Source organism: Quercus suber, unplaced genomic scaffold, assembly GCF_002906115.3.
Source record: "Quercus suber isolate HL8 unplaced genomic scaffold, Cork oak 2.0 scaffold_577, whole genome shotgun sequence".
Classification (NCBI taxonomy): Eukaryota; Viridiplantae; Streptophyta; class Magnoliopsida; order Fagales; family Fagaceae; genus Quercus; species Quercus suber.
In genome coordinates this window covers 277,426-349,514 of record NW_027070022.1, presented here as the reverse complement: position 1 = coordinate 349,514, position 72,089 = coordinate 277,426, and the positions used below count along the sequence as shown (strand labels likewise).

At 34.8% G+C, this 72,089-nt stretch overlaps 3 protein-coding genes and 1 long non-coding RNA gene across 6 annotated transcripts in view; 1 reads left to right on the top strand and 3 right to left on the bottom strand.

Annotated features, from left to right (window-relative positions):
• Positions 1-27,487: 27,487 nt before the first annotated feature.
• Positions 27,488-30,454, bottom strand: LOC136063785 (uncharacterized). The gene is made up of 2 exons (XR_010625437.1): positions 28,073-30,454; positions 27,488-27,865 (listed from the first exon to the last, which is right to left on the bottom strand). It is a non-coding gene; the product is annotated as an uncharacterized LOC136063785 (long non-coding RNA).
• Positions 30,455-37,192: 6,738 nt separating this feature from the next.
• On the top strand, positions 37,193-41,126 carry LOC112024250 (transmembrane 9 superfamily member 10). The gene is made up of 7 exons (XM_024056892.2): positions 37,193-37,456; positions 38,482-38,646; positions 38,737-38,846; positions 38,952-39,060; positions 39,170-39,282; positions 39,395-39,545; positions 39,650-41,126. The coding sequence occupies exons 1-7, from the start codon at positions 37,322-37,324 to the stop codon at positions 40,805-40,807; spliced, it is 1,941 nt and encodes a 646-aa protein (XP_023912660.1). The 5' UTR covers positions 37,193-37,321; the 3' UTR covers positions 40,808-41,126.
• A 2,448-nt stretch (positions 41,127-43,574) lies between these two features.
• LOC112024235 (probable cyclic nucleotide-gated ion channel 5) lies at positions 43,575-58,863 on the bottom strand. The gene is made up of 8 exons (XM_024056876.2): positions 58,684-58,863; positions 56,381-56,466; positions 54,836-55,418; positions 53,829-54,041; positions 50,317-50,597; positions 46,147-46,258; positions 44,954-45,190; positions 43,575-44,424 (listed from the first exon to the last, which is right to left on the bottom strand). The coding sequence occupies exons 2-8, from the start codon at positions 56,437-56,439 to the stop codon at positions 43,729-43,731; spliced, it is 2,181 nt and encodes a 726-aa protein (XP_023912644.1). The 5' UTR covers positions 56,440-56,466; positions 58,684-58,863; the 3' UTR covers positions 43,575-43,728.
• A 10,999-nt stretch (positions 58,864-69,862) lies between these two features.
• LOC112024249 (1-acyl-sn-glycerol-3-phosphate acyltransferase BAT2, chloroplastic) overlaps positions 69,863-72,089 on the bottom strand; it is a 6,469-nt gene continuing 4,242 nt past the window's right edge. The window contains exons 5-8 of one of the 3 annotated variants that reach the window (XR_010625436.1): positions 71,817-72,089; positions 71,542-71,643; positions 70,773-71,070; positions 69,863-70,329 (exon numbers count right to left, since the gene is read on the bottom strand). The exon at positions 71,817-72,089 is cut by the window's right edge and continues 134 nt beyond it. Coding sequence is in view for 1 of the 3 variants with exons in the window: in XM_065764673.1 (XP_065620745.1) it covers positions 70,858-71,070; positions 71,542-71,643; positions 71,817-72,089 (588 nt within the window). In the remaining 2 variants the exon portion in view is untranslated. Of the gene's footprint in view, positions 70,330-70,491; positions 71,071-71,541; positions 71,644-71,816 lie in introns of those variants that run through there. The other 2 variants (XR_010625435.1, XM_065764673.1) reach the window with 2 other exon arrangements.

The following is a 72,089-nucleotide window of genomic DNA, read 5'->3' as shown; positions in this document are numbered from 1 at the left end:
GCTTGTGGACCAAGATAGTCAGAAAATAGAGTTGAAATTCGGAAGGAATCAAATTACAATTGAATTGGGAAAGAACCAAACCGAAAAAGGTAAAATAATGGGAAATCTGGAACCAATTGTCGATTGACACTTGTATCAGAATCCCCATATTTGCTTCCTTTTTCAGCTTAGCACCCTACTCAAATTGACTTTGCCCCCTAAATTTTTCACTTAGAAAACCTTATTTTTCATAGTCCCACATTGCCTAGAGACTCAACCCTAGCTCCCCTATTTCTTGTATAAATTTCCCTCTTTAGCAACAGTTCAAAAGACCTCCAAAAAATCTTAGAGCTTCCAAGTGAATTGAGAATTTTCTCTTTCCCTCTTGAGGTGTTGTCTAGCTTGGAGTGTTGTGCATGTGGGTAAGGCTTAAAACCTTCTCAGGTTTTTTTAATGACCTAGCTTTAAATTCAAAGCATGTTTTGTTTTCATGTTCTTAGTTAGTTACAATCCATCAAAAAAAAAAAAAAAAAAAAAAAACAATTATCATGCTAGATCTAGGTTTTCTTTTTCATATTTTCTATGTTTCTAGGGTTTTTAATTCAAAGTATGTTCATATGTTTAGAATTAGGGGTTTTCCCAAAAAGAAATATGTTCCTATGCTTTTGATTTATAATACTAGAATAACATGTTCTTGTATCCTAGATCTAAGATTATTTTGTTGATTAAAGTTTGGTTCATAGATTAAAGCATGCTTTCACATGTTCTTAATTGCTAACATGTTAGATCTAGATTGTTCTTAGTCTTTGCACGATTAGGGTTTTTAATTCAAATAATATGTTCACATGCATCTCTAGATTAGGGTTTGTCACACATCACACACATATTCACCATCTCTTTCAATATTTGATATACATGTCTAGCATAGGGTTTCATCATGTTTTTGGATGTTTTACTCTTGCAATCACATGTTTTGGATGATATAAACTCTTAAATGATTTGATATTATTATTGGTCATCAAAGTCTAGAAGATCGGTTTCATTGGTAGGTTGGATGCCTAACACCTTTCGAATCCTCTAACCTTGCCTCCAAACTTAGATGAAGGGTTAGTAGGTTAAACTTATCCTTGTAATTTTCTCTTTCTAGATTGTAGTTAGGGATCAAAGCAATGTATTTTTGCTTTAGATTATATCTAGAACTAAAGCCATGTAATTCTCTAGTTATTATCAAAGAGACATACAATTTCAATTTCAAATCATCAATAACAATGATGTATTTTTCAATTCTTTTGGTTTTCTTATTTTTCCAATTAAATGAGTGGAAACTTCATTGTAAAACTCTTGACCTAGGAGGGAGAATAATAACAGTAAGATCCTCTCCAATGTCTCTTGAAAGGTAATAATATGACTTTACCCCATTCACATGGGACATAGTCAAAACCTACAATTTTTAGGTTTGGGTTCGAGGCGTGGTCTCTCACACAAGCATGTCACTTATTATGTCATGAAAGGAATATAATAATTGAGTTTTTTTTTTTTTTAATTATAAAGTGCATCCTTTTGGAAAGGAGTGACCAGTTAATTTTATGGTTAGGACAAAATTTAGAAGGTTCTACCGTATTTCTTTCACTTACATTTATGATTCCACCTGTTTCTCAAAAAAAAAAAAAAAAAAAAAAAGATTCCACCTACCTTCATGATTAAATCACGTAATATTTCACTTACATTTATGATTCCACCTGTTTCTCAAAAAAAAAAAAAAAAAAAAAAAGATTCCACCTACCTTCATGATTAAATCACGTAATTTTGTTGATTAATATAGCACAAAATGTGTTATCTTTACTCGAAAACAATTATTTTTAATTATTTGAATGTTAAAAATGTTGCAAATCAGTGGCATTACTTTCTTGATCTCCTTCTTTAGAAAAATTATTCTTCAAATCCTTTCAACATTTTGTACAAATTGAATTTAAAAATAAAAAATAAAAAACCCAAAACCCTACTATGTTACGAATTGAATTTAAAGAAAAAATAAAACCTGAGCCCTACTATGTTACAAATTGATTTTTTTTTTAAAAAATCATAAAAATTAAATTACAATTACTTATGAATTGTTAAGTTTTGTCACTATGGTTAAATAACAATTCCCATACAATTTTGGTCATGTATTCGAATTCTCTTATACCATTCTAAACAAGAAGAGTGAGGAATTAAGAAAAATTTAGAGCCAAGGTGGAACTAAATATATGTTGGGGATGTTATGATTTTGAAAATTGAAACTCCTTATTATAGTGCACTTTGATTATCAAATTGACTCTTATAAAACATATTTGGGTCTCTTTAACTTTATTGTTAATTAGTGAGTTCCAGTTAGCTCAACTGGTAAAGTCTCTGATGGTTGTATAAAAGATCTAGAGTTCAATCCCTGCCTACATCAAAAATTGATTAGTGTCTTGGTCTGATGATAAAGAGCTATTATCAGGAGTGGACGCCGTAAGTCGAAACTCTCTCTCTCAAAAAAAAAAAAAAATTATTGTTAATTAATATGAGTAAGGTAGACAAGTTAGGTCGGACTCAAGACTCATCTGAGTCATACCAATCAAACAAGTGATCGAGCACATGACAATTCGACAAGCTCTAGAGTCTAATCAGTTTAAACTGTGTAAAAAAGGCAATAGCTACCAATTCCAAAATTCTCATAGTTAAAATGCAAAAAGCCCAAAGCATCTCATGAACTTTGGGTCAAAATCAAATTGACCCCTTGATCTTCTAGTTGAAATTAGGAGCCCCTAAACTTTGAGAAATACCCTTATCAATCTTTTGTGTAAATTTCTGTCTCCCTCCATCAAGAAAATAAAATACTCAAGGAAAAAAAATATTTAATTACAATTTTATTTAAACATACTATTTATTATAATTTATTATAAAATAAATTTTTTTAATTAAATTGAAATGTAGAGAGATGAAAATTTAGACAAATGATCATGAGAATAAATACGATATATCCATTATGGAGAAGAGGAGAGAAGGGCTATAAAACCCACACAGTAAGAAGAGAAAAAAGGTACACAATTTTATAATCACAATTATAAGCTCTTTTGCTTTCTAATTTGAGCAAGTGGATCATTCAATTTGAATCTAACTTGATCATCGGAGGGAACTCGGCCAACATCAAACCGGTTTTATACCCTTTACAATTTTTCTTTACAAATTGATTTGAAGAGCAAATTGTCATTGCCCATTCATATAGATGAGAGCACCACTGACGAGTTTCCACATCATCAACATTAATGGAATTTCCTTCAATCGGAACATGAATCGATGAGTCCATGTAGGAATGATATCCCTTTGATTCATTTTGTAACAAACTACTTCAGCAGTTTTGTTCTTTTGGATGGAAGAATCAAAATTTATTTTAAACCATCCTAAGGGAGAGGAGCAAAGTAATGCTTCATATACAGAGGGGCAACATCAAGAAAATAAAATACTCAAGGAAAAAAAATATTTAATTACAATTTTATTTAAACATACTATTTATAATAATTTATTATAAAATAAATTTTTTTAATTAAATTGAAATGTAGAGAGATGAAAATTTAGACAAATGATCATGAGAATAAATACGATATATCCATTATGGAGAAGAGGAGAGAAGGGCTATAAAACCCACACAGTAAGAAGAGAAAAAAGGTACACAATTTTATAATCACAACTATAAGCTATTTTGCTTTCTAATTTGAGCAAGCGGATCATTCAATTTGAATCTAACTTGATCATCAGAGGGAACTCGGCCAACATCAAACCGGTTTTATACCCTTTACAATTTTTCTTTACAAATTGATTTGAAGAGCAAATTGTCATTGCCCATTCATATAGATGAGAGCACCACTGACGAGTTTCCACATCATCAACATTAATGGAATTTCCTTCAATCGGAACATGAATCGATGAGTCCATGTAGGAATGATATCCCTTTGATTCATTTTGTAACAAACTACTTTAGCAGTTTTGTTCTTTTGGATGGAAGAATCAAAATTTATTTTAAACCATCCTAGGGGAGAGGAGCAAAGTAATGCTTCATATACAGAGGGGCAAATGAATAGGATTTAGAGTTTGCCTAGCTAGACATGGCAAAACGGGCGGGTCAGGTTAGGTTCGGGTCGGGTCAAACGGGTTGTGGGTCAAAAACAGGTCATTTTAAGCGGGTTAAAAAGGGGTTATAGTCAATCGGGTTTTGGGTCAGGTCGGGTTGACTTGTATTTTTCACATGAATTTTTTTTTTTTTTTTTTAATAAAGAAAACAACTTGTACTTGCCATTTAAAAAGTCATGCAACAAATTACTTGATGTAAATGCATTACTTTGAATTCACCACTTATATCAAGAATGAATTACACTTATTAATACTTATTCAATAATTTTAAAATTATACAAACCCTAACATTGCTATCTAAAACAAAATAACACAAAGATAAGTAAAATAAATACACAAGTTTTATTTCTACATAATATCATCATCCCAAAATATAAAACAAAATTACAAATGACTTATTGGATAATTCATTTGACAAAAAATAAAACATATAAGAAATTGACAATCTTGAAAATTAATTTTATAATTTATTGTCAATTGTGGTTGGCACTCTATTTCAATTTGAGATATATATTAAAGTTTGATTGTTTACTTATATATACATGGTCTTTTTTATGAATATCATATCACTATTAAGCAACATACACTCTATGAAATATCATAATTTATTTTGAAAAGTCGTTTATTTTGAACATAAATTGTTAAAAATAGGTCTAAGCATTCATAATTTATGTTAGTTTGATACTTTGGCTTCACTATTTTCACACTTGTGGAATGTTTTTCACACATGTCTACAATTTAAATCTATATTTTTAACTGTACTATAACCAGATTATCTTGGCATGTACTTTGCTATTTGATGTCTAAAAATCTTCACTCATTACAGAATGCTCAATCATTCATCTTTCAATTAATTTGCATATAGTTATGTAAATGTCTTAATTGTTTTCTTAAAGCTCACAATAAACAATTAAACCAATATTGTCTTAATTTTATTATTATTTTTACCCCAAAAAAGAGAGTTTTAAAAAATGGTTCAGGTTTGAGTCTGGTCGTAGGTCGAGTTGGGTTGACTCGCAAAAAAATACGAGTTAGGTCACAGGTCAATCCATTTTTGCTTTGGATAAAAAAAATCGAGTTTGGACCAGGTATTTTTCTAGTTGGGTCAGAAAATTCTGACTCGTTTTGCCATGTCTATGCCTAGCAGTGGCTGAACTAGAAATTATTTTTAGCCTTGCTTTGTGTTTTCGGCAAATTCAAATTGTTTCTATGACGTCTTTCCAAAATGATAGTTTTTGTGCTCATTCTTTGTTAAGACATATGTGGTTCACTTGTTAAAAACATATGTCATTATTTTATGTAGTTGGCTAATCCTTTGACAAAACACACTTTACTTGTATTTAGGTAGATCTAATATGTGTTTAATACTTCAAGAAACATGTTGCTCAAGTCTAGTACTAAAGCCATGAAGATTGGACCAAGAAATAAGTGATGAAAAGGTATTCATTAAAACTAGACAGATAGCTCAACACATGTGGAAAGATAGCTTGACAGCTTCTCGACACCTTCTTGACAGTTGGCTATCTATCGAGCTCTTCAGTTGATTGTTATCGCAATCTCGACACCTTCTCGACAGCTGGTGGATCGATCGAGAAAGCTTTTGTCTCCTCGACACCTTCTTGACACCTCTTTCGACACCTAGCTATCTATCGAGGTTTAAAGCTCGACACCTCCTCAACACCTCCCGATCGATCGAGGTTACGGGAAATCAGAATTTTTAGATTTGATTTTTGCGCCAGGCTTTTGTATTTGTGTAGGGTTTCTTTCCTCACAACCCTAAACCTATATAAGGCTTATTTTAGAGGCTGTCACATAAGAGAATACAAGGAGAACATATGCAAAAGGTGACCGATACCTTATTCTCTCTAAAAGAAGCTACTGCATCTTTGCGCCTTAGGGTTTTGTAACCAAGTGCTTCTTGATCTTCATTGTTGATGAAGTGAAGAACTTTACAGCCAACATTCTTCTTCCTCAAGTTAGTGAGTGAGTCACGAATTAGGATTCGTGCAAAGGAGTTAGTCACGTATTGGGATCTGTGCAACAAAAAGGCTAGTGTTCATATATTTAAGAGTTCAGAAATTCTGAAGCGATAGAAGGTTTTTGCTGTGAGTTCATCTACGGAGATTATAGAGTCTAGGGACAAAGGTTTTGTACTAGATCTGAAACTTCTCTTTACTATAGTAGATTACTTTTCGAAAAGATTTCCTCCCAGGTTTTTTACTGTGAAACTGGTTGGTTTCATTGGTTTTTCTAGGTCATCATATCTTGTCTTATTTACTTTTCCGCTGCATTCATTATTAACATGATATTGATGTTTGTTTGTTTTAACAAGTTTTATTGATAATAAATCTAATTAACAACTTAGATTTAAAACTTGTTAATTCTATCAACCGGAGTCTAAATTTCCCAAAGTGGTATTAGAGCGGGTTTACTTTGATTGGATTAATTTCCTGAGTGTGATCCATTGACCCCTGTTATCATGGATAGATGACAATCTTTATTTATACCTCCTTTTATTTGATGGAACTAATTATGCGTACTGGAAAGTTCGTATGAAAGTCTTTTTACAGGCTTTAGGTAAACAGGTATGGCAAGCTGTTGAAGTTGGCTAGATTAAGCCAAAGGAAGCTCCGGTGGATTGGGATGATGCAACAATCATAGCGGCAAATTTCAACAGTAGGGCCTTAAATGCTTTGTTTTTTGGGGTGGCCAATGAGGAATTCAAGAAAATATCATCCACGGAAGTTGCCAAGGAAGCTTGGACCATTCTTGAGACCACCTATGAAGGTACCAAGGCAGTAAAGACTGTGAAACTTCAACAACTCACTAGTAGTTTTAAAGAAATAAGGATGGAGGAGGATGAGACCTTTGATGAGTTCTATGCTAAACTCATGGATATTGTGAATTCTACTTTCAACCTTGGAGAATGTATTGTAGAATCCAAAATTGTTAGGAAAATCCTTAGGTCCTTACCTGAAAGATTCCATGCCAAGATCACTGCCATTGAAGAAGCAAAGGACATTGATCAAATTCCTTTGATTGAGCTTATAGGGAACCTTCAAACCTATGAGATGGGATTAGATTCAATGGGAAAAGGTGGAAAGAGTAAAAACTTGGCTCTTAAGTGTATAGAGGAAGAGATTGAGTACTCTGAAGATGAAGATGAAAGTGAAGATGAGGATGAGGATCTAACCTTCATAACTAATGAGATTATCAAACTTCTCCAGTTTGGGAAAAAGGACAAGGACAAACCTCCCAGGAAACCTAAATCCTCAAGGAAGGGTAAGAATGAAAAACCCCTCATCCAATGCCATGAGTGTAAAGGTTTTGGTCATATGAGGATAGAGTGTTCAAACTACCTCATGAAGGAAAAAACTAAGGATCTAAAAGATAAAGGATTGGTTGCTACTTGGAGTGACACGGATGACTCTTTTGATAATTTTGTGGATGAATGTCGTCACGTTATAGCCTTTGCTGCTTCAACCAATAAGGTGATTGTGGAGAATGCTAGTGACAGTGAGGATTCTTCTGATGATGAAGTACCTAAGAAGATGACCCTTTAAGAAGCTTATAATAAGCTATGCACTGAATTCATAAAATCTGAAAAGACTTCTCATCTTTGTAGAAAAGAGCTGAATGAGGTAAAAATTGAAAAAGCTGATCTGTTAGTTAAACTGGATGAGACTACAAGGTTAGTTGAGACTTTTGTTGTGGATAACGCCTCATTAGAAAAGAATGTCAAGAATCTTGAGGTTGAGCTTAGTCAAGCTAGAACTCAAATAGAAAGGATGTCTAGTGCAAAGAATGATGAGGTATTAAGTGCTCAAAAGCCTAGTTCTGACAAGACTGGCTTAGGATATGCTGTTTCCTCCAGCCCCTCCTTTTCCATGGCTTCTGGATCAAGGACTGTCTTTGTGCCACAATCTGAGAAAGGTAATAAAGGTATGAAATTCAAAATTGATTTGTCTAATTCTAAATCATTTGTTAAACCTCATGTTTGTCACAATTGTGGTGTTTCTGGACACATTCGTCTTAATTGCTTTAAGTTGTATCCTCATAAGCAATTGTCCAAACGGTCACAGGTTTCCTCTCAAGGGCCTACACCTTTTTTTGAAGAGTTATTAAAAGTCTTGAACTTTTTAACTCAATTTCAGGAGAATTCTAATTCTTCTATGTCCTTTAGTAGACATACTAGGACACGTGTCTTTTCATCTTCACGGCCAAAGACTCGTTTTATGTGGGTGAAAAATGAGCCTAAGACTTAATTGTTTTTGTCTGTTTGTCCTCTGCTTTAATTCTTTCTATCTAAAGTAGGACTCTCTTTGCTTGATTTCTTATCTGTTTTTGGAATCATGCTTTCATGCATCTGCATTTTTCTATCATGCCTTTATGCATATGCATCCTTCTTTCATGCTCTCATATTGTTTGTCTGTTTTTGTTTGGTTGTTAGTTTTTATTTTGTTTTCAAAATAAAAATAAAAAGAGAAAAATCATAAAAATACAAAAATAGTGTATGTTTTGTATACTTTGGTACTTGTGTACCTTGGATGGCCATTGAAACAAAGTTTCTAAATTTTGTATCATTTGTAACTTAGATGAGCATCTCTATGCACAACTAAGCAAGTGAGCTTTGTAGCTCTTGTTTGTGATGAGTAAGATTAAGTTATCTCTTAAACTTAACACTCGTATCACTCTTTTTAATGGGTAGGACTAGAAAATCCTAAGAGAAAGGCATAAATAATCATCTTACCATTATTGCCCGCCAATCATAATATGACATATGTATGCTTCGGCATAGTAAAAGTGCAGTGTCATAGACACTTGTATACTTCGGCATAGCAAAAGTGCAGTGTCAAAGACATCCATATGCTTTGGCATAGCAAAAGTGCAATGTTGCTTAACATGTTGGGTATTTCTTTTCTCTCTTTTTATGCCCATGTACGATATGCTAAAAATAAAAGAAAATATGCATAGAAAAATAAAAAGCAAAAAAAAAAAAAATGCTTTAAATATGGTTGCAAGTGTGTATTCTAGGAGATGTGAGAGTTATAGGATGTACCTCAAAGGTGATAGTCCCCATCAAACAGTTATAATTGTGTGTGAGTTAAAGTTATTTTCTCATATCTCAAATCGTCATAACTAGTTGACACTCATGCAATCTTGCGATTTTTTTCACACACAACATGCAATATTCTTTGCTACTCATGATACATGTGCAGGTACAATGTGATTTGGTCATTACAAGGTTTACATGTGCTAATGTATGCTCACTAAACTGTCTTGACTTGTTTTTGAAATATAAAATTGGTTAGACTTATTTAGCATATGTGTGTGTTTTGGGATCTATATGCTCAATATTTTTTTTCTTGTTGAGAGATTTGTTTTTCATATGTTTTGCATCATTCTTTTATCTTGTCATCCATAACATCTTATTTCATTACATTCACGCATTTTTATAGATTTCTTTGTGCCCCCTTGATCATCTTTATGTTTCTCAGGTGAAGCTTTCTAGTTTCTTGTACCCTTTGTCAATCATGACAAAAAGGGGGAGAATTTGTGGAGAATATGTGGTTTCTTTTTGGAAGATTCTACATGTTAGGGAGAGAAATACATTCGTTTGTAAGGGGGAGATGTGTTTCATCTTGTTAGGGAGAGTGTTTACTTCCTTCTTCTTGTACATTAGGTCTTGTGACCATGTTTACATACATTATGCTTATCTTTGATATATGTTGATGTATGTTTCTTTCACCTACCTTTATATGTGTTGGTTCTTTTCTATCTTCATACACATGTTTCTTATACTTGTATGTAATTTATTATTTCTACTTTACACAAAGATTCCTTGATGAGTTTGTTTAAAGTGTTTCAGAAATACAGGTTGTCAAAGTCTACTTGCCATAAACTCTTTTCTTGCAATGTTTTTCAAGGGTTTGTGTTATAATAGATTTTATTATATTCAACAAGTGAATATGAGGTGAGTGATTTATGACTTCTCTCATATGTTCATTTGTTTGTTGTGGTTTTGTCATGGATTGCCAAAGGGGGAGATTGTTAGGACATATGTGGTTCACTTGTTAAGAACATATGTCATTATTTTATGTAGTTGGCTAACCCTTTGACAAAATACACTTTACTTGTATTTAGGTAGATCTAATATGTGTTTAATACTTCAAAAAACATGATGTTCAAGTCTAGTATTAAAGTCATAAAGATTGGACCAAGAAACAAGTGAAGAAAAGGTGTTCATTAAAACTGGACAGATAGCACAACACATGTGGATAGATAGCTCAACAGCTTCTCGACACCTTCTCAACAGCTGGTTATCTATCGAGCTCTTCAGTTGATTGTTATCGCAATCTCGACACTTTCTCGACAGCTGGTGGATCGATCGAGAAAGCTTCTGTCTTCTTGACACCTTCTCGACACCTCATCGACACCTCCCGATCGATCGAGGTTACGGGAAATTAGAATTTTTAGACCTGATTTTTGAACCAGGCTTTTGTATTTATGTAGGGTTTCTTTTCTCACAACCCTAGTCCTACATAAGGCTTATTTTAGAGGCCGTCACATAAGAGAATATAAGGAGAACATATGCAAAAGGTGACCGATACCTTATTCTCTCTAAAAGAAGTTACTGCGTCTTTGCTGCTTAGGATTTTATAACCAAGTGCTTCTTGATCTTCATTGTTGATGAAGTGAAGAACTTTACAGCCAACATTCTTCTTCCTCAAGTTTGTGAGTGAGTCACGAACTAGGATTCGTGCAAAGGAGTTAGTCACGTATTGGGATCTGTGCAACAAAAAGGGTGGCGTTCATATATTGAAGAGTTCAGAAGTTCTGAAGCGGTAGAAGGTTTCTGCTGTGAGTTCATCTACGGGGATTATAGAATCTAGGGATAAAGGTTTTGTACTAGATCTGAAACTTCTCTTTACTATAGTGGATTGCTTTTCGGGAAGGTTTCCCCCCAGGTTTTTTACTGTGAAACTGGTTGGTTTCATTGTTTTCCTGGGTCATCATATCTTGTCTTATTTACTTTTTCACTACATTCATTATTGACATGATATTGATGTTTGTTTGTTTTAACAAGTTTTATTGATAACAAATCTAATTAACAACTTGGATTTAAAACTTGTTAATTCTATTAACCGGGGTCTAAATTTCCCAACATTCTTTTTGGAATGCTATAATTTCACAAACACACACACACACACACACACACACACACACACACACACACACATAATAGTCCAAAATGATAGTCCTATGATTAGGTTCATACTCATGTTATAATGCATAACTCACATTCACTTACCTCACTGCGTCATAGCACCACAACACTTATGCATTAATGGATGATTATGTTCTTATGCATGTTCTTGTGTTCATCAAAGCATAAACCATAATCTCTAATCTAAACTAACAAAGCATGTTAATATGTTATACTATTGACCTTAACCTAAACAAGCATAGAGTGACTCAAATATAACCTAAGACATTATTTATGCAAGTAAAACAGAGATAAATCACAAAACAGGCAATTCTAGGTTTTCTAGTTAACCATGTGTATGCATGGTCATGGAGATACGTACGCATGCACAAGCATGCACACACATCCATACCCAAAAACATAATAGTCAACACCCAACTAAACTACATCCTATCTATCCTAGCATTTTTCTAAACTAAAGACCAATAAACCTAAGTAACGCACATGATTATTAAAGCAAAAAAAACATAGACAAAAACACAAGAATTCAAAGATAAAAGCAAGAACAAGTACCTCACAAAGAGAGCTATTAGAGCTTTGATTTTAATTGTTCTCCTGAGTCAATCTACAAAACAAAATACTCAGAGGGTTAGTAAGTTTAACTAGAGGGCTTAGACCAGAATAGGTCCCAGCCAAAAAAACTTTAACTTAGAATGCTTTTAAAGTAAAAAACTTATTTTTGAAAAACCTTCTTTTGGAGTAGATTCAGTGTGTTTAGGGAAAAGGGCCATGGGGCATTTTTGTAGTATTCAGAGAGAAGGGCAGAGCTCTTCTTAGGTGATGCGAGATTAGCTCTGCTGCATTTTTTATAAAATCTTTTCTTACATGGCTTTCTAAAACCCTAATGCGTATGTATGCTTGAGCATGCATATGCATGGCTTAAGCATGTATGCACATTCTTTGGGTTCATGCTATGTTTTTCTCTTCCAAAACATCCTTCAAGTTAAAAATTTTCTTTAGTTATAGACCCTTTCTAGTGATATTGTCATTGAAAAACGGAGGCTTGAGTCATAAAAGATACAAAATAAAGTGTCTACAGTCATGAAACCCCCAAACTTAAATGATGGATTCAAATTAAAAGAAATATATTAGAGAAAATAGAATTGTTGAAATATCAACTAGACAATGCAACAAAAAAGAGAGTCAATGATTTTTCTTTTAGTTGAGTTATATAGGTGCTATAAAGCATATGTAGAACATTTTTTATATAAAGAAATGAAATTAGAAAAAAAATTATCTTTCTTTTTCCTTGAATTTTTTTTAATCTACATGGATTTAGGAAAATATTTATACTCATATCCACTTTCATTTGTTTTTTCTCTATATGAAATTTTATTCCTTACATATTAGATTTCAAAGAGGCAAATAGCCCTTATTATTCTTTAAAGATGATGATTCTAATTTAAGTCAAAGTTACCAATTATCTGATTTTAGTAATTTATGAAATTGTCAAGTTTTGAGACTATGAAGGAAATGATTATTTTGTAATAAGAATATACACACACACGTGTGTGTGTGTGTGTGTGTGTGTGTGTGTGATTTTAAACAGATAATATTAAGTTTGGTGACTTTGTAAGAAATGGAAGAAATTTTTTTGAAGCATGTACCTTACATAACTTATGGAAAATTCATAATAAGATAAAGATTTGCAATGTACATAAATAACTTGACATGACATTATACTATGTTTTGTGATTTTATCAACTTATCATTTCTGAACGGTTTTAGACCCCTTAAATACACACAGATTGCGTAGCCTAGATTAATTAGCCAAGTTGTTACTTAGTCAAATTAAGCAATTCTAGGTTAAAACAATCCAAACAATCATATCAAGATATAAAGCAGCGGAAAATAAATAACACAAGATATGATCACCCAGGAAACCACACGGTAAAAACCTGGGGAGGATTTGACCCACCGATCCTCAAGGCTAACCTGAATTCACTATGAAAGAATTGAAGTTCGTACAAAAGGACTACAAGCTCCCCGCTCGACTTCCTAATGAATAGTCCTATGATTAGGTTCATACTCATGTTATAATGCATAACTCACATTCACTTACCTCACTGCGTCACAGCACCACAACACTTATGCATTAATGGATGATCATGTTCTTATGCATGTTCTTGTGTTCATCAAAGCATAAACCATAATCTCTAATCTAAACTAACAAAGCATGTTAATATGTTATACTATTGACCTTAACCTAAACAAGCATAAAGTGACTCAAATATAACCTAAGACATTATTTATGCAAGTAAAACAGAGATAAATCACAAAACAGGCAATTCTAGGTTTTCTAGTTAACCATGTGTGTGCATGGTCATGGAGATACGTACGCATGCACAAGCATGCACACACATCCATACCCAAAAACATAATAGTCAACACCCAACTAAACTACATCCTATCTATCCTAGCATTTTTCTAAACTAAAGACCAATAAACCTAAGTAATGCACATGATTATTAAAGCAAAAAAAACATAGATAAAAACACAAGAATTCAAAGATAAAAGCAAGAACAAGTACCTCACAAAGAGAGCTATTAGAGCTTTGATTTTAATTGTTCCCCTGAGTCAATCTACAAAACAAAATACTCAGAGGGTTAGTAAGTTTAACTAGCGGGCTTAGACCAGAATAGGTCCCAGCCAAAAAAAACTTTAACTTAGAATGCTTTTAAAGTAAAAACCTTATTTTTGAAAAACCTTCTTTTGGAGTAGATTCAGTGTGTTTAGGGAAAAGGGCTATGGGGCATTTTTGTAGTATTCAGAGAGAAGGGCAGGGCTCTTCTTAGGTGATGCGAGATTAGCTCTGCTGCTTTTTTTATAAAATCTTTTCTTACATGGCTTTCTAAAACCCTAATGCGTATTTATGCTTGAGCATGCATATGCATGGCTTAAGCATGTATGCACATTTTTTGGGTTCATGCTATGTTTTTCTCTTCCAAAACATCCTTCAAGTTAAAAAGTTTCTTTAGTAATAGACCCTTTCTAGTGATATTGTCATTGAAAAACGGAGGCTTGAGTCGTAAAAGATACAAAATAAAGTGTCTACAGTCATGAAACCCCCAAACTTAAATGATGGATTCAAATTAAAAGAAATATATTAGAGAAAATAGAATTGTTGAAATATCAACTAGACAATGCAACAAAAAAGAGAGTCAGTGATTTTTCTTTTAGTTGAGTTATATAGGTGCTATAAAGCATATGTAGAACATTTTTTATATAAAGAAATGAAATTAGAAAAAAAAATTATCTTTCTTTTTCCTTGAATTTTTTTTAATCTACATGGATTTAGGAAAATATTTATACTCATATCCACTTTCATTTGTTTTTTCTCTGTATGAAATTTTATTCCTTACATATTAGATTTCAAAGAGGCAAATCAAACTGTTGAAATTTCAACCTAGCAAGGCAACAAAAAAGATAGTAAATGATTTCTCTTTTAAGTCAAGTCTTATACAAAGGCTCTCAAACATATGTAGAACGTTATGTTTATAAAGAAAATGAAATTAGAAACAAAATTATTTTTCTAATTCTTTGAATTTTTTTATTTACATGGACTTAGAAAAATATTTATACGCATCATATTTCATTTAAAAATGATTGTTTTTGGATTTAAAATTTTTTTACTGAGCTGTGTAGCTCACCCTTTCCACTCTTTCAGTCAACAAGTTTTATTCTAGAATAGATGGAGCCTTAGTCAAGTATTTGGGAGGATTTGGTTTTATTTTTAAAAGTATAGCCCTTATTATTCTTTAAAGATGATGATTCTAATTTAAGTCAAAGTTACCAATTATCTGATTTTAGTAATTTATGAAATTGTCAAGTTTTGAGACTATGAAGGAAATGATTATTTTGTAATAAGAATATACACACACACACGTGTGTGTGTGTGTGTGTGTGATTTTAAACAGTTAATATTAAGTTTGGTGACTTTGTAAGAAATGGAAGAAATTTTTTGGAAGCATGTACCTTACATAACTTATGGAAAATTCATAATAAGATAAAGATTTGCAATGTACATAAATAACTTGACATGACATTATACTATGTTTTGTGATTTTATCAACTTATCATTTCATTGTAAGTCATGATGACTAAAATGGTTAATTGGCTACCTATTAATGTATTCTAACATGTATAGTATAGGTATAAAAATACCAACACGAAATGAAGGCCATTTGCAATTATTTGATGATTTTATGAGAAAATTTGTTAAGCATGTATTCTAGCAAGATTTTAAAGAAAAATCAAATTGTTGAAATTCAACTAGACAAGTTAACAAAAAAGATAGTCAATAATTTTCCTTTTAGTTGAATTATATAAGTGCTATAAAGGATGTGTTGCACATTTTGTATATGAAGAAATGAAATTAGAAAAAGAAAATTATTTTTCTTTTTCTTTGAAATTTTTTTATTTACATGAATTTAGAAAAATATTTATATTCGTATCCTCTTTCATTTTGTTTTTCCTCTTTGTAAAATTTTATTCTTTAAATATATATTAGATTTCAAAGAGGCAAGTCAAAATTTTGAAATTTCAACCAAACAAGGCAACAAAAGAGATAGTTAATGATTTCTCTTTAAGTCAAGTCTTACACAAAGGCTCTAAAACATATGTAGAACATTATGTTTATAAAGAAAATGAAAATAGAAATAAAATTATTTTGCTAATTCATTGATTTTTTTTTTTATTTACATGGATTTAGACAAATATTTATGTGCATCTTATTTCATTTAAAAATGATTATTTTTGTTAAGTTAAGCCCAAATTTCCAAATGTGATGATAAAAAGGCTAATGGTTTTTGTGGGGCACAAGAATTTAAATAAGGTACATGTGCCATGTGTCATATTCATGGTCGAGGAGTCCATTATCATGCTGAGGAGAACACACGCTCAGACAGTAAGGCCACGTTAGTGGCACGTTACCTGAAAAGGTCATATCGTAGAGAAAGAACTTCAAGGAGGAGGTTAGCCTTGACATAACTGAAGGGATGGTAGCTGCCACCACATTTAATGCATCTCACCAAACCTTCTGACTGCATTTATGTGGAGAAGACCCCTAAACATTGTTGTCTTGACTGCCCCAACTCATAATGTAGATAACACATTATAGTAATAAAAGCTAAAATTGTATCCAAGTCCAAAAGAACTAAATTCAAGAATCATTCTCCACTGACTTTGCCAAGGAAGGATTTCCTTGCTTTAAACTTGTCTTGCTTTGATGTCTTAATATCTCTGATCCATTGTGCACATTGTCTGATTCATTGAGGCCTAGCTTTTTAAGCCCACTCTCTACAAGTTCATTATGTGGGGCTCTTTGGTCCTTAACCCATTCATCATTTGGGTTTAGGAGCCAAAAACCCGCCCCTACAATTGGCATCGTCTATAGGGAGAGCTTGAGCTTTAGTGAGTCCAACGTCTAACCATGGGGCAAGAATGAGAGGAGTCTCTCAGTTCCCAACATCAAGATCAGCTCTTCAACCTTAAACGAAGGAGGGACCATGAGGTTAGTGTGCACACCATGCTTACTAGCAAGAGCAAATCTCAAGGTAGGAGTCACATCTCACACGAGGAGAACACTAGAAGCTTGCAGTTGGAGATTGACCGTCTTCGTCGGAGGCTACACCGCGAGTGACAAAGAAGGACTCCCTCAGATTTTGACCATTCTTCTGATGATGAGAGAGATGGTAGCTACAGGCCGAGCTCTAGGACTTCTCCCAGTGATTCTTTTTCATATGATGAAGATTGTTATTACTAATGGAGGAGTAAGAGTCCACCCCACAAAGGTCTGAGCAATGATGCTATGAGTAGAGCTTTTAACCAGATCTCTAAATCACTGTTTACACGTAGAATTGAAGGAGGAAAGCTTCCTAGACATTTTACTCAGCCAACATTCACCATGTATAATGGCTGAATGGACCCTGTGGAGTTAGACATTTCAACCAGAGAATGGCCGTCCACTCCTGAAATGAAGCCTCGATGTGCAAAGTATTCCCATCCAGTTTGGGGCCCATGGCTATGAGATGGTTCGACAGTCTGAGAGACGGTTCTATCAACTCCTTTAAGGAGCTCACTAGGGCCTTTGGGGCTCGTTTTGTGACTTGTAGTAAGGTTCCTCGGCCTTTGGACTCTTTGTTGTCCATGGCAATGCAGGAGGGGAAGACCTTGAAAACGTACTCTAACAAGTACTAGAAGATGTTTAATGAGATAGATGGAGACTTTGATGATGTAGCTATAAGGACTTTCAAGGTTGACTTGCTCGCCGAGCATGATTTGAGAAAGTCTTTAACCCGGAAACCGGTTAGGAGTGTGCATCAGCTCATGGATCGTATCGATGAGTATAAGCGGGTTGAGGAAGACCAGCAACAGGGGAAAGGGAAAGCTAAAGTGGTCCCTCAGGATAGAAGAGACTTTAGATCGGAGAGGTATAATAACAATCGATCTCGGAGAGAATTTATAGGGCATTCTAGGCCCACTACTACTCAAGTAGTCGGTACTGTGTTCCAAGAGCCAGTACACCAAATCTTGGAGAAAATTAAGAATGAGACATACTTTCAATGGCCAAACAATATGGAAGGAGATCCCATGAAGCGCAATCAAAGTCTTCACTACCAATACCACTAGAAGCAGGGGCACACTACTAAAGATTGCAAGACTCTGTGGAACCACTTGGAGCAATTGGTTAAGGTGAGAAAGTTAAGGCAATTCTTGTATCAACCTAATAGATAGGGTGGTTAGGCGAGGTTGGGGGCTCAAAGAGATGCTTCTACAAGACCGCCTTTAGGTACAATTAGCATCATCCTTGCTGCTTCGGGAAGGACTGGTTCTCGGCCATCTAGGGTGATGTCTATAGCTTGACCATCTGCAAATGACTCGTACCCTGATCCGAAGAGGAGTAGGATGGAAGTTAGGCCGGCTTTAAGCTTCTCGGATGAGGATAAGATTGGAACCTTATAGCCACATGATGATGCCCTGGGGGTTACCCTTAGGATAGGTGGGTACAACATGAAAAGAGTGTTGGTGGATCAGGGTAACGGCACAGAGATCATGTACCCTGACCAATTTAAAGGACTGAAGCTAAGGTTCGAGGACTTGACCTACTATGATTCCCCCCTAATAGGGTTTGATGGGAAGGTTGTCATTTCGAAAAGCCAAATCCAATTGCTTGTACAGACAGGGATAGAGGTCATGGAAGTGAACTTTATCGTAGTAGATGCCTACTCCCCCTACACTGCTATTGTGGGAAGGCCTTAGCTTCACGCCATGGGAGTAGTACCTTCCACCTTGCACTTGAAAATGAAGTATCTGTTGGGAGATTGGGTCGAGGAGCTAGTAGGAAGCCAATCTATGGCCAGACAATGCATGGCGGCAGCCATTAGACATCAGACCGAGGGTGAGTCCTCAGCCTTTGCGAGACGGGACTTATAGCAATCAAAGGTGCTGGTGCTGTCTATGAGGGTAGAGGAAGAGGGGGCAAAATGCGAGCAATTAGAAAGGATTGTCATTGGCGATGATGAGGAGAAGTTCTTTCAAATTGGAGTTCAGCTACCTCCTTGGGAGAAGGAAGAGTTGACAGGTTTTCTTAGAAAGAACATTGATGTATTTGCATGGAGCACTTATGAGGCCCCTAGGGTGGATCCGAACTTCATCTGTCACCATTTAAACATCAATTTATCTGTCGTCCCCAAAAGGCAACCACCTCAGTGCTCATCCAAAAAGCTAATGCTATCAAGGAAGAAGTGCTCAAACTTAAGTGGGCTGGGGCCATAAAGGAGGTGTTTTACCCGAGTAGTTGGCCAATATGGTGGTGGTGAAGAAGAAAAGTAGGAAATGGCGGGTTTGTGTGGACTTCACGGATTTAAATAAGGCTTGCCCAAAGGATCCTTTCTCCCTCCTTCAGATAGATCAGTTGGTGGATGCAACCGCGAGCCATCCTTAGATGAGCTTTTTGGATGCTTTCCAAGGATATCACTAGACACCATTGGTACTGGATGATCAGGAGAAGACTTCTTTTGTTATTCCCACAGGAAATTATCATTATAAAGTGATGCCCTTTGGGCTGAAGAATGCGAGGTCTACCTATCAAAGAATGATGACTAGGATGTTCAAACCCCAACTGGGCAGAAATATTGAGGTCTACATTGATGGTATGGTGGTAAAGAGTAAAATGGAGTCTGAGCACATAAATGACCTAGAAAATATTTTTGGAATATTGAGGAAACACAAGCTGCACCTTAATGCCACTAAGTTTTCCTTTGGCATAGGCTCTAGCAAATTTCTAGGTTATATGGTTACCCACCACGGAATCGAAGTTGACCCTAATCATATTAAAGCCATGAACGACTTGCAACCTCCTCGGAATCCCAAAAAGGTCCAAAAGTTGACAGGAATGACTACCGCTTTGAATTGATTCATTTTTCGGTCAGCAGACAGGTGTAGGCCATTCTTCCAATTGTTACATAGATGGAAGGGATTTGAATGGACAGAGGAGTGTTCCTCGACCTTCCAGCAATTGAAGGAATTTCTTTCTCGACCACCTATTATGTCCAAACCCGAGGAGGAGGAGGTTTTATTCGCTTACATTGCTATAGCCTCCTATGCGGTGAGTTTGGTACTAGTGCGGAATGATGGTAAGGTACAGAGACCCGTTTATTATGTTAGCAAATCATTACATGAGATAGAGATCTGCTATTTACCATTGGAGAGGACCATCTTGGCAGTAGTGCATGCTACACAGAAGCTCCCACACTACTTCTAGGCCCACACTATTATGCTTCTAACTTAACTCCCTCTCCGATCACTACTTCAAAAAGTTGACTACACAGGGAGGATTGTAAAATGGGCGACGATCCTAGGAGCTTCTGATATTAAATACATGTCCTGCACCTCTATAAAGGGCCAGGTCCTTGTCGATTTGGTGGCTGAGTTTGCTAAGCCCTCATTTGAAGAAAATGATGAAAGGCCGAGCATGGATGGAAAATCAGTTGGGATGATCTCATTACATGAACCTTTACCTTGGAAGGTGTATGTTGATGGCACAACAAACCAAAGGGGATCAGGAGTGGGGCTAGTTGTGGTATCTCCTGAAAGGATCATCATTGAGAAATCCTTAAGACTAGGCTTCTCGGCCACAAATAATGAGGCTGAGTACGAGGCTTTGTTGGTAAGAATGGTCATGGTTCAGAAAATGGGAGGAAGAACAGTGGAGATGTTTTCAAATTCGAGGTTGGTTGTAGGCCACGTATAGGGAGAACTAGAAGCCAGGGATGAGAAAAAGCAGGAGTACTTGAACTAGGCTAGGCACTTGTAGTCAAGATTTGACTCTTTTTCCTTACATCAAATCCCTAGAAGCAGAAATACATATGCTAATAAAATGACATCTCATTTACTTATGGAGATACAACTAATATATTTTCAAATATTTTATTTTATTTTCTAATTAAGGACACATGATAATTCAAAGGATAGCTTAGATGGCATAAAAATATTATTTTGATATTAATGTTAGATAAATCAATTCTTTTCATGTACCACTTAATAATAAGAATTATTTTGACACAATACCAAAAGTTTAGAAACAAATTGACACGTTTAAGATGTTAAAAACCATTCTGATACATAGTACAAGTGTTAAAGACTAAAATGGTAATCAAACATGTTTTTTTTACACATTTTTATTAAAGATTAAATTCTATAAGGATGTGGTTTAAAACCCAAGTTTAAAACCCAAGTTTTACACCCTCCAATCCCAACATGTCACATAATCTTATCACGTATTAAAGAATAAGCACAACCACACTCAATCAATTATAATACTCATCTGAAAATTCAAGCAAATTAGGAGTTTATCAAGATGTTATTAATTATAGTATGATGTACTGAATTTTAAGTAAAAAGCTTATGTGACATCTCTTAATGGATGGTGTAAAACATGAATTTTACACTCCATTCCTACCAAATTCAAACTCTTTTTATTAATATACTCAAAACACTTTTTTTTATTAGTTCAATTTGGAAACTAATATCCTGTTTGGTTATAAGGGAGATGAAAAAGAAAGAAGAGAGGAAAAAGTAAAGGAAGGGAAAGGGAAGAAGAGAGAGTTGTACATAGAAGGATTGCATTAATACAATTTCTTCATAAGAAAGGTCTTCTTTGAAAAAATAATAGGACCGTCTGAAAAATTGTGCTAAGAAAATTTCTAGGACACAAACTTTTCTCAAAATTATGGGTTGTGAGAAAAGTATGAAACTTCATCAAAAAAGAAAAAAAAATATGAAATATTAGCGAATCGATCAAATTGTGTATTCTCACTTTTTAATAGAAAACTGAAACAGTGAAAATGCTTGTGTGATGCCCCAATTTGATTGATTGTGTGATGTGTATGGGTGTGTGATGAGTCTCACATCAGGTATTTACTAGGTAAATCTGGGCTTTATTAACAACTACAATGAGTCTCAATTGTGACTAGTCCTTTTGAAGTATAGTGCAGATGTGAAAGGGGTAAAAAATGCTAAATTTAAAATTAGAGCGCCACTTGGCAAGACCTCATACACTCCCGTTTGAGGTGTCTGCTTTTATATATACACTAGTGTTTAACTTGCGCGATGCGCAGGATCATTTAAAATCTCTTAAATATAAGAGAGATTTGACTAATAAAATCAATTTTAAAAGAAAAAATTTGTTGCAAAGAGTGTAAGATACGTTAGTTATCAATTTGTTTGTTTAATTAATCCAAAAAAATTTCATAATTCCATTTACCAAGAAATTATTATTATTATACATTTTAAAGACTCTTTCTCATCACAATCCAAACTTTGGAAATGGCAGATTTTGAAGATCCGGATAGATGCATTTTGCCAGTAGTAAAACTGTACCTAACTGATTTAAAAGGTGAATTCAATGTTCAGCAAGTAATTTGCATATCAAGAATGTTCAGCAAGGACTATATCATAAATAGCACATTCTATTCGTAAATAATCTGCATATCAAATCATAAACTGATTTAGGAAAATCATTATTTGCTACTATCTTTTAAGTTGAAAACATGAGTTTCATTTTGATCATTGAAGAAAATGCAATTCTTTTTATACCTAGTAAACTATTCAGTCAAAATCGGTAAACAACAATCATTACCCAAAACAAAAACTCAATCATCCAAACTTTTCTCCAACTCCCACTGACCCCATTCTTCATCTAGCTTATTGAAATCAACCACTTTGAGACCATCATAGTTTCTAACATAATGATAGTAAAGCTGTCCTAACCTGTCAACTTTATCCAGCAATGTTTCTTGCAAACATCTGGTATGTTGGGCTTTGTGGAGCCTAGTTTATTTTTTGGCCTAGCCCATTATAACCCTGTAAGTAGGATATAAAAGCCGCTTTTATAATTAGGGTTTGTTATCACTCTTGTTGTTGTGTTTCTAAGGAGAGAGAAAAAAAAAACACTGTAGCCGCACTTTGTATTTTTTCCCTGATAATAGTGAAATCCCTGCAACTCCGTGGATGTAGGCAAATTGCCGAACCACGTAAATACTGTCTTGTGCGTGTGATTATTTTTCTTTGGCGTGTGTTTTCTCTATTTTTATTGTTTCTCACAGGTTGGAATTTTGGTTAAATTCCCAACAACTAGTATCAGAGCCTAGGGTTAGGTTTGAGTGGGAGCAATGGCAGAGGAAGCAGGAAAGGCGTCTGGAATAGAAAAGTTTGATGGCACAGACTTCGCGTATTGGAGGATGCAGATTGAAGATTATCTCTATGGGAGGAAATTGCATCTGCCTCTTTTGGGGACAAAACCTGAGGCGATGAAAGCTGATGAATGGGCTCTTCTTGACAGACAGGTACTGGGAGTTATCAGGTTAACTCTGTCTAGGTCTGTTGCACATAATGTTGTAAAGGAGAAGACCACAGCAGATCTGATGAAGGCTTTGTCTGGTATGTATGAAAAGCCGTCAGCAAACAACAAGGTGCATCTGATGAAGAAACTGTTCAATCTGAAGATGGCAGAGAACGCATCAGTAGCACAACATCTGAATGAATTTAACACTATTACAAATCAATTGTCGTCTGTAGAAATTGATTTTGATGATGAGATTCGTGCTTTGATCGTCTTGGCTTCTTTGCCAAACAGTTGGGAGGCAATGAGGATGGCAGTAAGCAATTCTACAGGAAAGGAAAAACTCAAGTACAATGATATACGAGATTTAATTCTGGCTGAGGAGATTCGCAGAAGAGATGCAGGTGAAACCTCAGGATCTGGTTCTGCCCTAAACCTTGAGACAAGAGGCAGAGGTAATAACAGAAATTCAAATCGAGGCAGATCAAAATCCAGAAATACTAATCAGAACAGAAGTAAATCTAGATCAGGCCAACAAGTACAATGCTGGAATTGTGGGAAAACAGGTCACTTTAGGAACCAATGCAAAAGTCCTAAGAAGAAGAATGAAGATGATTCTGCTAATGCTGTAACAGAAGAGGTACAGGATGCATTACTTCTTGCAGTAGACAGTCCACTTGATGATTGGGTTTTGGATTCAGGAGCCTCGTTTCATACCACTCCACACCGAGAAATCATACAGAACTATGCTGCAGGTGATTTTGGTAAGGTGTATTTGGCTGATGGTTCAGCCCTGGATGTTGTGGGTATGGGAGATGTCCGGATATTGTTACCCAATGGGTCTGTTTGGTTACTGGAGAAGGTTCGACATATTCCTGACCTAAGGAGGAATCTGATTTCTGTTGGACAACTTGATGATGAAGGGCATGCAATACTATTTGTTGGTGGTACTTGGAAGGTTACAAAGGGAGCTAGAGTATTGGCTCGTGGAAAGAAGACTGGCACTCTCTATATGACCTCAAGTCCAAGAGACACAATTGCAGTTGCTGATGCAAGTACTGATACAAGCCTATGGCACCGCAGGCTTGGTCACATGAGTGAGAAAGGGATGAAGATGCTGCTGTCAAAAGGAAAACTACCAGAATTGAAGTCCATTGATTTTGACATGTGTGAAAGCTGCATCTTAGGAAAGCAGAAAAAGGTGAGTTTTTTGAAAACTGGCAGGACACCGAAGGCAGAAAAATTGGAGTTAGTACACACTGATTTGTGGGGGCCTTCTCCGGTTGCATCCCTTGGAGGTTCAAGGTACTACATCACTTTCATTGATGATTCAAGCAGAAAGGTATGGGTTTATTTTCTGAAAAATAAATCTGATGTATTTGAAACTTTTAAGAAGTGGAAGGCCATGGTTGAGATAGAAACAGGTTTAAAACTAAAATGTTTGAGGTCTGATAATGGAGGAGAGTACATAGATGGAGGGTTCAGTGAGTATTGTGCTGCACAGGGAATTAGGATGGAAAAGACCATTCCTGGGACACCACAGCAGAATGGTGTGGCTGAGCGCATGAACAGAACTCTTAATGAGCGTGCTAGGAGTATGAGGTTGCATGCTGGACTACCAAAAACTTTCTGGGCTGATGCTATTAGCACTGCAGCTTACCTGATAAACCGAGGGCCATCAGTTCCCATGGAGTTCAAACTTCCTGAGGAGGTTTGGAGCGGTAAAGAGGTAAAATTTTCCCATTTAAAAGTTTTTGGTTGTGTTTCTTATGTTCATATTGATTCTGATGCTCGTAGTAAACTTGATGCTAAGTCTAAAATATGTTTTTTCATTGGCTATGGTGATGAGAAATTTGGCTATAGGTTTTGGGATGAACAAAACAGGAAAATCATCAGAAGTAGAAATGTGATATTTAATGAACAGGTTATGTACAAGGACAGGTCAACTGTAGTCTCAGATATTGCAGAGATAGATCAAAAGAAATCTGAGTTTGTCAACTTAGATGGATTGACTGAAAGTACTGTCCAGAAAAGGGGTGAAGAAAATAAGGAGAATGCAGATTCACAGGTAGATCAGAGTACACCTGTAGCTGAAGTCCGCAGATCTTCCAGAAACATTAGACCTCCACAGCGTTATTCACCCGCTTTAAATTATCTACTATTGACTGATGGTGGTGAGCCAGAGTGTTATGATGAAGCCTTGCAAGATGAAAATTCAAGCAAGTGGGAGTTAGCCATGAAGGATGAGATGGATTCCTTGTTGGGGAATCAGACATGGGAACTGACTAAATTGCCAGTAGGAAAGAAGGCTTTGCACAACAAGTGGGTATACAGAATAAAGAATGAGCATGATGGTAGCAAACGTTACAAGGCCAGATTAGTTGTTAAAGGGTTCCAGCAGAAGGAAGGCATTGACTACACAGAGATATTTTCTCCAGTTGTGAAGATGTCAACAATTAGACTGGTGTTGGGAATGGTGGCTGCAGAAAATTTACATCTTGAGCAGTTAGATGTGAAGACGGCATTCCTTCATGGTGACTTGGAGGAAGACCTTTACATGATTCAGCCAGAAGGGTTCATTGTTCAGGGACAAGAGAATCTAGTCTGCAAACTGAGAAAGAGTTTGTATGGCCTAAAACAAGCTCCTAGACAGTGGTACAAGAAATTTGACAGTTTTATGCATAAAATTGGGTTCAAGAGATGTGAAGCTGATCATTGTTGCTATGTTAAATTCTTTGACAATTCTTATATCATTTTACTGTTGTATGTGGATGATATGCTCATTGCAGGGTCTAGCATTGAGGAGATTAATAATCTAAAGAAGCAATTGTCAAAACAGTTTGCAATGAAGGATTTGGGAGCTGCAAAGCAAATCCTTGGTATGAGAATCATTAGAGACAAGGCTAATGGTACATTGAAGCTTTCACAGTCAGAGTATGTGAAGAAAGTTCTCAGCAGGTTCAACATGAATGAATCTAAACCAGTGAGCACACCCTTGGGTAGTCATTTCAAACTGAGCAAAGAACAGTCACCGAAGACAGAAGAAGAAAGGGACCATATGAGCAAGGTGCCCTATGCCTCAGCTATTGGCAGCTTGATGTATGCTATGGTGTGTACAAGACCAGACATTGCACATGCAGTGGGAGTTGTGAGCAGATTCATGAGTAGGCCTGGAAAGCAGCATTGGGAGGCAGTCAAGTGGATTCTGAGATATCTGAAGGGTTCATCAGATACATGTCTTTGCTTCACAGGTGCAAGTTTGAAGTTGCAAGGTTATGTAGATGCTGATTTTGCTGGCGATATTGATAGTAGAAAGAGTACTACTGGGTTTGTATTTACTCTGGGTGGTACAGCTATATCATGGGCTTCAAATCTGCAAAAGATTGTTACTTTGTCTACTACAGAAGCTGAGTATGTTGCAGCAACTGAAGCTGGAAAGGAGATGATTTGGCTACATGGTTTCTTAGATGAATTGGGTAAGAAGCAGGAGATGGGCATTCTACACAGTGACAGTCAGAGTGCAATCTTTCTTGCCAAAAATTCAGCTTTTCATTCAAAGTCGAAGCATATACAAACAAAATACCACTTTATCCGTTACCTTGTTGAAGATAAGTTGGTAACACTTGAGAAGATATGTGGATCTAAGAACCCAGCAGATATGTTGACTAAGGGTGTCACTATTGAGAAGTTGAAGCTGTGTGCAGCTTCAATTGGTCTTCTAGCTTGAGGACAGGAGGATGAGTTACAGGGATGAGGGATTGCTTTTGGAGGATAGCGGCTGATGTTGATGATTGAACTAGTCTCCAAGTGGGAGATTTGTTGGGCTTTGTGGAGCCTAGTTTATTTTTTGGCCTAGCCCATTATAACCCTGTAAGTAGGATATAAAAGCCGCTTTTATAATTAGGGTTTGTTATCACTATTGTTGTTGTGTTTTTAAGGAGATAGAAAAAAAAAAACACTATAGCCATACTTTGTATTTTTTTCCCTGATAATAGTGAAATCCCTGCAACTCCGTGGACGTAGGCAAATTGCCGAACCACGTAAATACTGTCTTGTGCGTGTGATTATTTTTCTTTGGCGTGTGTTTTCTCTATTTTTATTGTTTCTCACAGGTTGAAATTTTGGTTAAATTCCCAACATGGTACATGTTACAAATCTAAATTTTAATGAAATAACAGGATAAGAAAGATTGTTAAAATTACTAAATTTTTAGATTTTAAACAGGTTAAAACAAAAACATATGTATATTGGAGATTTAATTTGATAATTCATAAAGAAAATATGGCAATCACAATAAGTTAACAGTACATTCAGTTTACTCTTCTCAATAAATTTTTTTTAAAAAAAACAATACAATAAAATACATAAGTTTCATAGAGTTAGGTAGTATATACATTAAAGTTCACTTTTTTTTCTTCTTTGATGGAATTTGCTTAGCAGTTAGCACCCTTTTGACGTTTTTGAAGCATTTGGAGCGGCATTCTTTTATGACCAATTCTTACATCTTCAGCAGTTGTAGGAGCAGTTAATTCAGGTCTTTCAATAGATGTTTCTCCTATTTCTATATTTCGACTGGCTATGTACTTGTCCTTTCTTGAATTTCTTATAACTTCCTCCATTGTGTCCTGCAATAGTTTGCATTAACATTAGTTGCCTGTTCTCTCTTCATACCATAAAATTGAACCACAATGCACGCATACATAAGAAGGCGAGCCGAAATTCCAAGGTTCAGTAAATTTTCCTATATGAATTTTAAAATATAAGAACAACAATAATGATGTAAACCAACATGAATATCAATATTTTTTTTCTTGTAAATTTAAGTCATTTACTTGGAAATTCTTCACGACCACTCTCATTTTCTGATTCTTGGATTTCTTGACGTATATCACAATTATTGAATACATCTTCTACCAAAGTATCATCTGCATCATGGGTAGCTATTCTATCCCTCTTATTTTTTTCCCTCTTTTCAGCAATGACCATTTCCCTGGATTTCCTAGCCTGGGTAAGATTATTTTGAAAACTATTTTTCCTTTCATGTTTTTCTCTGCTGGATCCCTCTCAAACATTAACATCCTCCTTTTTAATCGCGCTTGTCTTGCATTTTCCATTTTTTTTTAAAAGTCAGAAATGGGCTGCTACAAACTGAGATCCTATAAAACATGTGTTTGTGTGTTATATAATTAATTATAATTCTTTAAAATTCAGAAAATATGGCAGGTTTATATAAATGAAATATTACAAATTTTGAATCAACACCAAACAAACACCGGTAGGGATAAATGCAAGAGGCCGAAATACATATATAAACAATGTTGTTCTAATTTGCAAGTATGTTTGATCATATCTAAAACAAATTAATAAAGTAATAATTACACAGAGAGAGATTAGATTATACACACATCCAAGTAATGGAATTCATGAAGCTTTTTGCCTACTATTATGTAATCTTCTATTCATAAAATAAATAAATAAAATAAAAGCATCTATAAGCACTCAATCCAAAACACTAAGATACGCACAAAATAAGCAGTACAAAAATTAAAAGAAACAAAGTCTAATAAGCATTCTAGAAAATCAGAGACATATATCAATAAGGAGATAATAGTAAAATTAAATATCAAGTAGAAAAACAACAAAGGCGATCAGAGAAAATGCATTTCAATCTGCAAAAACTCTATAATTAACATTAAAAACCAATAATTTTACTTACTAAAAATTACAAAATAACTTTACTCCAAAAAACATTCAGATCTTAAACCATCCATCTTACAAATATAGCTATTAACAAAACATAGAATACAAAACATTGGTGATTAGAGATAGATGATTAGAGATGGCATCACAAATATGACTCTTAACAACCATATACAAAAGAAAAGACAATAGGAAATAACAAAACGCTATTCTAAAAGAGAACCAAGTAAAAACATTGTTAAATATTAAGTAAGTATATGTATATAGGCAAAGATTCCCTTAAGAAAAAATTATTACAGCCCAACACAAAAAATCTTAAAAGAAAGCTATGACCTATTTAAAAAATCAACCCTTAATGGACACAAAGAAGAAGCTTCATCTTAACAGGGTTTGACCCTACAAATTGAATCAGTAATTATTATTGAAGTATAATAAATGGTCTTATTAGTGAGAGGACCATTTGTAGCATTAAGTAGTTGGATGTAAAATTTATTATTGGAAGCAAGGAGAAGTTTTATTTTGCCATTTTTACTTTTACCAATTGCCTATCCCTACAAACGTAGATCATCTAATGACTTAGATTGTCCCTAATGACAGTAAAAACAGTAAATAATCAAATATTATAATCTGAGGTCAAAACTTTGAAAGAGAGAGAATAAACATCCGGATTTTAATTCAAATTCAAATATAAAAAAAAAAAAGCAGTGAGGATGTGAAATAAGTAGAAGGGAGAATTGGCTGAAGAAATTAATTTGTAAAGACAGAAGCTGGCTAAAACATGCAAATCAAAGCCAATTAAAATAGGATTAATATAAATGAACAAAATGTAATACTAAGTATGAGGTAAGTAAAAAGAAAATCAGCATTCAAGTAAACTGTATCAAACTGTTAAATGGTTTTATCTTTCAATTATCTTGTCAATGCTCCTTTTAAATGAAGAGTTCGGCCTGTTTTTTCAATAATCAGCATATGTAGAGGTTGATTTGATTTATAGATGGCCTTTCATGATTCTAGGATTCTGCCATTCTTGTCCATGCCGTAAGCATTAATATTCATAACAAATTAGTAAATAATAGAATACTGAAATTGTTTTTCCATGAAATCAAAAGACCAAAACCAACAAAAACCAAAAAAGAATAAATGCTGTAAAGGCCACAAACCAAATATAAAACCTGGTTTGAAACTGAAATTAATGATTACATAATCATCACTAATAGAAATTCAAATCCTTCAAAACCAACACAATGTAATCATTGAGCTACACCGCATAGCAAAATTGTACTAAAACAAATAAGCCAATTTAATTGCAAAGCCAAGCAAACATAATAATCAAGATCCATGGACTAATGTGAAACATTAATCGAAGACAATTAGTGAATTAGTGGATCAATAGAAGTACGCAGAATATTGTTGTTCTTTGGTCATTCAGGTGGAACCAAGAATTAAAGACATTTGCATAATATTTAATTGGCTTTAAAAATAAAAAGATTTTTCCTAAAGATTAACCAACTAATTGAAACATNAAGGAAAAGACTCATAAATATAGTGAGAGATAATAATGAAATGCAAAAGTTCAATAAAAAATGGCAGCAATTAACATCATCCTTTGCAGGGACATCAAGCATATAATGATTATAATATGCCTATATGTCATTTATCATGTACAATGTAATGCATTTAGACACCGTAATGTTCAATTATTACGAAAGACAAACCTTTCATAAAAACTGAAGATACTATAAAACTAAATTTCACTGCTTTCAAATCACCATAGACCAAAATACCCTACCTGTTCTAATGTAGCATTCATGACTTTGGAATGACAAAAAGTTAGTCGATAGGCAATCTAGTACTTTGGGCAGTACCGCCACGAAATGCTGTCCTGCAGATGAAACCAATTCAGGGTTCTATACATATTTTGTGATGAGAATTGAGAAGACACCATGACCAGTAAGAAAGTCACAATTACTGTCTTTAATCATACCTGAAGACTGAACTGCTTGTGAAAGGGCCCGGCAAGCTGCCGCAGCTAAATTACCATTCTCCAAGTGTCCAGACATAAAAAGCTTCTCTAGCATGGGCCAAAATACTGTGAGAAGAGCTAGTATGGGATCATCTGCAGAAGGCCCAGTAGGCAAAGACGTTCCAAGATGACTGAATACAGTTCCCATCCTGAAATGAAACAAATAGTCATGAGAGCTGGAGAAGAAGATATTGTATAATTTTGATGCAGAGATAATAATTGTTTAAACAAGGAAAATAGCATATCAAGCATTCACATTAGCTTGGCCAAAAATTTCTGTTTATTTTAGCATAAGAACCTACTTTTTTCTGTTTTTCATTATCACTTTTCAAAATATTCCACATCAGATTATCTATTTCACACTACATTCATTCAAATATCAAAATTTCTTAATTTTTTTTAATTGTTTCTCTTTCTTCATCCTCAGGATACATAAGGAAATAATAAAAAAATAAATGCAAAATGAATAGTTAGGGTTGGCTATGGATCCTCAACAGGTTAGTTAGGGTTGTCCACATATGTAATTTTTCAATCCATTCTAATCTATCTATAGTCATAATCTCTGTCACTCTCTTAATTGCCATGTCTCTTCTTATTACTTACTAAGCGTTTGTCCACTCAAAAAGAGTCTAGAGAAGAGCTCTCTTAATTGCCATGTCTTTTTTTATTACTTGTACTAAGCATTTGTCCACTCGAAAAGAGTATAGAGAAGAGCTGCTTCAAGTCATGAATTGATCTCTCATCTCCTTCAAAAGTACAAGCATTTTTTTCTCTCCAAATACTCCATGAGGCACTGAGGGATCATGGTCTAAATTTTTGCAGATCTGTACCTGTTGAATTTGTGTGACCAGCTAGCTAGAAGATCTACAACCCCACTTGGCATCACCCACTGCAACCCAATGTTGTCAAAAGCGCAAAGCGCAGAGCCCTTGGGGCTTTTTCCCTCTAAAGCGAAGCGCCCTCACAAAAGCGTGCTTTTTTGAGCTTTTTTATTAAGTGCAAAGCGCGGTTTTTTGAGCTTTTTGTAATTTTTTTTTTTTTAAAAAAAAAATCCTGATTTGATTTTTAGCCATTAGATCTAAATATGTTTGATATAAGCCATTGATTTAATATATAAAAACTAATAGTGTGGTGTGCTACCATACATCTAAGCCTATCTCTTTAGATATTTTTGAACTTTTAACCACAACCACACAAACAAACACAAATAAACACTAAATCAGACACTTACAAAGATAACATTACTTAACATTCTAGTACTTTTTAGCCTTTGCCTTCTTGGTTCTATACTTCTATTTTGATTCAACCATGTTTTGTAATCATGGCCATCAAATATCATGGTTGCATATATATTGTAAAGCAAAATAGAATTATATAAATTATATTAAATTGTTTTATTGTAATTTATATCATTAATTGATCACTTGATTGTTGTATTGATCATTAATAATTTTTTTTTAATTTATTATTATTTTTTTTAAATGTGCATTTCACATCGATTAGGCGCGCACTTGCGCTTTGCCCCTAGGCTCTAGCAGGCCTTTGCGCTTAAGTGCGCTCAGTGCTTTTAACAACACTGCTGCAACCCGAATAATGAAAACCAAGTTCCACAACTCTCTAGCTATAGGGCAGTGCATAAGTAAATGATTAGTAGTCTCCCCATCTTTCTTACACATGCACCACCAATCAATCACAACAACTTGACCCCTCAAGTTATCAGTAGTTAAGGTCCTTCCCAAAGCAGTAGTCCAAAGAAAGAAACTAACCTTTGTTCGAACTTTCAGCTTCCAAGAGAGTTGGGCAGTAGAAAGTAAAATCCTATAATAGGATCTGAACTAAAAAATCTGCTCTGGGGATGGATTCCAACAAAGCTAATCCCTTTCATTACATCTCATCAGACCAGAATAGATCAGATCTAAGAAAGATGCAATTGATTCCAACTCCCAATCTTGCGCTGGTCAACCATCAAACCGCCCCTTCATTTCTATTTTTACAAAATTTACATTCCATGTACTCTATTCTAGTCTTCTTAATTGAAATCCTTTAGATGCTAGAGCTCTCACCAAATTTTTAACTTGGCATTAACTTCATTTCTAGCTTCATCCACTAAAACTATATCATCTAAAAAAAGCATACTAGGTCCTAATCTACCAATAGAACAAACTTTAGAAAACCTAATGAAACCCTCCCAAGACCTTTCCACCAGGTCTGAACTTAGAACAAGAAAGTGCCAGGAATAAGGCCTAATCAAGAGGACTTGCTTTGATACTATAATAAATTACAACTTATTGGAAAATTCTAAACTGATAGGAATGGTAGCAATTTAAATCCTTCCACCAAAGACAAATCAAGCTAGCATAGGTGTTAAATTGCATGCTTCCCCGCAAGCTATCCAACTAATTAATCTCAATAGCATTACCTGTACAGCCCTCTCGCTGCAGAGGTCAAAATTCGTGTATAGGTAGCTGGGTTTTGTCTCAGAGAATGCTTGTTATCTTCTTCAACCTGAAAGAACATTAATCTCTTAGATCTTAATTGCACTTCAAATTGATTGGTTATTATTTGATTAATAATACTCATAGCACAAACCCATAAAATGAAAACAGGCATCTTAAATAACAACACACAAGAAAAAGCTTACAAGTTTTCCAATTGCTTCGTAGCTAGAAGAAAGCAATCTGGCCAACAAGTTGCCCTTTAGTTCTTGGTTTTAGATACTTACAGAAGAATGGAAGTGTTAGATAGAACCAAGGCATTGCATGGTCCTCGGACTCAAGCCTATGGGAAAACTAACTACTCGGCTATACCTGGGTACTAGACAGAACCAAGGTATTGCATGGTCCAAGGACTCAAACCTATGGGGAAACTAGATACTTACAGAAGAATGGAAGTGTTAGACAGAACCAAGGCATTGCATGGTCCTCGGACTCAAGCCTATGGGAAAACTAACTACTCGGTTATACCTGGGTACTAGACAGAACCAAGATATTGCATGGTCCAAGGACTCAAACTCATGGTTAAACTAACTATTTACAGAGGAACCAAAGCGTTAGCTAGAACCGAATTGTGATGCGATCCTTAGATTCATGCCTGAAGGATAGCTGATGGTCTCATGAGATCAAATCCAGAACGGAACCAAGGTATTGAGCAAAATATTAAAGTACGGCAAGAAAAAGGAAGCATCAATAATTAGAAGCAAAATAGTGAATATTCATTTCAAGTAGAAAGTATATAGTTTCGTTACAATGCCCCTGAGGCAAGAAGCAAAATGGAATGAAAAAGAAAGCAAATAACAGTGTCCTATGCCCTATGCCATTTCCCTCCAACACTCTATGGGGCTCGGCCCCCTCAAAAGGTCTGTCAGCTGCAGATGTGTCCTCAGCGGCTCCGTTATGACTTTCACTTGCCGCTAGTAATGCAAACCCCTCCTCGGAAGCAACAGGAACAACCTCGCAAATTGTGGAAGGATAAAATACTCTCTCCACCTTCATAAGGTCAGACGAGACATCAACCCCTGCTTGGTTGAGGGTTTCATGATAGGTCTCATAACAGAAGCGCCCGCACACTACAGGAATTTGGGCTTTGAGGGTGGCTTCAGTCTTGGCCACCCCCTCGGCAAAAGCCTTCTCTTCCGCCTGTCCTGTGGAGCGCTCAGCGTCTATCCTCGCAAACACCGCCTCGTCTTTGGCCCTCACAGCCTCGTCCCTGACATACTCGGCAATACCCCTTGCGCGCTGACTGCCTCGGCCAACTTTTTCTTCAGGTCGGCGACGTCCTTTTTGGCAGTTCATAGCTGGCCCTCGACATCCTGCCACCGCTTGGTCTGATCCTCGACCTGCTTCGTAGTCGTGGTTAGGTCAGGGGCCGCATTATCTCTGGCCTTTGTCATCTCCTCCAGATTTTCGATTCCTCATTTTTAGATCTGCCTCAGATCTCTTAAGGGTCCTCACAGGCTTCAAGAACTTGTCACGCTCCTGCGCTAAAGCGTTGCCTCGGCAAAAGCCTCCTCGTCCAGCCTGAAAAGGGCCTGGATAGCCTGCCAACAAAAACAGGTGCGCTGTAAAGAGAAGGGAGGTGCTAAGCAACAAAGTTCAAGTAAGATAAACAGGTACCAGGAGACCCACCATGCCTAGATATCTCTTAAGGTTAAGGGCAACCTCTGGCCCACTCTTGCTCCCAAGTTCAGCCATGTTGGCAAGAAGGAGAAGAGACTTCTCCAGGGCATCGGCCACGAAGACCTGTAGGTATCAAAACCCTCCTCCCTGTCCGAGGGAACGGGCAGCAGGATTTTGAAGGGCTATTGTGGGGCCCGTAAGCCTGGTAGCCTGGGCCCATCTTGCATTTGGCCCAAAGCCCATGCTGAGGAGGGATGATCGTTCGAGGCTGGTGTATGAGGACTTATGCTTTTTTGGACCCCGCCGAGGACATCCCTGTCCTCGGCGTACCGAGGTTAATTTCAGGTGGGGGACAGGCCCAGAATAGGTTGTCACCTCCACACTAAATGCGCTCGTCTAACCCCCCTGGCCGCATTAATGGGGATGTAACCCCCTGATAGGGTAATATTGATGATGGTGAACCACTCGAGTACTGATAAGGCCTCTGATGGGACGGGCAGTCAGAGAGAAGGCAAATGGATGATCAACAGAAGAAAGAAGGAGATAGGAGGAGGAGAACTATATAAGAAGGGCGAGCAAAGCAGTTGGGGGAGGGGGAAAAGGGAGAAGGAATCTCCTCGGACAAGTGCCAAGGAGCTACCCTTAGTTGTAAATTAGGTTCACTCCCCCTTCAATGGTGAAAAGGTGACTTGTGCTCTGTTGCTAGTCTGTTAGGGCCTAACCCTTCGTCCCACTCTCTAGAAATGTATTATTAGGGAACCCTTCTAAACCGAGTCCCTACAGTTTCATTTCCATAAATCTAAACTTAAAGATCAAAATAAAAAATTTGAAACTTAAAATTTCAAAAAAAAAAGAAAAGAATCAAATATAAATAAAAAATTTGAAACTAAATGGCAAATATGAACATAGAGTCAAATATGACTGACCAAAATTAAAATTTTGAAACATAAAAGACTTAAAAAAAAATAACATTAAATTTTATGGCATTAAAAGTTTACTTTGGTCAAGACTTTAATATGCAATCATAGGCTTAGATCTAAAGATTTATTTTAAATTTTATTATCAATGCTTTCATTTACCTAGGCAAGATTCCGAACTCTTCAACTTTTTGTCCCACTCTTCGAGTAAGAGACAACAATAAATAAATGCAGATTTCTCCACCGACGTTTTTTTTTGTTTGGCAAGTATACCTACTCTTTTTGTTTTTTAGCACCTGAGAGATACGATCTCATTAATTACTCAAATCTTAATTTGTATTCATCATTCTATAATTAATTAACTTAGCTTAGTCCCAACTCTAAAGCTAATAATGTTGGCTCATTTAAAAAAAAAAAGGCTAATAAACCTGGCTTAAGTTTTTTTTTTGTTTTTGTTTTTGTTTTTTTTTTTGAAAATACTAAGTTAACAGAGAGAGAGAAGAAGTTTGGCTTATAACTATATCACAATTTTTTTGTCATAATTTTGACATGACATATTATAAATAATTATCTATCACTTATATATGAATTAACAATTTTTTCTTTATCACTCATACTTTATTATATCATAATCATAATTGTGATAAAGAAGTTATAAAATAGCTTATGGTACTAGATTTAAAAAAAATATATTCAAATGCAAGCCAAAAAAAAAAGTCTAGGATCTTTTAACTTTTATTAAGATTTTATTTTATTTTATTTTAAAAAGAGCTTTTATTAAGCTTTGAGTGGTATACCTTTCATTTTTTTTTTTAAGTTTTTAATTTTAATGGGCTCATGTGAAATACCGTATGTAAGTGATATAATCCAATAATTTATAAAAATTATACGAAAATTGCGATTAAAGTATATATCCATAAAAGAACTTAAAAGAAAATGAATCTCCAATGTGGGTAATAAATTTATAATAATTAAGGATAATTAAGGAACTGGAACCAATAAAAAACGTTGACTAATGGAGTGGATTTCAATTGGTCCAATCTGGACCGCACATCACGGTGAAAAAACAAAGATCGGACGGTTAAAAGAAGCTTCTGATTGGTACATCGTAAATTCCCCCCAGAAAAAGAAGAAAGATTTCTATAATACTATCTCGTTCTTCTCCGATCTCGCGCTATATTAATAAATACGCTATCAAAATAAAGAAACAAAGAATAAACTCTCACACACACACACTCTCACGTAAACCAGTTGAGAGAGAGAGAGAGAGAGAAGGAGGTAGGTTAGGGCAAATCTTGGTGGGTCTAGATCTTTAGAGAAACAGCCATGGCGAGAGGAGCTCTCGCTTTTCAACAACAACGACGATGGATCTCTCTGTGTCTCTTGCTGTTCTTCTTCGTCCATGTCGATGTCGCTCGCTGCTTCTACCTCCCCGGCGTCGCTCCCCAAGATTTCCAATTGGTATATGATCATTTTATCTCTCTCTCTCTTTGTTTTCTAGGGTTTCAGTTTAGATCTTGGATCCATTTTTGTTTGGATCTGTGTTGTGCAGTTGATGCTATGATTAAATTTTCTGGATTTTCTACTGTAATTATTGTGAATCGCTGCGTTTTCTTTTGCTATAAACTTATCTTACATGTTAATCTATAAAAATATATATATATATCTTTTCCTATAGGATTTGATAATTTTTTTTTTTACTTTGTATGTGTGTGTGTGTGCGCGTGTGTGGAAGGAAATTCTAAACAGTGGCGGAATTAGAAACAGTTTTGACCAATATGAAATTACATGTTTTAGGGATTTAAAATTTAGCCTGGGGAGTTGTTGACCGATGATCATCGATTCTTGAACTCTAGATCTATAAGATCTGTTACGTTTGAAGACTTATGTATTAGAAATTTGTTTTCTTGGAGCTATTGAATTCCCTGGATACTTGCATACTTCGCTGTATCTACGAGATATGTGGACATATAGGGAGTTTGTCTCAAATCTGTAGATTAAGCAGCTTACGAACAAATGATCCCAACCCTTGGTATCTGTGTTTTTCGGTATGTTGGATTTTATTGACTTCCAAAGTTTTTTCTAAAGGGGTTCCATAAGATGTGTAGATTGAGCATGCTTGCCAACAAACCTGTTATATGAATGCGATTTAAGTTTAGATATATTTCATTGAATTTGAATGCTCATGTGTATACTTTTATAGAAAGAAAAAAGAATGTTGCATATACCGGCATGGGATTTTTTGATCCAATGATATTAGAAAGTATGAACTTTTTTTTACTCTGGTTACCTAGTACTCCTGCGTTGGTAGAAATCTAGCTGTTTTAGTGGTTATATGATGATAATGAAATCCTCACATATGTTATCTCATGCTTTGGATGTTTGCCAATTGATGTAACCACATTCCTCTGTTGTGATGCTAAAACCAATTTTGGATAAATTGAGATCCTTTTGATGTTTAAAATTTTATTTTACATTGGCTGCAGGGGGATGAGTTGAAGGTGAAAGTGAACAAATTGACCTCTACTAAAACTCAGCTTCCTTACTCGTACTATTCCCTCCCATATTGTCCTCCAGAGAAGATAGTTGACAGTGCCGAGAATCTTGGGGAGGTTCTTCGTGGTGATCGTATTGAAAACTCTCCTTATGTGGTCAGTTAGATTTTTTGTACGAATTATTTTTCCTCTTGTTTAGTCAATATGTTTGGCTATTGAGCTGCTGATCACTTTTGTTTGTTGTAGTTTAAAATGAGAGAACCACAGATGTGCAATGTTTTATGTCGAGTAACTCTCAATGCGAAAACTGCAAAGGCGTTCAAGGAAAAGATAGATGATGAGTATCGGGTGAACATGTAAGGCAGTAATGTAGAGGATTTTGAATGTGAATTATAATCTTATGTGAATAAACAGCTAACTTTATGACAATTTTTTTGGTTACCTTTGTTCCATATGTCAAGGATTTTGGATAATCTTCCTCTGGTTGTCCCTATAAGAAGGCCTGATCAGGAAAATTCTATTGTGTATCAACATGGCTTCCATGTGGGTCTGAGGGGACAGTATGCAGGGGTAAGAAGTGGAGCAATTACCATTTGTTTTAACTAGTAGGCTAAAACTTTTAGCAATGTAGTCATCCAAGCAATTTTTATTTTTTACTCTTTAATATAATTATTTGCAGAGCAAGGAAGAAAAACATTTTATCCACAATCACTTAACCTTTACAGTCAAGATTCATAAAGATCCAGTGACAGAATTATCAAGGATTGTCGGATTTGAGGTCAGACCATTCAGGTAAGATTATGATTCCTCTCCATATCATCTGTTTATCAATTTCTGCTAATTTCTCTTCAATAATATTTTTTGCCTGTATAATAATGATATTTTATAATTTTTCTAAGTACAGTATCAGGCATGTATATGATGGTCAATGGAATGAAAAGACCCGTTTAAAAACTTGTGATCCTCATGCAAAAGTCTTGGTTACCAACTCCGAAACTCCTCAAGAGGTTGAAGATAAGAAGGAAATTATATTTACGTATGATGTTAACTTCGAGGTCAGTTACCATACCTCTTAGTAAAGGAAGAACTTTGCTGTTTGCCATTGGGTTTATTATGATATTCTCTTTTTGATTATCTTGCCCTTTGTTAAACCCTGCAGGAGAGTGATGTGAAATGGGCATCTCGGTGGGATACCTATCTTCTGATGGCTGATGATCAAATTCACTGGTTCTCAATTGTTAATTCTTTGATGATTGTTCTTTTCCTCTCGGGCATGGTGGCTATGATCATGTTGCGGACACTTTACCGGGACATCTCCAAGTACAACCAGTTAGAGACTCAGGAAGAAGCCCAAGAAGAGACAGGGTGGAAACTGGTGCATGGGGATGTTTTCAGGCCTCCATCAAACCCAGACTTACTATGTGTTTACGCTGGGACAGGAGTTCAGTTTTTTGGGATGATCGTTGTCACTATGATGTTTGCTGTCCTTGGATTCCTCTCTCCCTCAAACCGAGGTGGATTGATGACGGCCATGCTTTTACTCTGGGTCTTTATGGGACTGTTTGCTGGATATTTTGCAGCCCGCCTCTATAAGATGTTCAAGGGGGCAGAATGGAAGAAAATTGCTCTTAAAACAGCTTTCTTGTTTCCTGCAACTGTCTTTGCGATTTTCTTCATCCTGAATGCTGTAATTTGGGGGCAGAGGTCCTCTGGGGCAGTGCCATTTGGAACCATGTTTGCTCTGGTTTTCTTGTGGTTTGGCATCTCAGTTCCCCTTGTATTTGTGGGTAGTTATGTGGGTTTTAGGAAGCCAGCAATTGAGGATCCTGTGAAAACCAATAAGATCCCTAGGCAGATCCCTGAACAGGCTTGGTACATGAACCCAGCATTCTCCATCTTAATTGGAGGCATACTCCCCTTTGGTGCCGTCTTTATCGAGCTCTTTTTCATCCTCACTTCAATATGGTTGCAACAGTTCTATTACATATTTGGGTTCCTCTTCATTGTCTTCCTCATCCTTATTGTCACATGTGCCGAGATTACAATTGTACTTTGCTACTTCCAGCTGTGCAGTGAGGACTACCTCTGGTGGTGGAGGTCGTATTTGACTTCGGGTTCCTCTGCACTCTATCTTTTCCTCTACGCTGCCTTCTACTTCTTTACTAAGCTTGAGATCACAAAGCCGGTGTCTGGGATGTTGTACTTTGGCTACATGCTGATTGCCTCATACTCATTTTTCGTGCTGACTGGTACAATTGGTTTCTATGCATGCTTCTGGTTCACAAGGCTTATCTACTCATCAGTGAAGATTGATTAGTTAATTTTTGCAAAGTGAGGAATGTGGCTGTTTGTTACCACCTGAGGAAGCGCACAGAATTACCACTTGGGATAAGAAACACGGTGAACCCTTCTGGACCTACCATTCGGGTTCAGTTTTGAATTTTAAAATCATAGAAATTGTTATTATTGTTTAGTCTTCTCTATATACAGGTTCTTTGGCAGTTCTTAGTTTCTCCCTTCCCTCTTCCCCCTTTTCCTTTTGTTTCCAATTCTTTGTTCTCATTGTCTTCTTGTTCTGTATTAAACATTTGCCCAAATGGCCTACTTTAGAAATGAAAAACAGATTCTTGTATCAACTGCCAGTTGTTTATCTGTTTGTTGTAGCTGCAGCCGAATTCCTTAAAACCAATCAATTTATGCTTTTTGATAATACAATAAAGATGGAAGATCAATTTATGGTGCCCTGTGCTATAATTGTCCTCAAATCTGTGTAGTTTAGTAGTATATCTATTCTTCTCTCTACACTACTATGTTTATTTCTATAGTAAAAATACTTTTGACCCTTGTTCGAGGTGGATCGGTCAAAGATTATCTATTGCAACTTTTAGCCAAGCATAGAGGCCTGAAGATAAAAGATGACACGGGCAGTTTAGCTGACAGGTTATTCGATTGAAACTGTTTAAGCAAAATGAACTCCTTACCTTTATAACTAGCTAAATTTAAGGCATATTGGCAGTTGTGAATGCCACTAAGTTATAGCAAAACACATGTTTTAAGCTGTTATTGGTAGTTGTCAAATGTTATACCATTATGTTATAGCAATACTCAAATGTTTTAACTTCAAACTGGGGCAGTACTTAGGATGGGACTTGAAGACCTTAAGACTCCTGTACTGACAATTACCTTGACTTTGAAAACACCTTCATTGCCAACACAAATTAAGGAGACAAAGGATCACATTGTCTCAAACTACCACCGAGGACCCCAAAATTCATAGGGACACCAAGAACAAATAGGCAATGTAAAGCTTAAATATCTTGAAATTGACTTTTCAACAACGATTCAGTCTTCTCCATCTCCCTTGAAATTCTTAGGTTCATGGTCGTGATATTTCAACGCTAATCAGTTTATTGTAGCATAATTTGTGAACAAATTTAACTAGTATGTGTATATGTCATACGAACTCGGATATCAGGACATCCTACTTAGATCTTACGTCCTCCCAAAACTTGGTGGTAACCTAACAAACATCATCTATTTTTGGGACTTGATTTTAACACAACCTTCTTTCATTTTGTTGTTCACCCTGGCCTGCTTCCCTTCCTTTTATTTACTTTAGTTATTTTAATTTATTTGAGAGAAATTCCACTTTAATGCTTTATGGGGGGTTTCAAATTAGATTCTATAGTTTTAGAAGTCACAAATTAAACCCTAAACCTTTTTTCAATTCAAACCCTATGCTCGTGCAATTAGTGACAAAGAAAGAGAAAAGAGAAGGTTTGAATTGAAACATATTAAGTTAAATTTAATTTGTAACTAATGAAATATTAGGATTAATTTGAAAATCCCCTAAACTATAGGGTTTAATTTGCACCTTCTAAAACAATAGTATTTAGCGTGCCTTTGGCATGCTGAAAAACAGTTGTGTTTCTATGTTTTGCTTAATTTTGTGAGTCCTTTTTCACTGTTCATGAGTCCCATAACTAAAAGAAAAAAACGCAGATTATTTTGACAAAATGGTGCGTTTAGCAACGGATAGTTTTTGAATTTGGCATTTCTCTTCAATCGTATCTTGCAAGAAGATCTCCCTTCTTCTTCCTCATCAATACCCCAAGTTCGTCCTCAAGCTCTTAAATTTTACATCTACCACCAATTGCCCCAATTTATGCGAAGTATCTGATACACAAAAACTCCCTGGAACAACCTTTATTCGAATAAAGTGATACAAACTCTCTGGAACAACACTTATCACTGTGATTTTCTTGGCTGTGAGAGTCTATCCACCACAAAACTAATGTTGCCGCTGTAAGGGTATCTCAGAGATACCGATGTCATACTACTGTAAGTTGTATTTAAATTTTTGGAGTTTTCTGATGTGTCGGTGTGTTTTCTCTTTTTGTTGGGTGTGGCCGAATTTTGCATGAACAAAATTTCAATGGAATTTTGTGGGTTTGTTTGTGGGTTTTGTATTTTTGTGTGACTTATTCATGGGTTCCTGTGTGTTTCATATTTTGTGGGAGTCTTCCTATCTTTGAAGTGGCTCTAATTGAAGTGCAATTAATTGTTTGTTGAAATGCCTCTATGAGCTATCTATGGAAATAAAATATATCTGTTGAAGTAATTGCTGGTTCATGGTGAAATTTTCTCTTTTAAGCATATTCTTTATGGCTTGGTTAGCAGGTTAAGTGAATCTTTCGCCTTGCTGGGAGAGTGGCTTTTCCTTTTCTAGTTTTCTTTCTCTGAACTTTGTATTCATAATCAAGTGCAATTTGTATTAAGCAAAAAGCAAAACGTAAATGTCCCACAAGTGGTCAAATGCTAGAGCAGCTCTAGATCTCTTATTAAGCAGAAAAAACTCCTTCAGCGTGGAAAGAATCCACAAATTTACTCTTAATTTGAAACCCTCCCTAAATATTACAATGCAATTTTTTTCTTTTATTTTTCTGCTTTATAATTTATTTTAATCGGGGAAAAAAAAAGAGAGTTAATTATTTATGCAACAATGTCTAGGAAATGTAACCAACCACAAGACTTCATGATGTGTGGCACTAGCAAGCTTAAAGGTTTGATGGAAAGCAAGCAAGTAGCAACACAAGCATACAATCTTTTACATTTTCTTCCCTCAAACATACAAGCACTATTTCAAGTTGTATTATACATTGTTTTTTAGGCAGAGTATTATCACAAAAAAAAAATTCAGTCATCAGCGTATCAAACGAATTATTTTACATCACAAAGTCAGTCTGCATCATCAGCAGTAAAATCAGGCTCAGAAGGCTTCTGCAGTTTCACTAATTCCCTAGCTGTCCTTGCATTTCGATTTCGGTGAACACCACGAAGAGCATTTGCTGCAAACCTGGAAGCTAAGAAAGTGGCACCAATACTAAATGAACCTCCAACACTGCTGTGGCTTCCTTCTGATGCTTCTGCTTCTTCTTCTTCTTTGCGCCGAAGCTCGGCATTCTTCCTCTTGTGATATCTGCGCCATGCTGCTTGGATAAAGCATGCAGCCCAAGTTCTCCACTGCTGTGAGTAGAAACGGAAGGTGTGTTGAACCTGTCTACTGTGAAGGCGTCTAAATTGACTTGCCACAAATTTCAACTCTTCAGCTATTAGGGCAAAAGCCTCAACTTCAGTTAAAGCCTTCACTGTCCGAGTAGAAGATGGGAGGTTAGCTCCCGATTTGGGATCCAGTGCCCAGGTCAGAAGCTCCTCCCCACAGAAATCACCTTCTTTAAGAAAACTGCGGTTGAAAAACCCACTCCTCCCACCATCTGTGGTTACACTCTCGAGGCGACCACGTATGATAAAAAGCATCTGATCAACTGGATCTCCTTCCCGGACTATGTAAGTACTCTCTGTGAATAAACATGGTTTCAGTCGCTCACAAATGGCATCAAGCAATCTCTCGTCCATATTGTCGAATAGAGGAACCTATGATTACCAGCAAAACAATTAATGACATTCACAAAGCCACATGCCACAGCTCCAATTATGAAGAGGGTAGTAGGATAAGAAAAGGCAAAGAGCACAGTCCCATAGAGTGACAACAAAGACAGACACCACTTCTCAAGAACACAATATATCCCTCCTTAATAACAAACCTAAGAACAGTTTGTTATTCAGACAAATAGACAAGTCAGCTCAAGAAAACCCTTGTTCAATTACTTAGGGTCATGAATTAATTGGAAAAGAATTAAGAATAAATTGGTAAAAAGCAATTCACATTAGGACAAGTAAAGAAGCCTTTATCATTTGATGATTCATTTGACATTTATGAAATTACTGAGAAATTATTACCTTGATGCAAGCAAAAAATGACTTGCCAAGAAATTTGGTTCCAAAATTTTTGGTATGGTTGTTTTACAATAAAATTGTCACAATGCTTCATTAAAGGATCTGCAAATAGGTATCCTCACCGTTGAAAGGATACAAAGATGCCAAAAAGGGATAAAAAATTTACCCTCCTCACTAAAGCGAGACAGAGGTGCCGCTTGATATCTCTCCTAAGATCCTTTGGTAGAGTCTCAACTAAATTCTGTTCGTCTACCCCACGTGTTTCCAACCACTTGTACTGATCATAACGTCTAACCCGCTCTCTTAGGTCCTGTGGGAGTAAGCGATGATGCATCCACTGTTCTGAATCACGCCTTTTAACTCTCATCTCCTCGAGCCGAATAGTTAGTGACTGAAGATAGGTCTGTCACAATAGCACAATACCCAAAGTTAAATATTCTGCTTTTCATATTACTATTAATACCATGCCGTTGTGATGCAAGGACTGAAAAAAAATGATAACCAAGCAAAATACTTTAGTGACATAATTGAAATTGAAGAATAAAATAGATACTAAAAAAAAAAAAAAGAACAAAAATTAATTAATGTTACATGGAATGTAGGACCAAGATTTTATCAAAACCAAAAATAATTAATATATTATTAAAATAATTTAAAAATAATAATAATAAAACTCTTGAAACATTTAGTAATTAAGTTTTAATCAGAATAGTATTTTCAATTCCTTGAAACTTTGATAATAGAATTTTATTTAATGTAAACTATGCTAATAATTTTATGTACACATAAGAACAAAAATTAAAGGACAGGGTGTCCATTTGCCACAACCATGTGTAGGATGCAATTTTTATTATATAATTAATGTATGATAGTTTAATTTTCCATTGTGGTAAGATTTCAACAATATATATGCATTTAGTGAAATTTGAAAAGAGATACACATCCATGATACAAAGAAATTGTACACTTTTCCCTTACCTCTCTCTTGCCTTTTGAATGATATGTTTTAAGAAAACAAGATAACAAGAGAAGCAGTCAGCAGAACAATTTTTTTTTATTTAATTTTATAGAAGAAGCAGTCAGCAGAACTTGGTTAAGGAATGTTATAAGATTGACATGGGGTTAGCTACACTATTAACTTCCAAACTCAATTCTATCCATCCAGCTCATATCTTCTGTTCATCTCTTAATAAACACAAGTTCCCAATGAGCATTTGATAAGCAAGGATCTACAACTTGAATAAATTCATGGGCACAAAAATGCATCACTACCACAAACTTCAGTAGTCTTCAAGCCAAAGAAATGATTCTATCAATTTGTATACAAAAGTTCTCTAAAAAAAAGGGTTCCAAGTTTACCTGCATGTTACCAATCAGAAGTGCAAAGAGGATGAGACCAAATATTGCAAGTGCTATGGAAAATATAACCTCTGCAGGATAGGTGCTGGTTTGAAGTCCCTGGCCAAGTGTACTGTTGAAAAAAACAAGGAAAATGAAGTTAAAGTGTTGAAATTTAATTATCATTATTACTTATTTTTTTGAAAAGTAAATTATAGTTTATTGACATAAAACCAGTGGATGAGGGAACTAAAGTCACATTACTGACTAAGTGATAAAGTTAAGGTGATAAGTTGACTTTCAGAATCTAAAAGGCAAGGTCTAAATCAACATCTTTATGGAAAAAAATGTTCAATAGTCACACAATCTGTTCAGTTCCTGAACTCAAGTTAGAACATGTTAACACGTTGAGTAGATCAGACAACATTTGTTAGTAAGGAAAATCCACAAAGTTTTGAAGATCCATGTTTTTTCACCATGATAGTAGGAAAATTTTCAAAGATCACATCCTCTACCATAGCCTCCTCCCCCCCCACACCCCGCAGTTCACAAATCCACAGCCTCAATCTCCAAAAAATCGACCATGCCATGGACATGACAAAGGCAGAATTATCGCTAGGAGTCAGTGTAACTATACCAGAATCAAATAAGGAGGACTGCCTAAGTCAACACCAAAGACTTCACTCATGGAGGGAGGTCCTTCCCAAAATCTGTGACTTCACTGCATCAAAGGTTGGCGGCAAACAAAGAGAAAACAGGCTACGTACATACAATTTTGCATGAAGGTCATAAATACTGGTAAATATTGAGTTCTTCACATATACCTTTAAATTTTGCATAACAATCCTTCACGGAAAGATATTGAGAACCAGGGAGAAGTAATGCTGATGAAGGTCATATATACATCTAAATTGATTTAAACCAAAGTCTTGAGTCTGTTGCCACACAAGTTTGGCAGTTGGCCAAAAAAGAGGCTACCACTTATTTTAGTCCATACCGTTATGCAGACAATTTATAATTTGTACATTCTCAACCCTACAATCAGCATATTTGGAACTTCAACAACTGAGATTTTTTTTTTCCTGCCAAAAATGAAAATTTCAACTACTTGGTCCCACTCTGTATAGTTACTTCCATTGAGGTGGATGGATGTAATAGAGGGCATGTCAGGAGACAACAAATAATTAGGTCAAACACTATTTGAGTCCACAGAAACACTCTGACCAGGAAACTAACTAGAACAAACACAAATAAGCTCAAGGACCCATGAAGAATACTAGAAAGTAGAAACTAAGCCACCTAACATAAGTGGACAAACTCAGCACCATAAAAATAATCCAACCAATTAGTCACCAAAACATTTCTCCCACATATTAACAAGTCCTATTCACCAGACTCGCTCGCCCACTAGTTGAGCAGAATCAGAAGGGAGAATCAGCACAATTAAAAAAAAAAAAAAAAAAAAAAAAACAGAAGCAGCCTGAGACAACTGCAGATCAGGGGTCAGTACATCAATTAAGCCATAGCAAGTTAGATTGGCACCTTCAGATGGAGTTTCAGCATCTCAAAGTTCGAAAACTCTACAGGGTGAAATGGCAATAGAGAGAATAGGCTTTCCAACTGGGAAAAACCACCCACTTGTGTTGCTGATGCAGGAGTCAAATGCATTACATGAATGATGCTGATGTGGCATGATGACATGATGTAAGGGAGTGGCATAGCACAATGCTAACCAAGCCTAAGGGCTGAATTTCAAAAATGCCATATGATTATTGTAGCTAAATCCACATGTGCCAAGTTTGTTGCAGTATTTGAAAATGAGTTCTTCTATGGGCACAACAAAATTTCACAACGTTTTCATAACAAGCTAGTTGCCAATTCACCATAGGTCAAAATAATGAAATGAAATAAAAAATTATGTTGTGAGATTTTGTTGTGCCCCTAGACTCTCTCTCTTTGAAAATTGGAGGAAAAATTAGTTTGGATTTTAGAAAGTTGTAAGAAGTAAAAGCCATATGCTTTATTAAATCTAGCACGTGATTAATATGTTACACATGCATTCAATCATGTGATAAATGAGTTAGTTATAGATGATGTCATCCTCTATAACTAACTAGGCTATAAAATGACTTCGTTTGAGCAAGCACCACCTTGCAATTCCAAAGGTTGAAGAGATGATTTTCAAGACCAGGTGCACTCAGTGCCACACCATCAAGAAAGGTGCTGGTCACAAGCAAGGTACTAATCTTATCATCTCTCTCCTCTTCCAAATACATATATTTCTTAAAAATTTAGGTTTTTTTTTTTTTTTTTTTTTATATATATATATATATATATATATATTCGATTCGGTTGTGGCATGTTTGGATCTGATGGATTCAAATTTTGTGATTTTAGTTTTATATATACTGGATTTTTTTAGAGTGATTTTTTAGGAAAATTGTATTCAAGCATGCTTGAATACAATTGTAACATGTTAATCACATGCTACACTTAATAAAGCAAATGGCTTCTTTTTCTTACAACTTCCTAAAATCTAGCATAGGCAAACTTCGCACAAGAGGATTTAGCTGCAATAATTTCTTATGTGCCACTAAATAATTTCCCTCCAATTTTCAAATACTATAGCAAACTTGGCACATGAGGATTTAGCTGCAATAATCACATGGCGCATATGAAATTTAGCCCTTAGGCTTAGCTGGCCTTGTGCCATGTCACTCCCTCGTGCCATGTCATCATCATCCATTTAACGCATTAGACTCCTGCATTAGTTTCCGAATGCAGCTAACTAGAACTGTGAGTAAATCTCAGCCAGGTGACAACAGAATCAGTTGTCGGACCCAACCAACTTGTTTAGTGAGTGAATCATGGTCACTGGAGTCGCAATCAGTGATAAAAGGCTGTGGTTGTGCTTGCTGGCAATATGGAGTGTCTGAGTTAACATTGATGAGTGGTGTGGCTCTTATATTATGTTTAGATTTGGGAAGTGTGAAGGGTTTAAATTATTATCCTAACACAACACATTATTTATGATTTTTTTTTTAATAAGTAATACATTATTTATGAATGTTTCTAACACATTCTAAGCAATTGGCCCTTCATATGTATACTACTCATAACACTTATTAAGTTATAACTACATAAACTTCGTATAACCTTTGTATGGATTTTTTTTTTTTTTTTTGATAAGTAATAAGATATATTGATATCAAAAAGGAAACACCCTAGAACGTAGGGAGTGAACAAGGGGACAACAAATCAAATACAAAAATTGCATGAATCTAGGAAATCAATAAAAGAAGGGAATGATTGGTTTTGCAATGCAAACAACCAATCCAATAAAGTTCTAAAAAAGAATAGCTTGAGGGCCGGAATAGATCTCTTAATATCTTCAAGACAACGACTATTTCTCTCCCTCCAAAGACACCACATTAAGCCATGAGGAATGATGGACCATATATAACCATTTCGATGACGACCAAAGCTCCCTTGCCAACACCGTAACAGCCCCAAAACAGTATGCGGCATAACCCAAGATACTCCCAATAAACCCAAAACCATAGACCAAAGCTGCCTTGGCCTCTTCTAGTTTATATACATTACCTAGCAAATAAATAAAACCAATGGTTGTTTGTTTCATGGGTTTTATGCTGCACATATATTTTATGTGGATCTATTATTGCCTTTTGTTTTTTGGGGTTCAAGTGATAGCCCAGCGATAATGACATGCTTTGTGGTATCCCATGTCTTTGGTTTGAACCCCCCTCTCCCACTATCTACCTATCAAAATTTATTGCCTTTTGTTTGTTGTTTGTTTATAATTTAATTTTATTTAAAAAAATTTAATAATAGTACTAATTTTTTTATTTTTCTATGATAATAATGAAATATTATTGCATCTAGAGGGAAAGGTTGTTATAGAAGGAACAAATGTCATTTAGAAGCATGGATGTAACCGGAAGCACATGCGCTTATAATCCAATGACTTTTTAAGGGGTTTAACAAACAGACATGTTCAAATGAATATGCTCAATCAAAGTCAAATAAGATAAACCAACAAAAAGATAAAACATAAAATATATTACTAAACAATTTACTAGTCTGAAACTACACTCCAGTCTAAATAATTTTTTTTTTTAATTTACTGTTTATGAAGCAGCACCTAGATCAAATAAAGAAAAATTAATATACCTTAAATTCTGTAGCCCCCACCATAAACAGTAACAGTATTTGGAGACAAACTTCATGGATGAAACAACTCCAGATGACAAAGCATTTTTATAGATTCCAAAATCAAATGGTGAATTATCATCTGTTGAACAATTTGAATTAACAAAAGTCACCCAGGTATTTGATGCTAGGCGTGGGTTGCTGCAAGACAAGGAACTTTTGCAACTATCATCAGAACAAGCCTGCCGCCAGCATGTGTCATTGCGATCTACAGCCAACAGGTACCAGAATGCCCCAACTATCTGCAAAGATTCATCCAATAATTAGAAAATGCGTCATTTCCTTCTCTATAGAATCAACACTGAACTCAGATTAATTGGGATGTTACATTTTACAGGGCTCTACGTGATTGGGAGTTCGGACTGTTGGAAGAATTTTTCCAGTTGATTTACTCAACAAAATTAAGAAGGGATGTAGAGGATACTATTTGTGGGGTGCCAACAAGAGGAAATTTTTTTGAAGTAAAATCTAATTATAAAGCACTGCATGTAGGGATGGAAACTCCATTTCCTTGGAAGAGTATTTGGAAGGTTAAAGTTCCTACCAAAGTGGCTTCTTTCTTTTGGACTGCAGCCTTAGGGAAGATTCTTGCTATTGATAATCTAAGAAGATGGAGGATTCTCATTGTGGGTTGGCGTTGTATGTGCAAGCAAGATGAAAAGTATGTTGATCACCTATTGTTACATTGTTGTATGGCTAGAGAGCTATGTTCTTTCATATTTTGCTTGTTTGGGATGCAGTGGGTTATGCCTAAAAGGGTGGTCTAGCTGCTGGCAAGTTGGAAGTGGCAGTATGCTAGGCACTGTATGATATTTGGAATGCCATCCCTCTTTGTACCATGTGGGTTATTTAGAAGGAGTGGAAAAACCGGACATTCAAAGGCTTGGAACAATCTATAGTGGGCATGAAGCTCAGTTTTTCACAAACTTTGTATGCTTGGATGGCTACATTAAGTGGTCATTTTTTCTCTTGTTTGTTGGATTTCCTTGATTGTTATACCTTTCTTGGTTCTTTTTTTTTTTTTTTTTTGATAAATAAATTGATCTGAATTCAAACGAGTAAGAAGGGATGGGGCACGTGTTATAAATAAGGCCCATGGCCACACTAGAATAGAGGAGTGAAGTATGATGAATGTCGTTGAAAGTATTGTTGGTCACCGAGCACATTGGTTCCTTATTTAACAAACAGCCATATTTCAACACTGAGCACAATCTAGAAATGGGCTGATTCATTGGGAGTTGAATTTTAATCGTGCAATTCAAGATTGGGAATTGGAATCTCTGTGTTTTTAGATCTACCGTATTCTGCTAAGGTGGAGGGGGCTGGAGTAGATGAGCTGTGCTGCTGGAAGCCTTTGAATTAGAGAGGTTTTGAGGTTCAATTTTATTATAGAGTTTTAGCTCCCTTGGTCCTGACAGTTTCCCTTGGAAGAATATTTGGAAACTACTCCCTAGTAAGGTGGCATTTTTCCTTTGGGTTGCTGCTTGGGGGAATATCCTCACAGAAGAAAACCTGAGGAAGTGTAACATTATTTTGGTGAGCTGGTGTTGTATGCACAAGAGGGATGAGGAGACTGTAGACCATTTATTGTTACATTGTGATCTACCGTATTCTGCTAAGGTGGAGGGGGCTGGAGTAGATGAGCTGTGCTGCTGGAAGCCTTTGAATTAGAGAGGTTTTGAGGTTCAATTTTATTATAGAGTTTTAGCTCCCTTGGTCCTGACAGTTTCCCTTGGAAGAATATTTGGAAACTACTCCCTAGTAAGGTGGCATTTTTCCTTTGGGTTGCTGCTTGGGGGAATATCCTCACAGAAGAAAACCTGAGGAAGTGTAACATTATTTTGGTGAGCTGGTGTTGTATGCACAAGAGGGATGAGGAGACTGTAGACCATTTATTGTTACATTGTCCTATTGCTAGAGATTTATTGGATTCAGTTTTTGCTCTTTATGGTGTGGAGTAGGTGATGCCTTGAAATGTTGTTGATCTTCTAGCTTGTTAACAAGGTAATTTGGCCGTCATCGAAGCTGTAATATATGAAAAGCCACTCCTCACTATTTGATGTGGTGCATTTGGAGGGAAAGAAATGTGAGGAGCTTTGAAGAATGTGAGCGGGACAACTTTAGAATTAAAAGCCAATATTTTGAAGGCCTTGCTCAAGTGGATGGTAGCTTCAGGGAACTTTTCTTTTTCATTTTTTTTTTAAAATTTTTTTTTTCTTTTACAATAAGTCTTTTTCAAATTTATTTGTTTATATCATTCATTGTAATTTTAGATCTCTTGTACCACCTTCAGCTAATATACTTCTTGTGTACTTGTTGATTCATTTGAATAAATATTACTTACTCCATCCCAATTTGTTCGTCCTCTATTCCATTTTAGGATATCCCAAAATATTGTCTTGTTTCTAAAATTAAAACCCATTAATTTACTAATATTCTTGTTATGCCCCTACTTTATTTCCAAAACCATTTTTGACAAATTTTTTTAAGGGTAGTTTTGGAAACTTTTACATTTTTATACTGCAGACAAGACAATAAATGATGTTCCCTTAATAAGTTGGATTTTTTAAATAGGACAAACAAATTGGGATGGAGGGAGTACTACTTATAAAAAAAAAAAATGCTAAAACAAGGTTTAAGGAATAGTTCATGCACAAGAAACCTAAACTAACAAGAAAAGTAGTATCCATATGGTGACCAACACAGAAAATAACAGGGAACTTCAACTATGATAAAACGCTACCAAACCGAATAGGACTTACATGACTAGCGAGCATGTATAATAGCAAGTAATATGCAGCACCTGCCCAAGCAGTTTCAGCAAAAACACCTGCTGTCCTTTTCAGTTCCGAAGTTAAAGGTATGATTCGATGAAATCTGGGAAAATATTGAAGCAAGACAATGAAAAACAAGGCCTTTTTTTTTTTCTTTTACAATAAGTCTTTTTCAAATTTATTTGTTTATATCATTCATTGTAATTTTAGATCTCTTGTACCACCTTCAGCTAATATACTTCTTGTGTACTTGTTGATTCATTTGAATAAATATTACTTACTCCATCCCAATTTGTTCGTCCTCTATTCCATTTTAGGATATCCCAAAATATTGTCTTGTTTCTAAAATTAAAACCCATTAATTTACTAATATTCTTGTTATGCCCCTACTTTATTTCCAAAACCATTTTTGACAAATTTTTTTAAGGGTAGTTTTGGAAACTTTTACATTTTTATACTGCAGACAAGACAATAAATGATGTTCCCTTAATAAGTTGGATTTTTTAAATAGGACAAACAAATTGGGATGGAGGGAGTACTACTTATAAAAAAAAAAAATGCTAAAACAAGGTTTAAGGAATAGTTCATGCACAAGAAACCTAAACTAACAAGAAAAGTAGTATCCATATGGTGACCAACACAGAAAATAACAGGGAACTTCAACTATGATAAAACGCTACCAAACCGAATAGGACTTACATGACTAGCGAGCATGTATAATAGCAAGTAATATGCAGCACCTGCCCAAGCAGTTTCAGCAAAAACACCTGCTGTCCTTTTCAGTTCCGAAGTTAAAGGTATGATTCGATGAAATCTGGGAAAATATTGAAGCAAGACAATGAAAAACAAGGCCTGTTTTGTAGCCAGTGCATCTGGACCATTTGAACCATGAAGAAATCTCCAAACCACAATCTGCACAATTTCAAGAAATGATAACAAAAATTTAGTTTAGATGTTCCATTAACTCCAGAAAATCTGCAAGTGGGGTATTACAATGCCAACACACTTTTCAGGACTACAAATATCTATTTTTGCAAATCTTAAGGTAGCAAATCGTAAATATGCATTTTACCACTTTATAATTAATGATTAAAATGAGAATCTCCATATGTTTGAGAGACTATCCAACCCAAAAGTTTAACCCATTAAGTGGAAAGGCCCAACTAGCAGTGAACCATTATAAAATAAGATACCCAACCAATATGGGTTCTCTTAACACCTCAGACACCCGCTGGCCCAACAAAACAGAATGAAGCAGAAGACAGATAAATGGGCCCAACTGAGTCTGAAACAATGACAAAAGGACCTAGTGATGGAGTTGAAGAACAAACGAACAAAGCGGGCTCTAATAAGTGATACCATGTTAGATGCCTAACTAGAAAATAAGCCGAATACAAATGCAAAACTCAACCATTGTAGCAAGCTTTAAAAAAAAAAAGATTTAAACAAGATTTTACAAGGAAAAAGCAAAGATTTCCATATAAAAATCATTCTGTTTTCAACAATTGACATGGAGATCATAAAGAAACAATAGTCAGTGCAACTGTTTTTCATATCTATGGCATAGCAATTGTAAGATGTCAACAGCATATAAAACATAGATGAAAAATGAGCACAAAGTTAAGAGACAGAAGTATATTAATGAGGTGGAAGCAGGCAGCTCAGTTAATTAAGAAATGGATTAAGAGCAGTATAAACATTTTAACCTGTGGTAGGGGTAGCACAGAAAGAAAATCAACGATGAAATATCCCCGCAAATATCGCCTGGCTATTTTTGCAGCGTCTATCACAAGTTCACCTCGTCCAAAAACCCGAGATGATGGGGCAATGTAAGCAATTCGGAATTGGAGAGCCATGTGAATGAGATAAAAAGCATCAACAATCGTCCGCAATGTAGTCACTGTGATTGCTAACTTTCGATCTAAATCAATGCAAACTGATGTTTGATTAATGACTGGAAGATAATAAAAGAGAGGGTCCACAGACACTGCCAAAATACATGATACAACAGAAAGTCTATTCCACAAGAGGAGGAATTTGTCTTGAGGATCAAATATCTTCTTCTCTGAAGCTTTAAGATCTTCTGGAAACACTGCCCGAGAAACCCCAAATCTAAGTGATCGACCAATTGATTTAAGTCCTTCAGATCCTTTTTTCATTCCTCTCTTAAAAGATCTAGATGTTCCATCTCTTGCATGAGCTGTGCGGCTAAATCCCTCGACATTAAATCCACATTTATTCAAGCCAGTATCAGAAGATGATGATATTCTAGAATCCAAGTCATCCAACCTAGAAAATATAAATAGCACCGCCATGCAAATAAGATGCTTTATTGTAGCAGTAAAAAATTAAGTTCATACACAACTAGCATCAGCCTTAAATTTTCATCATGATAAATAGAGGAAGGTAGAGAAGGGTAGTGTTGGAGGAGAGGACATAACCCTACTTTTGACATCAATTACAATCTGTTGCATGGCTCAAGAAATATCTAAGACCTTTTCAGTGCAGTATATCGAAAATAGTGAAAGTGAAGCCAATGAGCTATAGCTCAACTGGCACTTCCTTCTCCCATAATAATGGGATGGAGGGTGAGGCCGTGGGTTTACAACTCAATGATTGAGTGTGTAACTTACCTATCAAATCTACACATATATATATATATATTGTGACTATCAAAGTTGCATAATGAAACTGAAAATGGTCTTGGTCAACGTTCTTACTTTTTTATTTTTTTTTAAATTGAAAAGTATAGAAATGAAAACAAAATTTGAAGTTTTAAGCTACATCAAAACTCAAAGCTTTCCCTTCATCCCATGAACTGTGAAAATTGAGTAATTGTTCACATAGTTTGTCAAATGAACTCAGACGTCACTCTCATATTATCAGATTCTGGGGACTCTAGATGACTAAGCAACTCATATTCATGTAAAACAGCCATTAAAAGTGAAACTGCCCTTTAAAGCCACGTGTGATTGCTATACTGTCATATGCAGTTTATATCCCCCCCCCCCCCCAAAAAAATACACACACACACACACAAACACCAAACCAACAAGTACAAGTATATAAACATATATGATTGCTATACTGTCATATGCAGTTTATATCCCCCCCCCCCCCCAAAAAAATACACACACACACACACAAACACCAAACCAACAAGTACAAGTATATAAACATATAAACAGTTTAACTTTCTCCTCCTTCATAAATTCAGAGCCATGATAGTGCAAACAACTATTTTTGTGTACCTTACAAACTTCTCTCGTTGGCCACCCATGTATTGTGACTTGTAACCGCAGTCCATCATTCTTTACAACTGAATACATAAAACCACCTGCAACCAAAGAAATAAAATGCAAACCAATTGGAGTCAAATTAATCAAATCAACCTAGGTGCTTGGGCAACCTCACAAGGTCTACACCAAGCAACCAAGGGATCATGACACTAGAAGCACGTCAAGGTCCAACCATGCACTCAAGAATCCTCTGTGTGTGCTAAAAAAAAAAAAAAAAAAAAAGAATCCTGTGTGTGTATAGTTTTCTCAAAAGTCCATGCTCCCTCTGTGATTGATAAAGTGCCGTATCAACTAAAAGCATCAAGTTACATAAATCACAAACATGATACTAGTTATTACACATTGCCATTAAAAGGAGTCAACTACCTAGCTAGTAAAAAAGCCAAAACCCAGTTCCTCTATTTCTAACCAAACCAAAACTTGTCTAAGAATCTTAATTAAATAGTCCCAATTAACATGATCACACACTTTCTGTCCAATTTACAAATTATCCCTACAGTCTCAGATGAATCTTGCTATTGTATAATTATTTGTAATAAATTTTGTCCCTCAACAAGGCATTTTAAGACACCAGCTTACCACACCATCCTTCTCAACCAACTAGCCAGCATATTAATCAAAAGTTTGATACATTTTCCACCAAGACAATGGACCAAAACCTTATATGTACAAAGCATCACTTTCTTCAACACGAGCAGCAAAAGCAGCAATCAAAATTTTCCCCAAAAAAAAAAATTATGTGACAACATTCTTCACCACTTGCTAGCAATTTCAAGGAAACCAATGGCAAACCTGTCTAGACCAGATGATATATTTGTGATGAGATGTCTAAGTGCCCCTAAACACTTCTTCTCTCCAACTAGCCTCTCTAATAACCCTAAAACAACAAATAAATGAAGGAGCTACATACCGTGACTGTATAAAGATTCTCATAAAAATGTACATCCCTTCCTTCAAATCATTCTCCTCATCCAATAGAACAAAACTTTTCATTTCTAACAAAGTTAGTTTTCCTATGAAGTTGATAAAAATATTCGTACTTCTACCTCTATCTTCAAGCCAATAAGCCCATGATTATGAAAATCTTATGGGCACAGATTAAGACCACTGGAGGCAATCCATTAATTATGCATAACAAGTTCTACAAGGGAATTACTTTATATGACTAACTTTGTTCCCACAGACCTAGTCCATCAACAAGGACACTACCTAAACATGCTTAAGAGTTTTGACAATTTGTGACCTGGATAAACAAGGATCAGATGTTGTCTGTACAAGACTGCAGTGCTACTAGAAATTACTCATGATAGTTCTAAATTCTCTCATTGCAATAAGAAGCATACCTATCAAATTTTAATAAAAAAGTCATTTACCAATGATGGGTTAACTAAAAACAATTAAAATAAACTGCAAGACTAATGAGAAAAAGAATCATCAAACACACCTCAATCAGCCTTGGTCAATCTCACTTGTCAGCAAAAACCCTTCTATCTATCACCTCGGCACTCTTTGTTTCACCAAATGGTTATGACAGATATTCTCCTCATTTTTACCATTCCAAATTTTTGCATTTGGTGGCGCTTCACATCATCAAGAAGTAGTTCCAAACTTCCAATTGTCCATCAAAGTGAAACCTATACCTCAAACCCTCAGATGGATTTACTATTTATAGTAGTGCACTCATCTAAAGCCCAAAACCATTTTTACTAATTCCCATTATTGTTCAAGAGATGCCCTCCAATTCAAATTCCAAAATTGCATCCTCTTCAACTGCCTTATCAACTTAAAGTCAAAATCTTAACATTAGCTTAAATAATTTCCAACAAATCCACACACAAATTTCCTCAATTCCTTGAGTATCCAAAAGTCCTCCATGTAACTAAATCTAAAACTAAAACACTCGCAAAAGCCTTATTCTTTTGCTTCTACAATCCATAAAAAGCAAAACCCAATACTCCAAATCTTCCATCTCCACCGTTGACCACTAAATTTCATATATTTATATTTTTTTTAAAAGAAAAGCATGACCAATATGATAGATTATGAGTTATAACCGAAGAAGCACGAATTTAAGGTTAACAGTAAACCCGTTCATACCTCCAGATTCCAAAAAATAGCTCAAAAATCCAATCAAAACTAAAATCAAAACCCGAAACAACTTTCCCTTCACAAAAACTTTATATATCTATATATATATATATTTAAATCAACACATGCATATACACATATACATAAATATATAAAAGAGAACATACTGAGAATCTGTAGAGGGTATTCCTTAGCTCATGTCTGCTGAGTCTGAGGTGAAAAACCAAGAAAGTTTGGCTGACAAACAGAGAGAAAGATAGATAGACAAGAACAAAGTACTAAACAAGTGGGAAATATATTTTTACCAAAGCCAGAGACAAAAAAATAAGAATAAAAAAATAGTGAGGAAAGAAAGATTCTTGGAAAGTGTACTGTACTATTAAGGATTTTGTAGGAAAATATATGAAATTACTGTAACTGCCCCTATGTGTGCCCGCTGTTTGGTGTCTGCCCGTGGTGTATATGTATGTATGTATCTGACGTGGCTACGGGTTCGAGTTCGAGTTATAGACCATTTTGACCTTTTTTTTGTTTAACACTCAAATGTTTGCAAATTTTTTTGACCAAGTCTGTGTGGAAGTCAGAATTGAATTATTTGGACAGTTTGAAAATTCTTGTACTTCAATGATAATGATTTTGATTTTTTTTTTTTTTTTCATTTCTAATGGAGACATCCAAGCTCAAGTCTGGTCTTCTCTAGTATTATAAATTCCGTATCATATCATTAGTTAATCTGTGAAAATTGTGTTCCGAAGCAAAGTTCGAAGCGATCCGAAACAAGAAACCAGATAAGCAATTGTTCAAATTTGGTCTTCTCTTTTCCAACTATTAAGAGTTTTGTATTTTTACTAGTACTTATTGGTATTTCTAACTAAAACATACATGGTTTAAATCCATCCATCCCCAACTATTGAATTTTAAAAAAGAAATTATTCAACTATCAATGTATTGCTAAAAACCTCATAACTCAATTGACAGTTGACACTTTTTAGTATTTCCAACTAATAAAAAAAAAAAAAAAAGAAGACATTATCTATGGGTTATTCTTCATATAAATTTAAATTGACTTAATAGTTGAAACTAATTTGATTGTGAATTTTTTACATTTTCATAATTAGGGTTGTCCACGGGTTAGTTTGGGTTGGGTCGAGTTTGTGCCCAACCCAGAATCTGCCCAACGAAATTGGGTGGTAGAAAATCTCACCTGTCGCAGACCGCTAGAGTAGTCAAGTCGGGCGGATCAAACCTTTAACGGGTGGCAGACGGGTCGGTCAGCATCATAGATTTGAGAAAACAGTGAAAAAAAAAAAACAGATCTGGCGAAAATCTCATTGGATTCTCTGAGATTTCGCTAGATCCAGTGAAAATCTCACCAGATTCGATGATATTTTGTCAAATCCGATTAAAATCGCATCAGATCTACGTGAAATATTGCCGGAATCTAGGTTTTTTTTGCCAAGATTAGAAAATTATCGCCGGAATCTAGGCTATTTGCTAGAATCTGGGTTTTTGTCAGTCGATTCAGGTTTTTCAGGTTTTGGGGGAGGGAAATTGAAACTTACTTACCGGAGTTGGTTTATGGTGGTGAAGACTTGTCGCCGACCGTCGGAGTAGTCGAGTCGGCCGGTGTTGGATCAGATCCAGCCAGTTTCTTCGGGTGGATCAAGTCTTCGGATGAGTCTGGACCACCCTATTCATAATAATCTTTTAACACGTGCTTCTTTTATCAAATCAACTAATTTTGTTAAATTTTAAAAAAGAAAGAAGGTCAAATTTACTTAATTTTGAAAGTTGAGGAGCTAAATTAGACAACATTAATAGTTGAACAATTAAATTGAAATTTATTTAACACTAAGAGAATCTAATTAGTAATTTAACTTTTTAAAAAAATGAAAGATGGGTTTTTAACATGTAAAGGACTTATGTATGAAAATTGTATTCTAAAAATCTATCTTATGGTTATTCCCTTTGATTTTATTTGTTTTCGGGAATTTCTCAGGTTTTATACATAATGGTCTATTCTGCATACCAAATAAAATAATTATTAAAAAAAAATATTTGAATAGATCAGCCCCACTTGAAGACTTGTTGATCGGATACTAGAAAATAAAACACACAAAAGCCACACTTTTTAGAAACCTTTGTAATAGAATTTTTCAAGGACTTTTGAACAAGATAAAATACCTTCCGTGACTTTTTGCTTGAAAAGCTGGGGGACTGGATGCAAATATATTGTCTTGTCTTACTTTTGGGAAAAACTTTGGTCTCACACAAAAGAAAGGTAAGTTGTTGGTTTGAAATTTACTTATTTACGCTCATTTGTTTAGAAAACAAGTCACGTTTATATTTAAGTTTATACTCAACTATTAAATAAGTCAAGCTAAAGCATAATAAATATTCAAAAACATTGAGGTTCAATTAACTATATATAATTATATTTTATACTTGTAGGGTCACGTTTTGCAGCTCAAGTCCAAAATGTAAGGTATGTTGGCTCGGCGAGCCCAATACAATAAATTTATAGAGAGTGGGTCAAATAACTCAGCCCTAATAAATTTGACAACGGCTAGTATGGATTCAGGAGATGATCAAGCAAGAACAAGGAACATAGAACTGACTAAATTTCCCTGTCCGAGGAGGTAAAACTCTATATGAATCAATTAAACTGATTACAGGTATAACTTTGATTGCTACAGTATTCTTTCTCTATTTTTTCCGATCCCTTCCTCATGGAGGGTCTCTTACATTATATAACTCCCCTTGAATCATCTTGATCTTACATTTGTTGATCATTTGAGCCCTTACTTGAGTGCTCATCCCATCAGATACCCTATTTGGCTTTCTGTGAGTAGTGGTAGTTAAAACAGCATTGTTCAGGGATCTTCTTCACATAAATGCGGCCAGAAAAGTAGCTGCACTGCATTTAATGCGGTTGTAGCAGCTTTTCATATGTTTATGAGGCACGTTCCTATCACTGGGGCTTCTATGAAAGCTACTTTCATCGTTGGAATACACATCTGAGCGATATCTATCATACCTGAGGAGGAATTCCTCCTCGAACCGCCTTCCAGTCATTTCTTATCTATGAGACTCTAAACTGGAATCCCTCGTAACTATTTATCACTCCTCGGACTTGTAAATGTTCTCGGATAAAGCCTAAGGCCCAACATATGATTTTGGGCCCTTATCCCTACAATACTCATTTAAAAATATAATTATATAGACTTGAAATTGGATTGTGTAAATTTGTAAATAGGTTTATATAATATCAAATTATTATTTCTAGTTTATAGATAATATAATTAGTCCATTTGTAGTATAAATTCATTGATTTGCGAAGGAATAAAAAATTTTAATCATAATTTTAATAACATAAAAAATAAATAAGTCAATCAAGTAGTTTGCGAACAAGTTCAAACTTGTTTGACAATAAAATAAATTAAGTTTGAATAGTAATACTGTTTGGTGATAAACTCAAGCTTGACTTGTGTTCAAAATAAAATTGAATGAACAAGCCTGAATTTTTAATATTGAATCAGTTCGACTTGTTTATAGCCCCACACAATATATCATCTCAATAAATTGTGAAAAAGAAAATTGTGTCGATAACTAAATTTAAATTAAATACTCTTGCAACACTGTTAGATGAGAGATCTATCGAGAATGTACGGAATACCTTTTGATTTTCAATTGATAATATTATTGTTTGATGTCGATAGAAGCAAATGGTAAAATTTTCTCTTCTAAATTACATGACACTAAGTCTAAATGATCCTATTATAATTTCTTTTAAATTTAGAGGCATCAATTTGCTTATAAAATTAAGAAAACGGAAGTTTATTTATTTATTTATTTATTTTTGTTGACTTTCTTTCTATGCATTATGTTTAATATTCTTTAAATAAATGATTTGATTTAGTTTTGATTTATTAATTTATATTTAAACATGTATCATAACTTAAAAAAAAAAAAAAAAAAAAATGATAATAATAGTAAAATGAAAGCATTGGTTTTTTTCCTCTCTCCTTCCTATAATGTTAAACTTTTGAAAACCCATCTTTTTTACGTTAGTATTATACAATATGTACATTGGTAACCTCAAGATGAGTATTGTTGCCTAGAAACATCCAAGTTACCATAAACTTACTCTAGCAAACACATATCAGCTTCACCCTTAATTTCTTCTCCAAAAAAAAGTTTCACCCTTAATTACTCACTTTTTTTTTCTTTTTTTTTTTGTTGAGAATTTCTCTAATTACTCACTTAATGTGCATATAAAGTCTACTTTTTTTTTTTTAAATTTTAATAATTCGATAATTAGAGGAGGGGCGATCCAAACTTTGGATATTTTTGTTGGAAACACTTAAAAGCTCTTGACACATAAAATCTACTTTCAAACATAAAATGACAACTAAATAATACTTTTTGCTATAAAAAATTCAACACTATTTGAGGAATTTTTGTCCATCTTTTTTTTTTCCCAGGAGAGTAAGAGGATTTTCTTCTTCTTCTTCTTCTTCTTTATTTATTTCTTTTTTGGTTTGGTTTAAGAGGATCTTCTTCTTCTTTATTTGTTTATTTTTTGGTTTTGATTTTGATTTTTTTGTCTTTAGATAAAAAAAGAAAAAGAAAAGAGCCACCCCATTAAAAAGCCTAATTTATAAATAACAAATATGTCAGTTTCTTTCTTGACTTGAGTTTGGACCCATAACCATCAATTGATTATGAACAAACACACACACACACACATATAACGTGATTTTTCCCCCCTTGATAATAAGTGATGAGGTCAATGAAAAGAACTTAATACGCGTTTGGATTGCGTTTACAGCTCAGCGTCTGCGTTTTGCGTTTCTCTCTTCTTCTTTTTTTTTTCTTTTTGGGAGAAGCGTGTTTTAGCTGCAACGTGCTTTTCCAGTGGGTCTCGTGCACAGTTCACGGGATCCACAAACTTTTTTTCCAACAAAACTTTCATTAAAAATGAGTCTCATAGCACTATTCACATATTTAAAAATTATTTTACTACAGTATTTTTAATTTTCAGTTTTTATCAAAATATATATTATCCAAATGGATCTTTAGTATTTAAACTTAAGTTCTGTTCACGAAAGATATTGACCAAGTCAACGGCTGAAAGTTGAAATTGAATTAGTGACTTGTTCATTATTTCACTTGATTTCATTTTTCATATGCATAATATATATATATATATATTGAGTAAAATACTATTTTAGTTTCTAAACTTTACTAAAAGTTTTTTTTATCTCTAAATTAAACAAAAAAAATCTATTTTCCCTTAAAATTTGTAAATTTTTTTAAAAATAGTTTAAAGACAAAATAATAATGAAAAGATAACATTTTTTTAATAGTTTTGAGATGAAAATTAAACTTTTGGTAAAGTTCAAGCATATAAAGTAAAACATTTTTAATAGTTTATAGGTGAAAAAAGAATTTTTCAATAATTGAGGGGTGAAAAAATAATTTTTTTAAATATAAAGATTAAAAATAAAATTTTGATAATATTTTAGGACCAAAATAATATTTTATTTTTTATTATTTTTATTATCACAGATATAAAGGAAGACAACCGTGAGGTCCGTGACACCTAATAGACTAGGTTTACCAGACCCCATCTCCCAGCTGTCCAATCCATCATCCTCGAGATGGATATCCTATCCATATTCCATATTTGGTGCAGTGCAGGCACCACTTGTGTTCACAACACATATATTTCTACCTCCTTTTTTTTCCACATCTTGCATCGTGTGAACTGAAAATGAAATATTCTTTCTTATCTTTGAATAATCACATTCACATGTTCTTCATCCTCCACATGATCTCTCATTCAATCATTCAATTACTCCATCAATCAAGTTACGAAATTTTTTGTTTCTATATCATGTTGATGTCAAAATATAATACTCTTTGGAATAAAAATTCGATCTTTTATTTATTTATTTATTTTTATCATATCTTTTATTTTAATTAAAAAGTCAATACTTTTTTATTTACTAGTCGAGGATAGTTTTAAAATTTTGTCTTTCTTTACTTGGAAAACAGAATTGTTAAACAATGTGTCCTCGGCAATATGATGAGGAACTATGCAATAAGTTATGGAGTCAATATGGACTATCAGCAAGGGCACAGAATGGGCCAGAAAGGCATAAAGTTGCATACACATATACACTTATATTATCTTAGAGTATAATTTCTATCTTGTATTAAAAAAAAAAAAAAAAAAAGACATTATCTATGGGTTATTCTTCATATAAATTTAAATTGAGTTAATAGTTGAAACTAATTTGATTGTGAATTTTTTACATTTTCATAATTAGGGTTGTCCACGGGTTAGTTCGGGTTGGGTCGGGTTTGTGCCCAACCCAGAATTTGCCCAACGAAATCGGGTGGTAGAAAATCTCACTTGCCGCAGACCGCCAGAGTAGTCAAGTCGGGCGGATCAAACCTTTAACGGGTGGTAGACGGGTCGGTCAGCGTCATAGATTTGAGAAAACGGTGAAAAAAAGCAGATCTGGCGAAAATCTCATTGGATTCTCTGAGATTTCGCTAGATCCAGCGAAAATCTCACCAGATTCGATGATATTTTGTTAAATCTGATTAAAATCTCATCAGATCTACGTGAAATATTGCCGGAATCTAGGTGTTTTTGCCAAGATTAGAAAATTATAGCCGGAATCTAGGCTTTTTGCTAGAATCTGGGTTTTTGTCAGTCGGTTCAGGTTTTTCAGGTTTTGGGGGAGGGAAATTGAAACTGACTTGCCGGAGTTGGTTTATGGTGGTGAAGACCTGTCGCCAACCGTCGGAGTAGTCGGGTCGGCCAGTGTTGGATCAGATCCGGTCAGTTTCTTTGGGTGGATCGAGTCTTTGGATGAGTCTGGACCACCCTATTCATAATAATCTTTTAACACGTGCTTCTTTTATCAAATCAGCTAATTTTGTTAAATTTTAAAAAAGAGAGAAGGTCAAATTTACTTAATTTTGAAAGTTGAGGAGCTAAATTAGACAACATTAATAGTTGAACAATTAAATTGAAATTTATTTAACAATAAGAGAATCTAATTAGTAATTTAACTTTTTAAAAAAAAAATGAAAGATGGGTTTTTAACATGTAAAGGACTTATGTATGAAAATTGTATTCTAAAAATCTATCTTATGGTTATTCCCTTTGATTTTATTTGTTTTCGGGAATTTCTCAGGTTTTATACATAATGGTCTATTCTGCATACCAAATAAAATAATTATTAAAAAAAAATATTTGAATAGATCAGCCCCACTTGAAGACTTGTTGATCGGATACTAGAAAATAAAACACACAAAAGCCACACTTTTTAGAAACCTTTGTAATAGAATTTTTCAAGGACTTTTGAACAAGATAAAATACCTTCCGTGACTTTTTGCTTGAAAAGCTGGGGGACTGGATGCAAATATATTGTCTTGTCTTACTTTTGGGAAAAACTTTGGTCTCACACAAAAGAAAGGTAAGTTGTTGGTTTGAAATTTACTTATTTATGCTCTTTTGTTTAGAAAACAAGTCACGTTTATATTTAAGTTTAGACTCAACTATTAAAGAAGTCAAGCTTAAGCATAATAAATGTTCAAAAACATTGAGGTTCAATTAACTATATATAATTATATTTTATACTTGTAGGGTCACGTTTTGCAGCTCAAGCCCAAAATGTAAGGTATGTTGGCCCGATGAGCTTAATACAATAAATTTGTAGAGAGTGGGTCAAATAACTCGGCCCTAATGAATTTGACAATGACTAGTATGGATTCAGGAGATGATCAAGCAAGTACAAGGAACATAAAACTGACTGAATTTCCCTATTCGAGGAGGTAAAACTCTATATGAATCAATTAAATTCATTACATGTATAACTTTGATTGCTACAGTATTATTTCTCTATTTTTCCGATCCCTTCCTCATGGAGGGTCTTTTATATTATATAGCTCCCCTTGAATCATCTTGATCCTACATTTGTTGATCATTTGAGCCCTTACTTGAGTGCTCGTCCTATCAGATACCTTATTTGGCTTTCTGTGAGTAGTGGTAGCTAAGACAACACTGTTCAGGGATCTTCTTCACATAAATACGGCCAAAAAAGTAGCTGCAGTGTATTTAATGCGGTTGTAGCAGCTTTTCATATGTTCATGAGCCACGTTCATATCACTAGGGCTTCTATGAATACTACTTTCATCGTTGGAATACACATCTAAGCGATATCTATCATAACCGAGGAGGAATTCCTCCTTGGACCGCCTTTCACTCATTTCTTATCCATGAGACTCTAAACTGAAATCCCTCATAACTATTTATCACTCCTTGGACTTGTAAATGTTCTTGGATAAAGCTCAAGGCCCAACATATGATTTTGGGCCCTTATCCCTACAATACTCATTTAAAAATATAATTATATAGACTTGAAATTGGATTGTGTAAATTTGTAAATAGGTTTATATAATATCAAATTATTATTTCTAGTTTATAGATAGTATAATTAGTCCATTTGTAGCATAAATTCATTGATTTGAGAAGGAATAAAAAATTTTAATCATAATTTTAATAATATAAAAAATAAATACTTCAATCAAGTAGTTTGTGAACAAGTTCAAGCTTGTTTGACAATAAAATAAATTAAGTTTGAATAGTAATACTGTTTGGTGATAAACTCAAGCTTGACTTGTGTTCAAAATAAAATTGAATGAACAAGTCTGAACTTTTAATATTGAATCAGCTCGACTTGTTTATAGCCCCACACAATATATCATCTCAATAAATTGTGAAAAAGAAAATTGTGTCGATAACTAAATTAAAATTAAATACTCTTGCAACACTGTTAGATGAGAGATCTATCGAGAATTTACGGAATACCTTTTGATTTTCTATTGATAAAATTATTGTTTGATGTCGATAGAAGCAAATCGTAAAATTTTCTCTTCTAAATTACATGACACTAAGTCTAAATGATCCTATTATAATTTCTTTTAAATTTAGAGGCATCAATTTGCTTATAAAATTAAGAAAACGGAAGTTTATTTATTTATTTATTGATTTTTGTTGACTTTCTTTCTATGCATTATGTTTGATATTCTATAAATAAATGGTTTGATTTAGTTTTTATTTATTAATTTATATTTAAACATGTATCATAACTATAAAAAAAAAAAAAAAAAAAACTGATAATAATAGTAAAATGAAAGCATTGGTTTTTTTCCTCTCTCCTTCCTATAATGTTAAACTTTTGAAAACCCATCTTTTTTTACGTTAGTATTATACAATATGTATATTGGTAACCTCAAGATGAGTATTGTTGCCTAGAAACATCCAAGTTACCATAAACTTACTCTAGCAAACACATATCAGCTTCACCCTTAATTTCTTCTCCAAAAAAAAGTTTCACCCTTAATTACTCACTTTTTTTTTTTCTTTTTTGTTGTTGTTGAGAATTTCTCTAATTACTCACTTAATGTGCATATAAAGTCTACTTTTTTTTTTTTTTAATTTTAATAATTTAATAATTAGAGGAGGGGCAATCCAAACTTTGGATATTTTTGTTGAAAACACTTAAAAGCTCTTGACACATAAAATCTACTTTCAAACATAAAATGACAACTAAATAATACTTTTTGCTATAAAAAATTCAACACTATTTGAGGAATTTTTGTCCATCTTTTTTTTTCCCAGGAGAGTAAGAGGATTTTCTTCTTCTTCTTCTTCTTCTTTTTATTTATTTATTTATTTTTTGGTTTTGGTTTTGATTTTTTTTTTTTGTCTTTCGATAAAAAAAGAAAAAGAAAAGAGCCACCCCATTAAAAAGCCTAATTTATAAATCACAAATATGTCAGTTTCTTTCTTGACTTGAGTTTGGACCCATAACCATCAATTGATTATGAACAAACACACACACACACACATATAACGGGATTTTTCCCCCCTTGATAATAAGTGATGAGGTCAATGAAAAGAACTTAATACGTGTTTTGATTGTGTTTACAGCTCAGCGTCTGCGTTTTGCGTTCCTCTTTCTTTTTTTTTTCTTTTTTTTGGGAGAAGCGTGTTTTAGTTGCAACGTGCTTTTCCATTGGGTCCCGTGCACAGTACACGGGATCCACAAACTTTTTTTCCAACAAAACTTTCATTAAAAATGAGTCTCACGGCACTATTCATACATTTAAAAATTATTTTACTACAATATTTCTAATTTTCAGTTTTTATCAAAATAAATAATATCCAAACAAATCTTTAGTATTTAAACTTAAGTTCTATTCACGAAAGATATTGACCAAGTCAACGGGCTGAAAGTTGAAATTGAATTAGTGGCTTGTTCATTATTTCACTTGATTTCATTTTTCATATGCATAAGTATATATATATATATATATTGAGTAAAATATTATTTTAGTTTCTAAACTTTACTAAAAGTTTTTTTTATCTCTAAATTAAAAAAAAAAATCTATTTTCCCTTAAAATTTGTAAATTTTTTTAAAAATACTTTAAAGACAAAATAATAATGAAAAGATAACATTTTTTTAATAGTTTTGAGATGAAAATTAAACTTTTGGTAAAGTTCAAACATATAAAGTAAAACATTTTTAATAGTTTATAGGTGAAAAAAGAACTTTTCAATAATTGAGAGGTGAAAAAATAATTTTTTTTAAATATAAAGATTAAAAATAAAATTTTGATAATATTTTAGGACCAAAATAATATTTTATCTTTTTATTTTTTATTATTTTTATTATCACAGATATAAAGGAAGACAACCGTGAGGCCCGTGACACCTAATAGACTAGGTTTACCAGACCCCATCTCCCAGCTGTCCAATCCATCATCCTCGAGATGGATATCCTATCCATATTCCATATTTGGTGCAGTGCAGGCACCACTTGTGTTCACAACACATACATTTCTACCTCCCTTTTTTTCCACATCTTGCATCGTGTGAACTGAAAATGAAATATTCTTTCTTATCTTTGAATAATCACATTCACATGTTCTTCATCCTCCACATGATCTCTCATTCAATCATTCAATTACTCCATCAATCAAGTTACGAAATTTTTTGTTTCTAAATCATGTTGATGTCAAAATATAATACTCTTTGGAATAAAAAATCGATCTTTTATTTATTTATTTATTTTTATCATATCTTTTATTTTAATTAAAAAGTCAATACTTTTTTATTTACTAGTCGAGGATAGTTTTAAAATTTTGTCTTTCTTTACTTGGAAAACAGAATTGTTAAACAATGTGTCCTCAGCAATATGATGAGGAACTATGCAATAAGTTATGGAGTCAATATGGACTATCAGCAAGGGCACAGAATCGGCCAGAAAGGCAAAATGTACAGGCATATGTAATTATAATGAGATAATCATTCACTACATGAAAAACAATGCCAGTACAGTTCAGGCACCACGACAAATTTGTTAGTGATATATGGCCTGTCTACCAATTTAGTGAGTGGATGTGACTGACCATGTAATGAAAGTCATTACATAGGCGATTGCAGATAGTAGCCATTGACACTGCATAAAGACCACCCAACCTTCAAGAAATGTATCTGATAGCTCTGAAAAACCACCTCAAAATGCCCGAACTAATATTGTAGAAAAAATCCCAGTTATGAGCTCAACAATTGTATCAAACATCTCCCAAAACTACCTCAAAATGCCTTAATTGACAGGCAAAGCTAAGAGCTATTACAAGTTACAGCCACAAGCAGTTCAAACTAGAGTCAAATGACGCTGCTTCAGAATTACACAGCCTGCACAGCATCACCCATATTGAGTACATATATATATATATATATTTTGATAAGTAATAAGTTCTATTGATATCAAAAAAGGGACACCCTAGTACACAGGGAGTGTACAAGGGGTCACCAATTCAAGTACAAAAATTACAAGAATCAAGGAACATATTGAGCACCTATATTAAAAGAATTATGCATTGATTGGGAAGTAAACTTCAGGAAACAAGGGACCAATCTATAAAGCTGAGAAAATGTTTGTTTTGGTAAGAGATGAAAACTTCGATACTCTCACTTTGATTACAGAAGTCTTTACAAAAGAAAGCTATAAGTCTAAATATGTACAAGATAACAGATTGCAACCCAGAGTGAGACAAGCATATTAATTGGCAATAAAAGTCGCCTTACTTTTCACATACTGACACGGTGACTAGGAAAGAATGAAAAAAGAAGAAGAAGAAGAAGCAAGGACAAGTGAATTATACCTTCCACTATAAATTTCTTCCATCCACATTAAAGGATTAAGTATCATGCTGTGTACATCAAACAGAACTTGTTGCAGATATCTTGTCATTGGTGATTGAGCTCATCTGCAATTGTTTTTCTAGCCTTTTTGCATAGTTCTTCTGGATCACTTCCTTCTATAGGCTTATGAATAACAACTTCGACAGAACCTAAATTTAAGATGCCCTCCATTCCTGCAGGCATGATTTTGCCAGTTCCCTTAAGGGTAATAGGTACTACTGGCACTTTGGTTTTTGCCGCAACACTGAATGCACCTTTCTACATATCACCATAAAAAAAAAATAATAATAATAATAAATTTCAGAGAAAACAATAGGGTTCTAATAGAACTCCTGAATCTCCCCTCAAGCATAGGTTTTATAAAAAAAAATTGAAAGTAATGCAAATTGAGAGAGGAGGAGCAGACTGGAGCCAAATAGGAAATAATTACTGCATAAATTGAAATTATCTAGAGATTGTTTACTTCAACTTGGAACTGCCATGGGGGTGACTCTTTTATATGCAGCAAGAAAAAGTACGAAAGCATGTCAAAGTACACATGCGTTATAAATATGATAGGACTCTAACCTATCCTCTATTTTGGTTGTAGAGAAAATGAAAGAATCAATTTTTTTTCTTCGTTTTTGTTCATGATCCTCAGCAACTAGACACTGCAGGTGAGTTTCCAGTTCTCGTTTCCCTATATGACCATATCAAATCAGTCCCAAAAGATTCCTGACGTGAACTCACCTTGAAAGTACCCAATTTTCCATCTTTACTCCGTGTTCCCTCAGGGAAGAAAAATACAGAGGCCCCCTTCTTTGTAAGATCCATGCATCGCTTAAGGCAGTCCTATATGAGAAAAATCCCAAAATTCAAATCTATAGTTTCAGAGCAAGACTAAGTTTACCCAGATGAAGAAAAAAAATTGTGATAAAACAGTTGTGGTACATTTCCATCTAACCTAGACATGCCAAATGAAGACAACTGCAATGAGAAACAATGTGAAAGAGTAAAGGAACTACCAACTGGCTTCTGCTGTCCATGCGCTTCAAAGGGATGACACCCAACAAAAACATGGCCCACCCAATAATGGGATAAAGGAATATTGAAGTCTTGCTGATGAACTTAAAGCTCCTTCCAAGAGTGAGAAGAGTATAGATGTCTAAAAAGCTCTGGTGGTTGGAAACATATACAGCAGGAATATCAGGAGGAGGCAGATTCTCCAATCCCTCATACTTAAATTTTATAAATGGAATGACAGTTAAAGTTGCCCAAATTTTGGCAATGAAATGCTG

Excerpts from the sequence above, each read along its gene's own strand:
- LOC112024235 (XM_024056876.2), bottom strand. The coding sequence starts at position 56,439 with ATGATGGACTGCGGTTACAAGTCACAATACATGGGTGGCCAACGAGAG. Across the intron at positions 54,042-54,835 it reads CTGTGCTACCCCTACCACAG|ATTGTGGTTTGGAGATTTCT; the intron begins GTTAAAATGTTT and ends GAAATTGTGCAG. Across the intron at positions 46,259-50,316 it reads TGGGGGCTACAGAATTTAAG|TACACTTGGCCAGGGACTTC; the intron begins GTATATTAATTT and ends TTTTTTCAACAG.
- LOC112024250 (XM_024056892.2), top strand. The coding sequence starts at position 37,322 with ATGGCGAGAGGAGCTCTCGCTTTTCAACAACAACGACGATGGATCTCT. Across the intron at positions 37,457-38,481 it reads CTCCCCAAGATTTCCAATTG|GGGGATGAGTTGAAGGTGAA; the intron begins GTATATGATCAT and ends CATTGGCTGCAG. Across the intron at positions 38,847-38,951 it reads GATGAGTATCGGGTGAACAT|GATTTTGGATAATCTTCCTC; the intron begins GTAAGGCAGTAA and ends CCATATGTCAAG.